Source organism: Micromys minutus (genome assembly GCF_963924665.1).
Source record: "Micromys minutus genome assembly, chromosome: 23".
NCBI classification, from domain to species: Eukaryota; Metazoa; Chordata; class Mammalia; order Rodentia; family Muridae; genus Micromys; species Micromys minutus.
In genome coordinates this window covers 46947467-47019555 of record NC_137958.1, presented here as the reverse complement: position 1 = coordinate 47019555, position 72089 = coordinate 46947467, and the positions used below count along the sequence as shown (strand labels likewise).

Below are 72089 nucleotides of genomic sequence, written 5' to 3'. Positions count from 1 at the left end.
AGAAGACGAAAGCCCTAAGTGCAGATGCTTCAGTCCTTCTTAGAAGAGGAAACAAATATATTCTCACGAGGAAATATGGAGACAAAGTTTGGAGCAGAGACTGAAGCCCTAGTGTAGGGGAATGTCAGGGTGGGGAGGCAGGAGGCGGTGGAATCAGGGGGAGGTGTAATGGAATACAAGAAATAGCACGGAATCCGGGGAAAAGGATAACATATTAAATGAAGATAAAATAAATTATATCTAATAAAATCAGAAAAAAATGAAAGAAAACCCATACATATATATATACACACATATATATACATTTCTTTGAAATACATGTATGCTAATTAAAATAAAAAAATCCAGATTGAAAAATGTTACCGTATCATAATAAATTTTAATATTTAATTTAAAAAAAGAGTAGAGTGGAGACTGAAGGAAAAGTCATCCAGAGACTCCCCACCTGGTTATCCATCCCATATGCAGCCACCAAAACCAGTGACTATTGCTGATAGCAAGAAGTGCTTGCTGATAGGATCCTGATATGGGTGTCTCCTGAGAGGCTCTTCTAGAGCCTAACCAATACAGATTCAGATGGTGGAGGTTGTAGCTATGTAGATTGTCCTAAAGCTGTTTGTATTTTAATGTTAATTCTACTTCCCCAAGAAGGGCTGCCAAGTTAGGTACTCAAGAGGTGACTATCTGAACCTTCCCATTTTAATTAGTAAAATAAAGGAAAGTCAGGAACTGGACAGGGTGAAGGAGGTGGAGAGAGGAGAAGACCAAGGGTAGAGATCATGGCAACATGGAGTTTCCCAAGGACCAGCTGGACCCAGGTGATATTGATTGGCGTTAAATAGCTATGAACATTGAGGATTTTATAGTTATAATATCTCATATAGAAGGGCACTTTGTATCTTTGTCTATTTGATGTAATCTTGTTGTGTAGAGGGTTTGTGGATTGAGAGTCGAATATATAAACCTGTATGAAAAACTATCGGGCTATAGAGTTGTATTTATATGGGATTTTGGGGTAGAGAAACACCCTGGAACAGAGGCAGAGAACAGGCGGTAGAAAACCACCAGGGAAGAGATTGTGTGGACAAGTTGGGCCATAGGGCAGCTCAAACCAGGCGCCAGAGGTGCGAGAGGCTCCAAACTAAAACTGGGCCTGATGAGTGAAACCTCAGGGCTGATAAAGAGATAAACCGAATTTTTATTTTTTAATATTTACTGCAACACAGTTAACCATCAGACTAAGCACGAGGACCCCGAGGGAAGAGCTAAAGAAAGGACTGAAGGAGCTGAAGGGGTTTGCAACCCCATAGAAAGAACAAAAATATTAACCAACCAAACCCCCCATAGCTCCTAGGAACTAAACCACCAACCAAATAATACACATGGGGACCCAGGGCTCCAGCTGCATATGTAACAGAGGATGGCATAGTCTGGCATTGATAGGAGGAGAAGCTCTTGGTCCTTTGAAGGCTCATTTCTCCAGTATAGGGGAATGCCAGGGTGTTGAGGTGGGGGAGGGGAGGGGAACATCCTCATAGAAGCAGGGGGAGGGGGAATGGGAGACAGGTCACAGGGAAAGGGGAATAACAGGATTATGTTTGAAATGTAAATACATAAAACAATCAATAAAAAATAATATGTAAATAGAAATGGGATATAGACCAAAACAATTCTCAAAAGAGGAATCTCTAAAGACTGAGAGTCACTAAGAAAATGTCCAACATCTTTAGCCAACAAGAAAATTTGAATTTTTTCAATTAAAAAAAAGAAAACTTCTGAGATTCAACTTACACTGGTGAAGGCCAGAATGGCTAAGATAAAAATTCAAGTGAGAGCTGATGCTGTCAAGGATGTGAGACAAGTGAAAGACTACCTGCTTGTGTACGTGAACAAGTGTTACAGCCAGTCTCAAAATCAAATTGTCAGTTTCTCAGAAAACTTGGAATAGGTCTGTCTTAAGACCCTGATGCACATTTGAAGTCCTTTTCATCATCACACAGTGAGGTACACCCATGAGCTCGGTACAGATTGTTAACTTCCAGCACCAATGTCCCTGGCCCAGCGCACTGCAGCTGCGTTCCCCTTTACAGTGCGCATCCTCCAGAGGCCTGCGGCATCTCTTCCATGGCATTGTCACAGGAGTCACACTCTGCTCAGGTTCAGGAGAAGGGGGATTAGATTCTGACCTCAAGAGGATGGACACATCACTCTGTAAATCAAAGGGTACAGATGAAGTCACCTTTGGAGAGTAGAGCCTGACATGAAATTCAGGACAAACATGATGGGCATACGAGGAGATACATTCCCATCTACTCTACACCTTGACTTTCGATGAGATCAGTGGGATGTTGAAACACGCCATTATTTATATTTGCCTTATAATTTGTCTTGAAAATGACACTTTCCTGTATTATTACTTTGTTTTAGAATTAGATTTTAGTTGTTGCTTTATGTAAAAATGGTTCAAATATGATGTTTACATGCAAACATTAAATTTGCTCTGTTTTTGTTCTTCCTTTTATCTATAATAAACACTCTCCTCCACCAAAAAAAAAAAAAAAAAAGACCCTGATGCACACACTCCTGGATATATACAGAAAGGGTGTTCCACCATATCACAATGACACTTGTCTAATTAAATTCATAGCAGCTTTATTTGTAATATCTATAAGTTAGAAACAACCTGGATGTTCCTCGACATAATGGATAAAGAAAATGTGGTGCATTTATATAATGAAATATTACTCATATGTTTAAAACAATCTCATAAACTTTGCAAATTTGGTTAGAATTAGAAAGTAAATCTTATGTGGGGCGAAGAAGAGGAGGGATCAGGTGAGGGGGATGGGGAGAAAGTATAGGGAGAGACAGCTGGAACTGGCAGGGGAGCATTGGGTAGGGGAACCTAGTATGGTGGACCTTAGGGAGAACTCCTAGTGGTGGAGAGTACAAAGTCTGAACTGGCCATCTTTTGTAGCCAGGAAAAGCTTCCAGTGGTGGGACTGAGTTAGGTTTGGTTGAGTTCTTGGCCAAGGAGGTCCCATGAAGATCCATAAACAATCTAGGCAGATTCTAGGTTGGAAGGTAACTCCCTGAAAACTCTCAGTGGGGCCCCATTGCTGAGGGCAACTTCTACTCAGGTCATTGAGTATGGAGTCCATTGGATTTGTACATGGAGCCTTCACCCTGACATTCTAGTCTCTGGTATGAAATCATACTCTATAGGCTATGGAACGAGAAACCTGGAAACCAATACAGCCACAAAACCCTCTGTCTAGAGTTTTTCCTGCCCGAAAGATATACTGGGGCATTTGTGGCACAGAACCTGTGGGAGTATCCAACCAATATTTGATTTAACTTGAGGCCCTTACTACAAAAAAAGAGCCCATGCCCTACACTGGCCAGGTGGATACTCTGGAGAAATGTGGTAGAACCAAACACAACTAGAAACAAAAAAGATTTTTGATGAACAGAGTTTTTATGATATTCTGCTAAACTCATAGATCAGTCACTTTTCCAATCACCACCAGAGAGGTTTCCTCAGGCAACAGACAGAAGCAAGTTCCGGGACTCAAAGCCAGAGATGTGAAGAGAAAGTCTAAATTGCAAGTGTCCACCAGGTCTCTTCCCTTGCAGATTGGGAAACACCAGTTGAAGAGGAAAGGAATGCCTGGAGGTGTCCTAGGGGATGGAAGACAGCAGGAGACATCACCCACTGAGTCAGCTGAGCAGGGCTTCCTCACATGGACTCACGGGAACCAAATGGCCAAGCATGGGACCTGCTTGCTGTATATGGTACATATGTGTTACATATGTGTTAGCTTGATGTTTCTGCGAGACTCATAGCTGTGGGAACTCGTGTATCTGTAACTCCTTTGCCTGGTCTTGAGACTTTTCTCCTATTGAGTTGCCTTGTCCAGCCTCTATATGACAGTGTCTGCCCTACTGTCTTATTGTACCTTGTTTTGTCCTGTTTCTCTGTTCTCTCTTGGAAGCCTATTCTTTTCTGGAGAGGAAATGGATGGGAGAGCCGGGTTGCATCTGGTGGAGAGGGGGAGGGGAGGGAAGTGAAGAGGAATACAGCGATAAGTAACTACAACTGGGATTTATTTTGTAAAAGGTTCTGTTTTTAATAATAAAAAGCTTAAGAACACAATCTGGATCATTTACAATGCAACTCCATCCTACTTCACAGTTTGATAACACAGTCCATATATCTTATTTCATTGTGGATATGACACCTGTAAATAATAAAACCGGTGGCCTGTGGCTTAGGCAGGAAATAAGGGTTGGGAGGCAGAAAGGATTCTGGGATAGTGCCAGGCAGGAGATTCACCATGGAAGATGTGACGAGACAGATTCTTGTTACCTGACTACAGGTAACCAAGCACATGGTAAAGTGTAGATTAAAATAAATGGAATATTAAATAAATAGGTGGATCTAGTCAGAGAAGAGATTAGCTATATGGCCAATGCATCTGTAAATATGTTTTAAGCCTTATTTTGGGAAGCATGGTTCTGGGAGGTAGAACCAAACTTCTACAGCAGAGGGAGGAGAAACTGTGGTTGGGATGTATTTTATGAGACAGTCTATTTTTAATAATAATAAAAAAGCTTAAGAACATAATTTTGATCACTCATTTTGCTTTGACAACTCCATCTTACTGATTCTGATAAACCAATCTATATATCCTGTTCTTTCCCAGTCATTACCAAATGCCTTCTTCTCAAAAACTGTCAAATGTATCCACTTAAAAATAGAATTGTAACAGCAGTGGAAGCTACAGCTTCCAGTCATGTAAGTTGGCCCCAATTAATTCCAAATTCACAATCCTGTGTTAAATTTTATTCAGTCAATAAATATTCAACAGACTTGTGTGAAGTCCTGGGTACTGCTTATCACAATATAGATATAAGTGTAATAAATAGATAATATCCATGTCCTCATGAACAGTAGTGAGGGGGTGGGTAAAAGTAGACACATAATGTTGTGTGTGAATCCAGGAAATGGAACACATCTAAAGAGGTAGAATTATCTTCATTGTAAAGGCTCAAATTCTCAGGGTGGATCACAGAAGTTACATGGTTCAGATACTTGCTTTACACGACATTTAATAGGACATTCTGTGTGCTCCTTCTCTATGGCCTAGTAAGTACTAATCTTTTCAAATAACTTTGACATTATGTCCTTCAGGAATCTCTGATAACAACAAGTTCTTCTCTGCACATTTGAGCCCTTTAACATTGTCATAGCATGGAAAACACATTATGTTGTCTTTCCAACATGCATTTCTTTCATCTTCAAATGTATAGCAAACTCACTGATAATAAGAATACACTACTTCACTTAGACTCTTTAACACTGAATATGAAAACTTGTGTTTGAGGAAGGAGCTGATAAGAGATGAGATATCTATCATTCCAGCTATTAGATGAACAATGACCTTCCTGCTCTCAGATGACAGGGACTGCAGAGTTTGAGAAAGGCCAGGTGGTAAGGGGACACTTCTTATTTACTACCATTGCAATCATTAACTGGAACAAAATGTTTCAGAGTTAATTCGCTGGCCTTCCCAGCACATCTGGATAACAACGCTCCATAAATACTCTAAGACAGGCAATGGATTTCTGCAATAAGCATTTTCAGACACAAATTAATCTTGACAATCAGGAATGAAAAGAAAATAAATACTGAAAATATCTTAAATTATATACAAAAATAGAATTATCATTTTGAACTCAAGCTATCTGTAAAACAGTTGTAAAATTTTTCAACATTATAACTAAAAACCATAGTTTTGTAAGTAGACTAACAGAGTTAAGGCATTCCATTTAATAAAAAAAAAAGGAACAGAAGTTTTTTCATCTTCATATTTGTTTGGTCATATTTCAAGCAATGACAGACTACTGAAAGTACATTGATTTATAGTCATTTATTTTATTCAGTCTTCATTCTCTTTAAACAAAAATTAATCTCTCTTAATTGCAGTATCCTTGCTTGCAATCAGTCTTTGGTAGAATATATAATTTGTCTTTGAAACTCAAAAATTAAATCTTGATTATTAAAGTTGAATTAATTTTTGCAAAATAGAATCCCATTCATAATCTCAAATTACTGAGGCCTGCAAAAAATAAAGTAATAATACAGCAAATGCTGCAGGGAGAGAAAACTAAGGAGTGCTGACTAGCATCTTCCACAGAGGAAGGAAAGTATCTTGTGGCAGATGGTGTAGCACTTGTGCAAGTGTCGTCACAACGAGGAGGCTTTTACCGGGTAGTATGTAGGATGCTGGGCTGGGCTCTACCGTGGCATCGACACAAGTGTCCTCATTGACACACACATTCACCTTCTCTATGCTCTGCATGTCACTTGTCTCCGTACATGCCATTTTGCTGAAACAGCTGCATCTAAAATGTTCAGAAAAGTATTCCAAGTCGTCAACTGTGGGGTTGCCAAGAATTTCAAACCTTCCAGATTCTGTTAATTTAATTTCAAAATGACTTGGGTTCAAGTGAAGATATACATTTGAATTTACTTCTTTTCTTGAGCACATGCCTTTCTCATTACAAAGTGTTTGACTGCACATTTTGGCTGCTAGGGTGACATTGAGTATATATGGATTCAGGATGGTCGTCATGTATCTCTGTAGGATTGGGCAACCTGCCTATAAAATAATGAGACAGTCAGTATAATAAAACACGGGTTCTTACATAAACAGAGATGCTACAGTAAGTAACTTTTTTTTCCTTACAACTTTACTTTTAAAAAACAGAGATACATGTACAGATTTTTAAAAGAATTTTTGCATAAAACTATATGAATATATTTTGTCGGTACTTGATTTTTTTAAAGGTTTGATAGTATGCATTGAAATCTTACTAGTTACAATGAGCATAAAGTGCATGTAAAACAAAAACATAACATGGAAATAGTCAAAGTTTTCTTGGTGTGTAAAGATTAAGCATAATGATTTTTAAATACCAAAAAATTGTCACAAAGCTATCTTGTTGGCACTTCTCAGCTCTTAGTTATTAATGATTTAAGGTCTAGGTGTACCCCACTCTGAGAGGGTGCTATACACTTACTTTTTTTTCTAAGAAGAACCAAGGCTTCCACTTTTTGGCCTTCCATGTTTTGAGCTTCATATGGTCTGTGAGTTGTTTCTTGGGTATTCAGAGCTTTCTAGGGCTAGTATCCAATTATCAGTGACTGCATATTATGTCTGTTCTTTTGGGACTGAGTTATCTCACTCAGGATGATATTCTCTAGATACATTCATTTTCCTAGGAATTTCATGAAGTCATTGTTTCTAATAGCTGAGTAGTATTCCACTGTGTAAATATACCACAGTTTTTGTATCCATTCATCTACTGAAGGACATCTGGGTTCTTTCAAGCTTCTGGCTATGATAAATAAGGCTGCTATGAACATGGTGGAGCATGTGTCTTTATTGTATATTGGAGTATCTTTGGGGTATATGCCCAGGAGTGGGATAACTGGATCTTCAGGTAGAGTAAGTAACTCTTAAGGACAAATGAAACATTGAACTTAACAAGCAACTATTTTGTAATGGCAATGAAGAATTGTTTAGCTGAGGCTTAACTTATCCTAGCCTTCATTTTCCCCAACAATTCATAAATAATCAAGAGAACAAAGTGTTAAGCTGGAGAGATGGCTCAGCTGTTAAAAGCACTGGCTGCTCTTCCAGAGGTCCTGAGTTCAATTTCCAGCAACCACATGGTGGCTCAAAACCATCTATAATGGAATCTAATGACCTCTTCTGGTGTGTCTGAAGATAGCTACAATGTACTCATATAAATTAATTAAATAAATAAATAAATAAATAAATAAATAAATAAATAAATAAATAAAAGAAAACAAAGTAGCTGTTATAGCTGTTAAGACTTTGAGGTTAACTTGCCCAATAATAGTACCACCCTCATTAATGACCATATCGACCAATCACGATATTTCATGCCCTTTCTAAATCTTAGCTTGCTATCTAGATCATATCAGAAAAATCAGTTCTTTGGTCATGCTTCAGTTCCATCACTTGTAAATTAGCGATGATTTTGAAGCCTGCCTTATGATGTTATTGTGGAAATGAATGATAAATGAGTATAGTGTCTACCACGTCTGTGGTTAACTCTCAGTCATAAAAAGTTGAAACAAGAATTCTTGTTTGTCAGATGAGTTTATATATCATTAAATATAGCTCCAAAACCGATTATTCAAATGATACAGAGTCACGTGTGTACAATGTCAATTCTTTAACAAACTGTAGATTATAACAATAAGAAGCAGAAGTAATCTATCTTCACAGTACCATGTTCTAGTACTTGGACATTCGCCTTTAAAATAAATTGAAGACAGTCATAGTCCCTTATGATGAACAGATCTACTGAATGGGCTGACTGTGGTGGCACATTACCAAATAATGGAGAGAGAATCCTGGTAGCTCTGATTTGATATGTATGTATGTATGTATGTATGTATATATGTATGTATGTATGTAAGTATGTATGTATATGAGACTCCAGCAAACCCAAGAGAATCCAAACAATCAAAAGTTCAACATCATCCTCAGCAACGTAGCAAATAACGATCAACCAACATATGCCACGTAAAACTCTAAAAACATACATACAAGTAACATTATGTAGACTGAGTTGGTAATATTTAGGAATATACATGTGTGTAATAACAATGGGAAAATAAGTCACTAATATTAACAAATGGGAAGGGGTATTTGGGAGGGTTTTCAGAGAGTAAAGGGAAGGTAGAAATATAATTATAATATCTAAAAAATCTATATAGATGTTTCTATATCTATGTAGTATAATCTAAAATAAATAAGTAAATAGAAGTAAAGTGAATCACTACAACTAACTCTACAACAGAAGATCTAGAACCTTAAAAAACCAAGACCTCTAGAAAACAGAAAGGACCATAGGTCAACCATCAGTCAGGCAAACAGAGAGACAAGGGTTAAACAAAAGGCATATTAGAGAAAGATGATTTAATGATAGTTTTATATGTATATTATGAAAAGATTTGCACTTTCTATCTAAAAATACTGTGTAATTATACCTACAATGGTCAACTTCATGTTACAAATCAATTACACTAAATGCAGAGTTGGGAACTGATCACACTACTATTTTATAGCATGCAAACTGAGTAGCATCTATTCTAGAGTGTTCTACCTGTGCAGATACAACATATATGTGACCTCAGGCATTAAGGTACACATGGAATGAAATAGCTGGCATATTCTGAGCATTAGTTATTTTGGGTTTTAACACAATGTATCTTATTGTGACTTTTTATTCTTTAATTTTAACAATGATGGTATTTTACAAGTGACTCACAAAATTCCTGAATATTAAATATTCAAGTCTTATAAGATAGGGCTGTTAAGGCTGGCTTTTTCTCACCACTGGAAGACAAGTACATTTTCTACTTCATAATAAAAGATGTAACACAACTTGATTTGGCAAATTCTGAGCATCTACTGTTTGCCCACTACGGTACTTAACATAGTACTTAACAGAATACCTTTCTTAACACCATCTCCAAAGGATAAAGCAAAGAAATGTTATTTGATCTACTTTCAACCAAATCAACTTACCGCGCGTTGTGCTAAAGACATAGCATCCCATACCACAATTCCAGAGGGACCCAGAGCGACAGTCTCACCAATTGTGTTCACCAGATCTTCCTGGCAAAGGTGATAGAGTTAGCCGGAAGTAACAGATGCAAGCATTTACACAGCACAACACCAACAATAATACTTTAAATATTTTCACACGCTTTAAATTTTGTTTGAATCTTTTTTTCCTGTTCACTTTACATCCTGCTGACTGCCCCGTCCTGGTCACTCCCTCCCACAATCCTTCCCCCATTCCCCATTCTCCTTATCCTCTGAGCAGGTGTGGGTTCCCGGGTATCCCCAACCCCCAACCCCAGTCTCTGTGAGGGTAGGCACTTCCTCCCCACTGAGGTCAGTCAAGGTATCATCCCAGCTAACAGAAGGCATCCTGTGGACAGGCAACAGCTTTTGGGATAGCCCCTGTTCCAGTTGTTTGGGACCTGTGTGTTCTTTGGTTGGTGGATCAGACTCTTTAGGCATTTCTTTGCCATTTAAAAAGAGGCAATACCCATGCAATAAAAATAAAAACCCACTATTGTAATTACTTCTGCAGGCAATACCCATGCAATAAAAATAAAACAGGTAAAACATTGTATTTTATGATTCTCCATGGCCTCTAACAGATCAGATAGTTACAATAGATGCTAAAAATGTAGTAATTGTATATCTTTTTGGAGACCATAGAGCTAACCCTCTTTACATTCTTAAGTGATATACCAAGCTGTATTACATGCCCTCTGAAAGCAACATTAATTTCCAGTAAACATTATTTATGAATACCAGGTCAGAGAAGCCAAGAATCATTTGTTTACCTCTAGAAGGAATTCAGAGACTTTATCAGTAAAAACAAGACGGACGTACACAAGAACCGGGAGAGGATTCAATTCATCCAGATACTTGGATATTCTGATAGATTCCTCAACTCGGTAGCGGACATAAAGGGCAGCCTGGTAATTTGACTTCAAGGAACTCCTCAAGTAGATAGATGGGTAAAGGCTGTTGCTTTCATTCCACAGCCAGACAAGATCATTGTTTCTCTTCTTTTCCACATCAGGGCATTGGCCATTATAGTTAGGGTCTTTAAATTTATTGTTATAACAATCAGGAAACAGATAAAAACCCCATAAGTGTTGTGGCCGAAGAAATTTCCCCAGTTTTATTGTCCCTTCCATAAACTTCTTTCCTGCAAATTCAAATTGTTCTTTGGCTTTCTTGGTGGCTGCTGTGATATTAATTCCTGGATTAGTTGTCTGGACCAATTCAATAGACTTGTTCCTGTAGTTATCCTTAGGGTACCAGTTTCTCAACCAGGTGGGTCTCCATTCTTCCCAGTCAATGACTGCTAAGCCCAGTTTGTCTACTGGGATGTAATGCTCTATGTCATTTTTCGCTTGGGTCAAATGATTTTGCAAATTCACCTTCTGAGGTATTCCTCCATTATGTTCTGTTTGATTTTCATCTATGTGAGGATACAAACCAAGTCGATCAATATAAAATATTGTGACATCCTGCCCTGTGGCAGTTTTCCGGGGGCTTCCAATTAAAGAGAAGAAGCTCAGATCTATTGGATTATCGATGTTTCCTACACAAGGTTCAGTTGGGACATTCCAGGCCCAAATGAAAGTTGTATTTGACAGAATCGGTGGTGCCCTGTAATCCAGAGTCAAGGAACATGGAATCAAAAGACAGATTAACACTGTTTGGAATGTGCTCCCAGACTCAACAAAGCTCCCCCAAAAGAGGTGCTTAAGCTGCGACTCTCCCATCACAGAGAATAGTCACTATGTAAGCAACTTATACTTTATGCACACTTAGGTCTCTCCAGAATTTGATGCAAAAAATTAGAAAGACTGTGACATGAGGTCACTGTGGGCATATAATGTCTAAGGACAGATTTACACAGAAGGTCCTTCTTCTGTCATATTTCAGGGATATCTTGCTGCAAGTTAAGTCATCCTGGACTGGAAAAAAAAATACAGAATTCACTGTAGTCACAATGAGAGCTTTACCAGTTCCAATTTGATGCAAAGAGTTTAAATTAATTTCAAAGGATATAAGACTTTACTTAAAGTATTTAAAGCAATAAGGTTTGTTTCCCCTTGTGATGATAAAATTCTGTAACAGTCAATACTCATCTTCCAAACTCGATCCTGATCCCACAGAACACTGAATGTAATTAATTTTCTTACTTTATTCCCTGATATATAGGGTGCTAATAGCATTGTCTACCACTATCCCTGTTTCCCAGGAATTATTTATCTATCACCATCCCTCTTCCCTGGGATTATTTATCTACCACCATCCCTCTTCCCTGGGGTTATTTGTGTAACACCATCCCTCTTCCCTGGGATTATTTATCTACCACCATCCCTCTTCCCTGGGATTATTTATCTCACACCATTCCTCTTCCCTGGGGTTATTTGTGTAACAACATCCCTCTTCCCTGGGGTTATTTGTCTATCACCATCCCTCTTCCCTGGGATTATTTATCTCACACCATCCCTCTTCCCTGGGGTTATTTGCTTATAATGCTTGCTCTTCTTCCACTTTATTATCATGCTTCTGTGGGGAACAGTATGAGGGACAGAAAATGTCACTTTTTCTACAGGTGATGTAATAATTGAATATGAGTTTAATATATCTTTAATATCCCCTTAGGACACTGCCAAATCAAATCTTACAGAGACACCCTCTCACTGTTAAAATTAATAAATGTCTCTCAATTGACTGTAAACTTGTTAAGTAAAACTATGATAGGCATTCTGATCTTAAAATGCTGTTTTAAGAAGCCAGACTGTTTGTTATTCAACATAGTACTGGAAGTTCTGACTGGAGCAATTAGACAGCAAAAGGAAATTAAAGGGATACAAGTCAGAAAGGAAGAAGTAAAAATATCACTATTTGCAGATGACATGATAGTATACTTAAGTGACCCCAAAAATTTCACCAGAGAATATATGACACAATTTATGTACAACAGTATCATAGTTGTATATTAATTTGATTATACTGAGTACAAGTGAATGTATTCATATGTACGGTATAAACCAGCTTGATATGCTAAATTGTATAAATCAGTTTGATAGACAATATTTTTGGAATCTGTATTGAATCATTTGAATTTGTATCCTAAAATAAAAAAGCCATACTAATTAATTGTTTACAGGCAGGTTATTTATTGTTTTCAACCGAATCTCTTCAACAACCAGTAACTCACTATTATCTGAGTATTCCTTAGCTAAAGTCTGCAATGTCTGTACTGCACAAAGCAGTTGAATTTTCTAGAGAACCAAGAGGCATACAGCCAGATTCAATTCTCAAAGTTAGCTTACTCAGACTTTTCAACTTTGCTGAATTTTACAAATGTTTTCCCTTACACCTTTAACCACAAAATACGGATTATACAGGTGAGCCGTGGTGGCACACATCTTTAATCTCAGGACTTGAGAGCCAGAGGCAGGCAGATCTCTGTAAGTTCAAGGCCAGCCTTATTCACAGAGCAAGTTCCAAGACAGCCAGGGCTATACACAGAGAAACCCTGTTTTGAAAAGCCAAACTATATACTATATATTATATATATAATGTATAAAAACTAAATAATATATAAAATATCTAAGCATATAAAATATAATATATATATAATCCATGCATTTAGTTCTTTATAATCAACATGCACATGGATTATCCATATAATATATACATATATATATATATATACACAGATATATGTATACATATAATATATATGGGCTATAAAATACTATGTGGATTACATCTAATGCATACATATATATAGATATGGATTACAAAAAAACTACATGTATAGGTCCCTTACGATATTATAAGAATATATATATAAAGCTCTTGCGGTAATGGTTATGAAGAAATTCATAATACAACATTCTAAAACACAATGATGTAGCATTTTAAGTTAATGAGAATTGATGAAATGCATGAGAGAAGGCTTTCTGATCTATCCCAGAGCAAAATATCCATCATCAAAAGGCTATCCTCTTTGTAATATGAACATGTCTCATAAGTGGAGACTTGGTAGCTGTTAACGTGAATCAGTGCTAACAAACATAATTCATGTCCTATATTGTCAACTAGTTTACGTCTTCTGGTTGCATGCCAAACATTCCTTTCTCTAAAAATTTTCACTGATCTCCTTTGTTCTTCATAATTAATCTTTCTTTAAAAGCTTATTAAGATCTTGGTTGTCGAGATTTCTATAGAGCAGTGTTTCTCAATCGCTTTAGCTAACCTCTATTTTAAAAAAATAAACTATTAAAATTTATGATATTAGCAAACTTACAGTTATGAAATAGCAACAAAAATATTGTTTATGGTTTCAGGTCCCTGCAACATGAAAAATTGAATTAAACGGTAGTAGCATTAGGAAGGATGCAAACCACTACTTTATAGGCTTTTTATTTCCTATATGCATGTGGAAAAAATACTGAGTGTTTTATCTTGCTCCTATTTACCTGTCAGTTCAAGTTATAATGATCTACAGACACAGAATTTCAGAGACAAGATAAAGCTTCTTTCTTTTGTTTTGGTTCTAATGAAATGAGTTGCCATTGACTAAGATAGACCTCTTACTCCACAAGTTACAGGTAGTGTGGTGACACAGTCAGCAAAAATGCTTTTACTCAGCAGCCTCCCAGAGCTCTGCCTGTAGAGTATGGACAATCAAAGCAAAGCCGTCACTGGAGCATGCTCACCTGCTGAAGAACCCTCTCCCCTTGTTCTATCTCATCTGTACTTTTAGGGTCGGTCATGCTGGTATTTGTACCTAGAAACCTATCCATGTCTAATCTCTTCTGACATTCCAGTCACACATGGACAAAAACCTGTTATGATGCTTCAAACCATGGTAGGCTAAGGTATCAAAGGCAATTGATTCTAACCTAGCACCTGCACTGGGACCATACTCTCTCACTATTTATCAACTGTGAATATGACCATATTTATGGTAATCGTCACACCTGAGAGAATCCCCAAGTCTCACAGTGCTATAAAAACACACTATTTGATTTTATAAACCTACCTTCTACCCTTGGCAATTCCTACTTTTTGTTTGGTCTCTGAAGGTCTAATACATGGAATAAATGTAAATTCAAATTACCATGCTGACATCATGGCAGTGAAAGATGTTAGACATTGAGACCATTTCTTACTTCGACGTTTTTTATGGATTGAATTTGTCTAAAGGACTCATTTTGCCATGTATAAACCACTTGTTCCAAAATCATCTGTGGTACTCATATTAGTTTTCTGTCCTATAACAATATCAAGAATTGTGACAAATAGAACATGATATCTAAATATAGAAATAATCTTAGATTAAAAACTCAGTTGGACTCAGATGTTCTAGGGGATTGATTACATTGATCCTTACAGAACTCTGTATCTCGATTATGAGGCATAAATAAGATTTTCCTAGGATAGATTTAAAGAGACTTTCTCATGACCAGCATCTTTGAATCTTGAGTTCCTGGGTTAAATGAGTATTAAATGGATAATTTGACACTGCCACTTGCATGTTATGAGAACTGTGACACAGGAGGTGTGTATCATCAGTGAGAAAAATATCCCTTCCACTGAGTGACAAACCTTTCATCATGCTCCCCTAAAAAATGAATACCAAGAAGTTCATAAGAAACACATATATCATTACCTTGCTGGAAACCTATAAACACTTGCTTACCGTCTGCTTCTCGATCATAACAAAAGAAACACGTCTTAATGTGTGTGAGCCACAGTCAACCTAAACCTTCTCAAGCACTCCTAAAACAAGGCAAGGGGAAGAAAGTCCTAAAGATGACCTTATAGACTGGGTTGCACAGCAAATTCCAAGGCTCTAGAAGCAGATGACATCACAAAGTGAATTGATCCTCCCAAGCTCACAGACCATACCTTTCGCCCTTCCTTCAATTCTCCCATCCTTTATGAGAAAATGAAAGTTTACTGTTTCTCTCCTTTTCTATGAAGTCTGACTGATAACTACTTCTCTCTATTCGTCAGCTTTCAGACACATTATTCGCATTTTGACTGCGTTGTTTTCTGAACTTATCACAAAAATCACACACCCCAGTCCCATGTCATATTAACTAATCCTTCTGATAGAAATTGCAGAATGTAGGTAGCATGAAACATTATATAATTAGCTTTCATCCCTGCAGTTCTAGGTAGTGTGAGCATCTAGTAGAACACCAAGATGGCTGATTAAAACTGGATAGCATTTGTGGCCAGAATCCTGCTACCTTTCCCCCTGTTTACACCTTCATGCCTAGGAAAATCTCCAGGGAAACACAAGTCTGTTTCCTGTTCAGAAGATTACAGTGAAAAATTATATGTTGCTTTTATGGAATACAGATTTGGCTTTTATAGTTCATAAAGCAAGACAATAATGCAATTAAAACCCTGTAAGTGGCTTCCCAGGCTATACTTCAATTCTTGATTAAGGCCCAAGTTATTCTAAAGTGTATTTATTATGTTTTGGCTAAATATTCAGATACACCAGACAACTCATATAACATGGAATAACTTAGCTATCCCCCTGACTGGCTGCCTAGTACTAAAATACATACATTAAAAGATTAAAGCTCTGAAGTCAGCTAGAGAGGTAGCTCACTATACTAGCTGGTTTTCTGTCAACTTGACAAAGCTAGAGTTATTACAGAGAGAGGAGCCTCAGCTGAGGAAATACCTCCATGAGATCCAGCTGTAAGACATTTGTGATCAAGGGAGGAGGGCCAGCTTCTTGGTCATGATGTTTGTGCAGGAATAGAAACCCTGACTAAGACACTCATCTTACCTGTTTTTTTTATATTACTCTTCCTTCTTTCAATTCAATTCCTAGAAATAGAACCTAAAAGGGTATAAAAAATACTTATTTATCCTCTCTTATATCTGATACATAGAAAGTGCTGAATAAATCTAATAAATAATAATAATAATTCTAATAAAACAATAAATCATTATATTGTTAGTAAGAGTGTGCCTTGCCCCCACCATTTTCCACATATATGACATTATATAATACCATGAATGAAAAATAAAACTGTATGACAAAGTGGCAGGACACAGAATGGGAAAAGGTCTTTACCAATTGCAACTCCAGTCAAGGATGCCTGCCTTGCTCAATCTTCATCAGAGATGCTTCCTCTTATAGTAGATGGGACGATCCACAACCAGACTATATGCTGAGAAAAAGAGATTTGGAACACTCTGTCTTAAATAAGACATCCTCATCAAAAATCCCTCCCCTCATGGGTCAAGGAGCTATGCATAAGAGAAGATGGAAAGATTGTAAGAGCCAGAGGGGAAGGATGACTCCATACAAATAGAATTTTCCAGACACAACAGGATGGACTGAACAAATAAACTCATAAAGACTATGGCAGCATGCATATAGCCTGTACATGTTCAAGCCATATACGGTCCAAGTACTAAGAGCAGGGAGTAGAAATGGACTCCTGCCCCTGAGAAGCTACCTCCAATTAACATTAGCAAATAAAGGCTTAGTTTTCTCCAATGGAGTCTCACTGGATATATTAAACACACTTTAGGATAGGCCCCATACCCAGCAATAGATGGCCAACACTAAACAAACTCAATACAATGTTTGCAGGCTTTGGGTCTCAAATTACTTGGTTTGGACATTTTTTTATATTATTCTTTTGCTTGTGTATTTTGGTTTTGGTTTTAGGGAGCTCTGGGTTTTTATTTTGTTTTGTCTTTTTCTTTATGTGAGAGTGTGTGTTTCTTGTTCTTGTTGTTGTTAGTTTGAAGGTTTTTTGCTATTCTGTTTTTTAGAGAGGGAAAAAAGAGAGGGTATGAAGTTGAATATGTAAGAAAGATCTGGGAGGAATTGGAGAGGGGAAAGTGTGATCAGAATATATTATATAAAAAGAGTTTCTTTTAAAAAATAAAGTTAAATAATAAAATTAATTTTAAAAAAGCAAAGCTTTCTCAGAAATATTTTAAAAGTTAATCTTTGAACTTAATCCATTACAAATTTGTTTTGATGAAAATTAAGGACTTCAGGAAATGTCCAGAAGAAAAGATCTGATGAGGCTGAACCCTAATCATGGTTCAGAACCAAACTGTGATCCTCAGAGGCAACCCATGTGAGGAAGATATAATGGATCAGGACTTGTTCAACACATCAGACTGACTCAACCTTTGTATGGATTGTGTTTCTTTGGTTACTCGGCAACTTTAAGAGGGAACAAGAGAGAGAACAACCTCTTCGAGTTTGGGCTTTAAGTTGTCTTCCCTTGGCCCAAATTTGCCTTCTGTTCTTTAAGATATAACTTAGTTTTTGAAAAATATGTTCTTTTCAAGTAGATTGATAGAATAAGTTCAAATAAATAAGACAAATAGTAACAAAGTATTTTGGTTGTAGAATCCAGAGTTTTTTAAAAATAATGTTGAGTGTTTTCATATTAACCTAACCAAATAAGGGCATGGTATAATATGGACTGTTCAAACTACAATATCTTGAGTCACGTAGTGGAGAAATCTCTGGGCTTGTTTGTGAGGGAGTTTCTAAGCATGGGCTAACAGAGGTGGAAAGACTCACACTAGATGTGAGTGTCACCATTTTGTGGGGCAGAGTTAGCCTGAGTGGAGAACAGTAGTTTCTATTGCTCTGTTTCCTCGTGCAGACCCAGTATCTCAGGATCCTCATGTTCCCATTGCCCTGCCTTCCACCACAATGGACTCTACCCTCAAACCGTAAAGCAAAAGGCATCCTTCTAAAGTTGCACATGTCAGAGGTTTTATTGCAGAAATAATTAAAGTAACTAATACAGAAATTAGTATCAAGAATTGGGGCATTGTTGCTTTGATAAATAGTACTAGCTTGAGACATCCTAATATAATGGAAGCAGAGCTTACCCATCCATTCTAGTCAGATGCTACAAGACAAATATAATAAGATGTAGGTCATCAGGTTTCAGATGACAAACAGCACTCAATCAGGGACTTGACTAGAAGCCTTCTTACTACATTCTGGTAAAGACTATGACAGCAGCCTGCCAATGGCCTGAGAATTTGAGTGTGGCTGAGTTTTAAAAAATAACGGATTGTTTTGTTTACCTTTGAAATCTCAAAACAAGGTAATATCCAGGTTCTGTCACAGCTAGAGCTAATGTGTTTATGGGCCTACAGAGAGGAGAGGGAAAAAAGTAGATCAGAAAGATTCCTAAACATCTCAAATGAATGGAACCATCAGAGAGTTTAAAGTTACAGACAGAACAAATATTGGAAAAAAAAAATAGCTGTAGGTTTTGAAGAGCTTGGGACTACTAAAAGAATCACCTGTTCTGCCTTGAAAACAATTTTAAAAGATGCTCTGAAGATCTCATACCCATTAAAAGCTTCATCTTGAAATCATTTGAAAGGAAACAAGCCAATTTGAAAAGCATGCCTATGGGATTCTCTGATCAAAATTAATCACCTAGAAAGTATGTTCCCAGGATCATTACCGAAGATTGGGGCAGTTGTAATTGTAGATGACAGGCTACTTGTATCAAGCAGTCAATAGAATTTTGTTTTATGAGCCTGAAAGATGCAGTATGGGTGTTCGTGACTAGGTTTCTAAAGGGCACGAAGACCAAGGACTGTTTGGCAGAGTAGAATCACTACAAAGTTGACCTGAGATTCCACTGTGTGGAGCTCTGCAGAGAAAGGCTGCGTTAGATAGAATGAACAATCTGGAATATAAGAGAATAGACGACCATGAGACTACCATAGAGTAAACATAAGTGTTGCTGTTAATATGCAAGTGAGGGAAGGTACAAAATAAAGCAAGGCCTGTGATTGGACAGTGAAAAAGTAAACTGGGGACAGAGTTTTGGAAAGGTGACGTGATAGAAGAAGCCATGATGGAGTAGGAAGAAGATGATTCATCTTCATCTGGCTTCAGATAGTCACAGGTAGCTATGAATATCTTATAAGGGATGGATTATTATAGAACAATTTGTCTAACTAGGTGGGCAGATTATAACATATTAATTAGCTCTGAGTTTTGTGGAGTGAGACTTTACTGATATAAAACTGAATGATAAATTACAAGTTTCTAGAGTATTGATTTGTTGGGCTAGTGGAAATTGTGACAATAACCACACGGGGTAGAGACAAGGAATGTGAGCAGAGTTCATGGCAGAGTCTCAGGAGGGCGCCCCCGCCTGGAGGCAAAGAGTAGCAGAAGGTATCATGGCATGGTTCTCTGGGACCGATCGCCACTTTTGTAATATTTACTGAAACACATACGGGCATTGGATTAAGCCATACAGAGAACCGCTGTAGGTAAAGCAAGGGCAGATCTAGGAAAATGGACTGATCTAAGCCATCAGAGTCCAGATAATTCTATCATAAGCCCGTAGACAGAGTTGTGAAATTTGGTGTTTTCCTGGTGTGTTTTGGTCTTGTTTTGGTATAGTATTTCCCTGCTGTGTGCATATTCCTTCCTTTTGGAATGGGAATGTTTGCTCTGTGTTGTAGTTTGTTAACTTCTTTTCTGTAATATTGGGTTCAAAACTAAAAGATTGCTTGACTCTCATAAGAGACTTGAAATTTTGAGTTTTGTTCAAAACTGTGAGCTTTTGTATAGCATTGTTCAAAGCTGGGAAAAGTGGTAGCCTTCAAATGTTATGTTTAATGTATTATACATTTGTATATAGTGAAGTCCTTATGGAGACAAGAAGGGGGAGGTTATGGCTTGAAGGTGTCAAGTTAATAAAGTGTAGTTTTGTAATAGCTAATGGTTATTGTAACCATGAAAGGTTCTAGAAATATCTGGGAGATAAATCTCTAGTCATGTCTTGAGGTAAATGCTAGACTGGGTTAAATGCAATGAAAATTCTGATATTGGGCAGCACCATTTCCATAAGTTGTGATACTTGATTGAATTTTTAAAAAGAGAGAGAGTCAGCTTAGGCTAACATTCCTCACTTTCTCCTGACTCTGAATTCAATGTGATTGTAACAGTCACAAGGCCTCCCTACCATAACAGAGTACAGCTCAAATTGTAAATAAAATAAATGCTTCATCCCTGAATTGTTTCTTGTAGAGTATTTGGTCAAAAGGCAGACAGACAGACGTGACTATTACAGTCTGATTGTGCTTCTGTTTCATAAAAGGAAAGCGAGACAGGTGGGAAAAAATCATAGAAGCAACCATTAGTATTTCTACTCAGCAGAAAATCCAAGTGAATATGCTTTGGCTGTTAACATAATTTACATGTATAAGATATAAGATATCATCAACAAGCAGCACAGTTCTAGAATAAACTATAAATATACAGCAGATCCTATACAAAAAGAGGAGGAAGCACAACTTCCACCTCACAATGCCACTCTAAGGATGTTGCAAACTCCATGTTTCTCTCTGCCTCTCGGCACATGATACTGAAAATTTAATGACCCTGTTTCTTATGAGAGAGAAAGCTAGACAAGACTTTATTTTTTGTTTTGTCTCTTTCTTAGCAGGAAGAGAGTAGTGCAGGAGACTCCTCCAGGTGTCGTCACCTGAGACAGAAGCAAAGAGACAGCAGCGTGTGATCAACAGGTGAGAATCTCACTAGGTAATTAGAGGGAAGAGTCCCTGAAACTCTCCAAGCAGAAGACAGAGAAGAAGAAACTTCGAGCAGACTGGAGAAATTGGCTGTGAAAATATCCAGGGATTTTACTGGATGTTGTTATGTTTAGGCTGTTGGAAGAACATGAAGTGGAGATAAGAGCTTTATAATATCTAGTCCTTTGCTTTAAAACAAGCACTCCAAAATAAAAATTTTTTAAAAAGTAAAAACAGATATGGAGGAAGTTTCAAAGAATTTAAAACAAAAATACAAAAGCTTACAAAAGGCACAAGCTTAATTGTAAATACAGTTGCAGGGCAGCTAGTGTCCTGGAAGTTGCATCTAGTAGCATTTTATACATAATAAATGCTGATGAATGGCAGAAAATACATTGTTATGTACATCCTAATACCTCCTGAAGTAGACACAAGGGTTATTATACTTTGCAAATAACATTTTACTTCTTTTACCTTTGGGCAAGCAAATAAATCCATCTCATCCTTTGGCTCCAAACATCAGAAAGACTTCATTTCAACTAATCCCTACAAGGCTTAGTTTAGTAATCCAGGTGAAAAAGACAAACCAATTAGGGTCAAGGCAGGTGGGCCCTCAAGTGTACTGCTCCACATTAAAGCGCAGCTTGAACTAATTGGTACACACCTATAACACCAGTATTCAGGAAGCAAGGAATGTGAGGTAGATGAAAAGCCGAAGCTAGTCTGTTCTACACAGTGAGTTCCAATACAGGTAGGGCCACGGGACAGGACTCTATCAGAAGTCCAACCAAACGAGCTATCTTGAATGATGTAGGAACTGTTTTCAGATAGCTCTAGGCTTTAAAAACAAAGTTTAAAGCTCTGGGGAAAAGAAATACAGAAAGCACCAAAGTAAAGGATAGACTGGAATGGGATGGACACATGGAGCCTGGAACCAAACGAAAAACAAAGCATTTGACCAAAACCAAGCTGTGCCCATCATGTCTCATACTGTCAGTGTTTGCGATCCATTGTAACTCTGATGACCACTGAGACCCAACAGAATATATTCACAGAAAAGCAGACATTGTTCCCCTCTCAGGTTCCCTCCTTCCAGATTCCTCGTACTAGAAATTTTAGGAAACGGTAGAAAAATTGCCAGAGGCCCATTTATAGTAGCGAGTTCCTCATGTGCCTTACGTTCTCACCTCAAAATGATGTTGTGGATTTCCCACAAATCTCTGATACCCACAGCCTATGTGCCCATTTAGGTTCCTGTCCTTCCATGACTTCCCACACCTCTGCCCACCCTGATGTCGGTTCCTTTCTATGGCCTGGCTTTTACTTCTCAGCTTCAAGTGTTGTGAGGTGACTTAGATTCTATTTTATCCTCTACAGTCTGCCTTTAGGATCCCTTTAAACATAATCTATACTACCAAATTTGGACTATTAACATCAAAGACAAGGCCTAATATCCATTAGATCCCAGTTCATTACATCCTACCTTTTGATTCTTATATTTCTGATATATTACAATTATTTTTCCATTTTTCCAATTCTTGATATACTTTCATAGATTTTTATGACATCATAATTCATATCATATTTTTATATCTAAAATGTTGTTTCTAGATTTTACTTTATAGTGTAGGGTTTTTTTTATTATTTACATATATACAATGATATCTCTTGAATTAGGTGACTAGGTGTTCTCACAAGAGCAAAATGGCAGAAATCCTAAGAAAATCATCTTCTATATCATTCCTAAAGGGCATATTCAGCACTTACACTGGTCTGTTAAATTTTCAGTTTTGCTTATTTTGAAGGAATCAAGTGATTGGCTTCCAGGGGACCTGGTAGCTGACACAGCACAAGCCAAACAGTGAGCACTATGGGCAGATAGTCTCTGTCTACTCATGAAGAAGATAGGTCAGAAGCAGACTGAGAAGCACAAGAGACAGAGGCCATGAGTGAATGCCCATTTAGGTTCTCAGAAGAGATTCTTCAGTAACAGAATCATTTCTCTGTTTCTGAAAGAGCTTCTTTAAGTCCTCCGTGGATGTGCCACAATTCCTAGGAGACGGGATCTCCTGGAACATGAGCTCTTTTCTTCTGGTTCCAAAGGTGAGGAGTAGACCCGACATGTGAACTGTGAATCCTGACAAAGAGCTCAGTCACCTCAGTAGCTGCAAGGGTAGAGAGCAACAGGGTAAGGGAACTTTCCTTGCACATATTAAGTATGATGCCGTGGAACTAAGATTCGGGTGAGAGAGAGAGAGAGAAGAATGGAGAGTGGGAGGAGGGGGAGGAAGGAAAGAAGACAAGAAAGAAAAAAAGAAAAGGAATAGAAAAGAAGAGAAAGAAAATAAAAAGAGCACATGTTTAAAAAGTATGTTTCTGATCAGTGGAAAATTATTAGATTTTTAAATGATTCTTGGCACTTTGGGGAATCATAATTCCTATCAATTCTGTTAAAAGTTGTAACAATTTATGGAAGGACTCTGTAAGACCATAGACAGAACTGAGGTGGTGGTACACACCTCCAATCTGAATACTTAGGATGTGGAGACAAAAAAAGTCAGGAATTCATAGCTATTCTCTGTTACATAGTGATTTCAAGTCCATCCTAGACTACAAGACACTCGATCTCAAACAAGCAAACAAAATAGAACTCCTCACTGTTAGGTATCAAACCCCGAGACGAATCGGCGATGTATCTATTTAACATCCGAAGCAGACCTGGCTGCCAGGTGCTCTCTGTAATCCCTCAGTTCCTTACCCATGACAGGGTATGACTGCCACACCCTCTCCCTCTATGCTGCCTCCTACCATGAACTCTTCATCCCTGGAGGGAATGGGCTGCTCTTCCCTATATAAATCCACCATTTTCTTTACCTGCTTCATTTGTACCTTTAGGCCTCCTAACTGCTGAACCTGGTTCCTCTGCTCTCTCTTCCCCTTTGCCCTCCCCACATTTCACAGTGACACAGCTCAGTCCAGTCATGTCCACTCTGGATTCTACTAGATACCCCATGCTTTGGCTGTGCTCTCCCATAAATCTACAGTCAAGCTTCTCTTCCACTGGACCCGGGGCCAGTCATGTCCTTTCCTTTCCTTTTTATTCAATTTTCCATCCACTCGCTTCCAGAAAAAGCAGCAAACCAAACAAAAGTTACACTCTTTCAGATACGGCTGAGGCTGCAGACATTCTAAATGAATAGCAAGATCCAAGTCCTCATATGTGTTAGGCAAGAGATTTACCCAGAAAGCCACCTCCCCAACCCTGGAAACATTGTTTTTGGAAGACAAGTGAGTCTCGGGGGCTCCAGAATATGAAGGTTTAAGCAAAGTTGAGGCTTTTATCTTGCTCTAAATGAGTACTTTTCCTTGTCTTCTTATTAAATCACTTGATGAGGATGGAGTTCAACTCTGTTTTTCACTAAAACACAAAAACACCCCTTGAAATTGAAACCACTGTTAACAAATCATCCGGGTTCCACAGGAACACACACACACACACACACACACACACATACACACACACACACACACACACACAAGGCTAACATTTTGATTTTGTTGTGATAAGGAAGAAAAAAACCAGATCTTTGGGTTTGTTTCATCTTTTTTAACTACCTATGAATCCGAGTTCTCTTTTTAGATGTAAAGTCAACTATCATACATAAGTTTATACATATGATATACAAGTCTCAGACTGTATACACAGGCAAGTCTCCGACTGATGTCATGCCAATAGAGGTTTTACACGTTTAAAAGAAACACATCATCTTGACCAAATTATCTCATATAAAGTGATAAAGTAAGTGATTGGTAGTAGGTGTAACACAGGAAAGTAGTATCCCCAGCCTTTGCACACAGGCCCATGCTTAGTAACTTAAATTGGGTTTTTTAGAAAAAAGAAATGGTGCGTTTGAAAAAACAAACAAACAAAACATGACTTCTCAATGGCAGTTTCCATCAGAGTGATGCCCAATTTAGGGTTTCCTTCACTCAAGTTGCAAACACACATATACACACTTTCACACTGCCTGAACACAGAACTGAATTATTTACCATGGATATCATATAACTATCTATATGAGCCTTCCTTTTAATTATCCTTTTCTCTTTTGATATCTAGGGCTTTTTTTTCTCTATTAACCAAATCACATAAGGCAGAGAGAGTGTAAAAACTGGAGGAGGAAAAAGAGTACTGTGGGAAGTGACGTGGCTAACACAACATGAACTCATAGGAACTGTAGCTGTCTGAACAAGGATTTAGAGGATCTAGGAAACCAAAACCCTAGCACAGTTAGAGTGGATAATCTCCAGGCCTGATTCCTTACTGAGGAGCTATTGACAGTTGACAGTTGGTGTAGGAGAGAAAATCATTCTCCGTCCAGGATGTGGCTACTACTTGTAGGCTTCTCATGCACCAGTGCACACCATGGGTATAGATGGACAACCCTAACTGAGCTTGTTAGAATGTTTCTTTAATATAAGATAAATGTCATCAAGTTACGATGAGTTTGTGTTCGGAGGAAAGTAGATGGAGTTGGACAGGGGAAGTGTGCAGTAGATAAGTCTCACTGGATTTATGAATGAAATACTCAAAAATAAAATTTCTAGAGCAAGAAAACACACATGTGGAAGACACAAGAAAGCATTAATGACTAATAATATGAGATAGAACAAACTTTTTAAAAACTATCAGAAAGGATGGAGAATAAAATTAGGAATAATAAAGGGATAGATTTATCATAAAGAAACTATAAATTTTTACTTATACAGCCCAAGCATCTGACTCAGAAGTATCCTAAACAAATATCAAATGATTTAAGGATTAATAACAATTATACTACAGGGATATTGCAGAACGCTTCAGCATAACAATTTTCAAAATAGATCATATAGAAAAAAAATTGAAGAAACATGTTAACCCAGAATTGCTCCTACCTAAAGGAAATACAGGGACAAAGAGGGTAACAGAGATTGAGGGAAAGGCCATCTAGAGATTACCCCACCTTGGAATCCATCCCAAATGCAGCCACCAAACCCAGACACTTGCTGATGCCAAGAAGTGTAGGCTGACAGAGCCTGATATAGCAGTCTTCTGAGAGACTCTACCAGAGCCTTACTGATACAGATGAGGATGACTGCATCTAACCATTGGACTGAGCACAGGGACCCCAATGGAGGAGCTAGAGAAATGACTGGAGGAACTGAAGGGGTTTTCAACCCCATGGGAAGAACAACAAACAACGAAGCCCTCCAGAGCTCCCAGGGACTAAAACACCAAGCAATGAGCACACATGGAGAGACCCGTGGCTCCAGCTGCATATGTAGCAGAGGATGGCCTTTTCTGGCATCAAAGAGAAGGGAAACCCTAGGTCCTGTGAAGGCTCAATGCCCCACTATAGGAGAATGCCAGGGCAGTGGGGCAGAAGTATGGGGTCTTGGATGCAGGGCTGGGATCGGGGAATTTTCAGAGGGGAAATGGAGAAGGAGGATAACATTTGAAATGTAAGTAAACAAAATAACCAATAATAAAAAAGGAGCTATAGGGAAGATATAGAAAGCAGAGAAATAATAGTTAGGAACACGAATTCTTAGAACACATAAGTTTTTATTTTAAAATCTATTTTTGCAGCATGAATATAATAGACAAGTATGCCTTGCAGTTCAAAATGATTACATGTAAATCTCAAATGTTCTTATCACATGAAAATTAGTATTTTAGGTAATAAATACATTGATTTAACTGTCAGAGGTTGTTTCAAGAATCTTAACATCATTTTGTATACCATAAATTAGATGATCAAAATTGTTAATTTGGAGTACTTTAAGAAGATATACATATTTTCTCTTTTAAATATTTTATTACATACATTTATTTACTTGTTCCTCTTGTGTATGTGCACCTGACCATCACATATAGCATCTATATAGAGATCAAAGAACAGCTCATGAGTGGTTCTATTCTTCTAACATGAGGATTCCTGGGATGGAATTCAGGTTATCATATATGATGGCAAACACCTTTATATTTCCCATGAGCAATCACTTCAGCTTCATACTACCTTTTCTACATTTTGCTTCTATACAAGAACTGTCAGAGGGCAGATAAGAAATCATCATCACCATCATTATCATCATCCTCATAGTCATCATCATTCTTATTATTTCTGCATGCAAGATGACAAAATCGTATCGTAAGTTACATTTCTGCATAATTTGACTAGTGATAATAAATAGATGTCCATGCGCCTTGATATTTTCTGTTGAGATGGGATGTAAAGTCAACTAACTCTTTTGTGTCTCAAAAGAAAAGTGTCAAGGCTGCACCCCTTCTTTGTGTTGTGTGTAGGTTCTATCATCATTACTGAATCACACATCATTTCCATGAAGAATTATCTCATGGTCACAGGCATTTTAGGGGAAACAAAGAAGGGGTCAATGAACGGCTACTAAGACTGCTAAAAACATAGCCCAATAGCCACATTCCAGATAACCACAGTCTCAGAACTATCAGTCAGTGAGCCTTGTGAATCTTTTGTTGGTGGTGCACGAATTTAATCCCAGCCCTCAGGAGGCAGAGGCAGGCAAATCTCGGAGTATGAGGCCAGCCTGATCTACAGGGTATGGTCCAGGGCAGCCAGGGCAACACAGAAGAAAAAGTCTCAGAAAACAAGAAAACAAACAAAAAAACAAAACAAAAATGCTGCTGCCATAGTCATTATTATCATTGTAGTAGAAGAAGTAATCTCTGACATAGATGTGGCATCTTCTGGACACAGTTCACAAACACATAACAAGTCCCAGGTCAGCTTGCCTAACATAGACTCTAACTCAAAATTGCTGTTAAAGCACTTGCTTAGTTTGCATAAATCTCTCCCTTTGATCCCTTTACTGAAAGAGAAAAAGACTTTTAAATAACATGCATGAAGATTATGAAATAAAATGAAAAACACTCACGTTATTAATTGAAACACAGATTATAAAATATAATTACAATACAAAAATCATTTTACAAGAAATATTAGTAAAAACTACAAAAAAGTTACCAGCATGTAGTAAGGTTTTTATTGGTGATTTCTTTGGTTATTCTTAAAATTTAGTAAATGCTCTATAATGCTAGTCACATCAACTTTCATATAAAAATTAATTTAATTTTTTAAGTAGCTAATCTATGTATATAACCATACCTTTCACTCACAGTATAATTAAAGCTTTGTTTGTTTGTATCATACATTTCAGAATTAGATTTTCACAGTCACCTCTAGCAAGCAAGGATCCTGAGCTGAAAGAGTTCAGAAAGAAGAGAAGGCACCAAGTGGTATCCCTTCTTCACCAGATTCATCATCTTTCTTGAGTTTCTCTTTCTATTAAATTACCTTTACGGAGAGAAAACCATATCCTCTTAGAGTGCCTATCAAGACCACAGCACGTCTAAGTGAGTATAAATGCTCACTGCCCACAGAAGGAAACAGCTTGATTGTTCCTTTGGTGATCAAGAGATTGTCTTGGATCAGCCACACTACTAAGAACCCAGGAGTGCAAGGCAAATTACTGTGCTAATTTGCTGAGACAAGAAAATGTGGCACATTTACACAATGGAGTACTCCTCATCTATTAAAAGCAATGACTTCGTGAAATTCTTAGGCAAATGGATAGAACTAGAGAATGTCATCCTAAGTGAGGCAACCCAGTCACAAAAAACAAACAAACAAACAAACAAACACCATAGTATGCAATCACTGATAAGTGGATATTAGCTCAAAGACTCAGAAGACCCATGATACAATTCACAGACATTATGAAGCTCAAGAAGAAGGAAAACCAAAATGTCAAGATGAGGATGCTTCAGTCCTTCTTCGAAGGGAGAACAAAATACTCAAGGACAGAAATATAGGGACAAAGAATGGAGCAGAGACTGATAAAAAGGCCATCCAGAAACTGCCCCACCTGGGGATCCATCCCATATAAAGACTTGAAGCCCAGACAATATTGCTGATGCAAAGAAGTGCTTGCTGACACAGCCTGATACGTATGTCTCCTCAGAGTCTCTGCCAGAGCCTTACTGATACAAATGAGGATGCTTGCAGCCAACCACCAGACTGAGCACAGGAACCCCAATGAAGGAGTTAGAGGAAGGAATGAAGGAGCTAAAAGAGTTTGCAACCCCAAAGAACAACAATATCAATCAACCAGACCCCCAGAGTCCCAGGGAGTAAACCACCAACCAAAGAGTACACATGGAGAGACCCATGGCTCCAACTGTAAATGTAGCAAAGGATGGCATTGTCTGGAATCGATAGAAGGAGAGGCCCTTGGTCCTGAGAAGGCTTGATTTTCCCATTGTAGGGGAATGCCAGGGCGGTGAGGTGGAACTGAGTGGGCGAAAAGAGGTTGTGCTCATAGAAGTAGAAGGAGGAGAAATAGGAGATGGGGGGAATCGGGAAAGGGGAGAACATTTGAAAGGTAAATACATAAGATATCCAACAAAAAATGTAATACAATAAAAAAAAGAATTATACTACCAAATTCTAGATGATAAGGGGGACTATAAAGAATTTGCTAAGTTGTATACCACCACATATCTAGTCAAAAACATAATTCAAATCAGGTTCAAGGGGATTCTAAATTCAAATCTACTGCTCAAAAGTTATATGAGGAGCAGAGGAAGACAAAGTAGCTGATTTCCTTACACACTTTCTTCATTGAAAGAAATACCGGTTCTCCTTTCAAAAATCAACACGACTCCAGCTTTTGGATCTATAGCTCACTGGATCCTGGACCTTTTTGTGGTTTGCAGACTGGTAGGTTTTGTGAAGGGAGAGGTTGACGAGAGGTGATGCGCTGGGACCAGCTCCCTGAACTAACTCTCTCTCTCTCTCTCTCTCTCTCTCTCTCTCTCTCTCTCTCTCTCTCTCTCTCTCTCTCTCTCTCTCTCCCTCCCTCCCTCCCTCCCTCTCTCTCTCTTTCTCTCCCTCTCTCTTCAGAAACCACACCAGTATTGATCCTGTCACGGAAACAGACAGGAGTGAAGCATATACTGACACAGTAGCCGCGCATTTCACCTTCTCTAATGATCGGGTCATGACAGAGGTGTTCCATCTGTTGAATCTGGTGATTACATTGTAACCTGTCGATAAATAAACTGCTTTCTAGAAAATGTGCTTGAAATAATAAGCTTAATATTCCTTTGTATGCTGTTTATATAATTAGGAAAATAATAAAATTTGATTTAGATTCAATTGAAATATTGAAGCAAGAAAACAATGTGCATTGCTTTATTCTCCTAGATCTGGCTTCTAACCAAAGTGTAGGAGATAAGGTCATAGGTTCCTATTTATAGGTGACACATACGCTGATTTATAATGTTTCTCAAAAGAACTCATAAGAGAGAAGAGTGTGAAATCTATCCATTCCCTAATACCCTACTTAAAAGGAGGCAATTATGTCACAACTGAATGCTTTGAGAGCCTGCTAGAACCAGCAGACACAGAGTCATTACTGAGCTAGAGGGAAAGGAAACGCCCGAGCGGCCACTGGCCTCTGTCGTTTCTCTACAGTCAGCCCCCTCATAACCCTCATAACAGTGACAGAGAAAATTCTCTGCCATTGCAGCTAAGTCAGCATCTGATGCTCTTCCCTTCACTGTGAACTCTCCATCAGAGGCCTCTATGTGGTAACTCGCAGGGTTCAGATGGAGGTAGTGTGCAGCTTCCCATGTCTTCCGGACACACCTCCCGTTACTCCTGCAGAGGTGATGACTGCACACCTCAGCTGCTCTGCTCACATTGATTATGTAGCTGCCAAAATCGGAATTCACAAAGCGGTTCACCTTTGTACAGTTCTCCTGGAAAGGTTAAAAGAAACAAACAAAAAAACAACACTGGATAGGAGGTTTTCAAGCTGGAGGCAGCTCTTGAGACTGAACTAAAAAGATGGCTTTGTCCTACCAAAAGTAGGTAAACCCTTGGATTCTACTATAACCCAAAGGTCTCAGATCAGAAATGAGAAAAGCCCTGGAGGTGGGAGATGTTATAGTTAGTCAAAGTAGCTGAACCAGCAATCTAGACTGAGTCAACATGTTCTTCAAGTCATACATTGTTTTCTTTCTTCTTCCTTCCTTTCTTCCTTTCTTCTTTCCTTCCTTCCTTCCTTTCTTTTTTACTTCTTCCTTTCTTCCTTCCTTTCTTTCTCTCTCTCTCTCTCTCAAGGTAATGAGTCATATGAGACAAAAGGAACAGACACAGAACGGAATCCACGTCAGAGCACATGCTCCAGGCTGTTTCTCAGAAATGAGTTGTTTGTTTTCTAATTGTGTTAGAATCTGAGTTGTCACATTTACTGATTTACTGTAGACCTCCCCACCTATAGCATGCCTGACTTCTCTGTCAGGGGTACTCAAACATGACCCGTTACAGGTTCTACATTCCTACATACAACTAGACACAGGAAAGCTAGTAACACTAGATCATGTGTGTGTGTGTGTGTGTGTGTGTGTGTGTGTGTGTGTGTGTGTGTGTGTTTTCTAGCACATGGTCTACATAGAGGTCCCCTGAGTTATGTATAATATTTCCTGACAAAGCTCCCATGAGTCTGCAGTTGAACTTCTGGCTCTCTGTATAAAGGCACGTGAGTGTCTGTGATGGCTGTTCCTCATTATCAACTTGACTACATATGGTAATAAATAAAACCCAAATGACTGGGCCTATACCTGTGAAGATTTTTTTCTTACTTAAATCATGTGAATTGGGAAGCCACTTCTAATACGGATCTTTAAAGTGGGAAGGTCCACCTTTAGTCTGGACCACATCTACTGGCACCCTAAATAAAGGACATGAAAGAAGGGAGCAAGCTGCTCTCCCTCTCACTCTCACTAGCAGGTCCATTCCTTTACTAACTTTAGGGCCTGCTTCTTCAGGATGCTGACATATACTGAAGACAAGCTGAGGCATCCAACCTGGTGAACTGAACAACTACTGGATTCTTGGACTGTCGTCTGTTGGTAGACAGACATTGGTGGACCTCAGTTATATGGATGTGTATATGTATGTAAGGATACAGGTATGTATGTGCATATATATACATGTATATGTATTCTATGACTATATGTATATATTACATTATGTGTGTGTGTGTGTATATATATATATATATATATATATATATATATATATATATATATACTTAATGTATAAGTTCTGTTGCTCTAGAGTCTAGAGTTCTAGAGCCCAGCTGGTTTCTCTATAGAGAAGAAATACTTTCAATGGGAACATTTAAAAGTTATCTGTTTCTACTTCTTCAGATAGGACTCAACCTATTTCCTCTTTTTAATTTTTTTCCTCCAGTCTGAACTCTGGGGAGACTATTTCTCCCCCTCTTCGTACTTCTTAGACGGCTGCAGTTCTTTGTGGAGAGGAGTGGCCTTGTTGCCTTTTCTTTGTCTTCATTGGCATGTCTGCTGTGTTTTTATAATGATGACATAGCATTAAAAGTTAATGTAATGATTAAATTAGGACAATGCCACACACTAGTCATTTTGCCCCTTATTCAAAACTCCTTGACTTATTTTTCAGTTTATTTTTATTGGATGTGTTTTATTTACATTTCAAATGTTACCCCCTTTCTGGGTTTCCCCTCCATAAACTCCCATCCCATCACCCCTCCCCCTGTTTTTATGAGGATGCTCCCCCACCCTCCCACCTCCCTGCCCTGACATTCCCCTACACTGGGGCGTCAAGACTTGGCAGGACCAAGGGCTTCTCGTCCCATTGATGCCCAACAAGGCCATCCTCAGCTACATGTGCAGCTGGAGTTATGGGTTCATCCTGTAGTAGTCCAGTGCAATAGAACCAGTCTCAGAGAAATCTGCGGTGGTCAGTAACAGTTCTACTATTGACCAGCCTGATTATCTGTCATCCTGCTTGACTTCCCGTTGTCTCCTTGTCTGTGAATGAATACTCATTAGCTTTCATAACTATGGAGTGAGCAGAACCAAAGCAAACAGCAAGCCTTACTCTCTTGGCATGTGATAGAAACCAAAGAAATATTTGTGTTACAAACTCTATCTTTTCAAAGTTGATATTTTTAGGCAGATCTAAGTACTAAGCACTGGTTTTAAGTTTTATCCCAAGTCTGGCTGACTATGGAAGTGATGAGAGCTTTGATTAGAGTAATCTTTCCAGGAAACAGAACAATATGCCCCTAAGCTACTGACTTACCTCCGATGAAGTTAAATTCATGTCTCCCCAAACAACAATGCCTGCAGCTCCCAATGCAGCACTTTCTCCTACGGTACTAATTAGATCTTGCTGGATGGAAGAGAACAGAGGTACTCCATCATTGGAAGATAAATCACTAGGGATTAAGATTACAGGCTAAGACAAAATACTCCCTAGAAATCACACCCTGCTTTCTTAGAGAAACATAAGTGTAAAGTAGAATGATGCTCAGAATCATATTGTGTGTGTGTGTGTGTGTGTGTGTGTGTGTGTGTGTGTGTGTGTGTGTGTGTACAGAATCTCACTGGGTAGCCTTGGCTGCTCTGGAATTCACTATATAAATCAGGCTAAATTCAGACTCATAAGAGATCATCTTGCCTTTGCTTGCCCCTGAGTACCTGGATTAATAGTACCTGCTACCATGCCTGGCTAATATAAATATTTTAAAGAAAAGTTATTATATCTTAATAGACAGTATATTGTTCTTAATTTTCATAGATAGACATAATCACCAAAAGTTCTTTCTTTGAAGTTGGTTGGGAACATTTGCCCACAAGCAAATATATAAATGTCTAAACAGAATCTGAATTTTCTTCTTTCCAAGAGAGAAGCCTTTTAGCTTCCTTCCTTAATCTGTCACAAACCTCTGTGGGCATCACCAGCACAGTCACTCAGGTGGCTTCTTGTCCTTTTGAATTCAAGCCAGTCAAATGTACGGTGCTTAGTGTCTCTATGCTCTGACTTTGTCAGCCTTTATATTTGGCCCCTGACACTTTTTTTATTTTAAAGTACTAGATATAATGGGGCTTATTTAAGACTTATCTAGATAACAAATCTACAAGGATTTCTCCAAATATGGTTAAGATAAAGGATATGAAGGTTTCAGAAGGAGGAATTTGTGCTTTATCATTTAAAGACTTAGTGCCTAAACATGATGGTATACCTAGAAAATATAAGGGAGTTGAGTATATGTTGTTGGTTTTCTAGCTTTTAAATTATAATGTTTTCTTTCTCTATTCTGGATACTAAACACTTACCTGCTACTCCGGAAATTAATTTCCCTAAGTGATAAAAACTGGTTAGAGAAAATTACAAGCAAAAACATCAAACTGTTTTTTACTTTGGCCACCATATCATAACAGCAATGCCTGGAAGATTACTCTCTGTCAGATACTTCTACAGTACATCAACCAAGTTAACCATTGGCAATGCCCATCTTTACACAGATTATTAAAGACATTTTCTGGAGGTTTCTGAAATGTGAAGAGGGAGTTAAGTTTAAACTAACTTACCTTTCTGGTTCATATCCATTTCTATTCTCCAAGACCGTATTATCAGACACAGAACAGGAAGGAGAGGTTCTTTGGGCTCAAATGAGCTAATGTACATAAAAAGGCTTTGGAAATAGTCAACCATCTGGTAAATACAAGCAGAAGAGGAACAACCCATGCAGTGTCTAGATTTTAGACTGCAAATGCATTTGTTGACTCAAAGATGTAATAAAAAATGCAGACCACTGACTTGAAACAACCTTCAGACTAGCAAGATGATAGTCACACAGTGTGATCATGGGAAAGTCTCCCAGAGCCTGCATAGGATTAAGGAGACATTATCAAAGGAGAGATGGGACATAGCACTTACATCTTGTGTTTAAGTCATTGATTTACATTCACCAAATATGGGAGTTACAGATTTATGTGATGATAGTTATATCTTCTAAGGTTTTATTAAAGTATGACCTTCCTCAGGTGTCAGTATGAGAAAGGGTTTACTGGGACAGACTGAAGACATAGCAAGTTTTCAAGCACATCTTGACCAAAAATAAGGAGGCGGTAACATTAAAAACAAAAGTGATTATCATACTGATTCATTGTAATCTGGCAGAGGTCAAGTGGATAAGTGAACCACAGACCAGGTGATAGTCTGGGGACCAGAAAAGCAAAGACGTTACAGAAGCCATCAAGAAAATGCCTTTGAGAGTATACAAGGACAACCTACGAGTTGGAGCCTCCTGGATAGTAAGAAGGGAACAAAGTGGCTGTAGCAAAACTGAGCTTCTGAGTCCCAGTATAAGCTCTGACCTCTGTGCTTCTTTGCTCATGATCCTCAGATTCAAATCATTGTTTCAGAAGTCGATAAGCACTTTGGTCACAGAGCAAAGAGGACAAAACCAGTCTGGAATTAATCAGAAAGCTTCATCCATCCATGCTAGCTAGTGTCCTATAGTGCCAAGATGCCAAGCAGGCTACTGGTAGAAAAAAGACATTAATGGCCTTACCTATTATAGTGGTAGGTAATTCTGTTGCAGTATTGACCACCAAAGCAAGATCTACCCACTGGTACAACAGTGTCACATCTGTTCGACAGGTGATCACTTTTTGCTTAGATTTGTAACCCACTCAACAGGAGGGAACTCATATCTAGGAATGAAATTTTGGATAGAGGCCTACAGCTGGTGAGGCCATAGGCCTTAGAGAGAAACATATTACTGCACTTTTACTAAGTGGTCATATTGCCAACCTGTCTTTAACCACTTGTATTTATAATACCCATAAATATGTGCTATTTTGAACTTAGATCGGAGGAGCTTCTTTTGGCAGCGAACAGTGATTTTAACAAATTCATAACCATTTCAGTGTAGAGATTAAGAGTCTATGGGTGTCCGGCCCTAGTTGGGACATTATGTCAATCCTCCACACCCTCTACTTTGCTAAGGTTTAGGAACACCGTGGATATGGGGACAGAAAGGACGAAAGAGCTGGTAGGTGAGCAGGAGTGCTCTGAAATGCTGCCTTCTCTATACGGTATGACTGTTGCACTTAGGAACTCACAGCAGCTGTGGCTTCCGGAACAAGATCAAGCTACTTAACATTCTAGTCTTACAGGGGGACAGAGAACTCTTGTGGCTCCACTCCTACTTGAGAAGCTATCAGCAGTTGTGGTTGTTGGAGGGATAGGGAATCACATTTTTGAGGCTGTAGCTACTAGAAAGTTGCTGATGATCCTGTCGATGGTTCCATAACCTTATATAAGCAAATAGTGAGGGACCAGATCTTGTACTCAGACTCCATCTTAGAGAACCTGACCTAAGGTTGAACCCTCTAGCCCCAGTTTTCAGGTTCTTCCCCAACAAACCTGTTTCTCCAGGTCACGAGCCTGCCCCAGGCACTTCCTAACAACCACCAATAAGGAGGAGAGCAGAAGTTAAATTTATGGTTTGGCTCCCAGCACCAGCCAATTATTTTAAAGGGTGACAAAATTCCATAACAGCCCCTCAATCAGAAGTGTACCAGGCTAGACACCCCCTCACTTGCTTTTTTATTTCCTATAAAATCTTGTCCCGCTGAGAGCTCAGGGCTTCCACCCTCCTCTCCTGGGGCATCACAGATGGAGGTGTGGCCTAAGTACAAGCTTAAATAAAAAGCTTGAATAAAAAGACACTAGTGTGATTGCCTTGGAATTGGCTCCTTGGTGGTCTTTTGGGGCATGCAGACAGGCTCTACAAAAACACTAAGTGACTAAGCGTGTTATTAAAAAAGAGACGTGAAATGAGAGAGATGTGTATTGAAGGGAAGACCAGGGAGAGTTGAGGGGCAAAGTGCAAGGTGGATTTAATCAAATTACATTGTATATATGTAAGGGGGACAAGAAGAAGTAGAGAATAGGATGCCTAGAGGAATTATCCTTCATACTTGGCTTTTGGTTCCTGTTGCTTACCAGAATTTATATTAGAAAGTCATGTAGTAGTGGGAAACATAATGAAGTAGCAGTCACTAAGCAACTTCCAATATGTAACAGAGAAACTAATGACTTACACAAAAGCATTTAGATCTTGAGCCACAGAAACACCTTTCATTGTCTTTATAGAGCATGACCTCACCTGTGTCTAGATTGAATTTGTATGTTGGTAGTGTAGGCTATCTTCCCAGTGAAACAAGGCATCAGTGCCTCTGTATTGTTCTCCTAAGCTATGGATGCTGACTGAGATTCTTAGACAGCCCACGGTTAAGTTCAAGGCTTTGATACGTGCTTTAAAATGATAGCTATTTCACATGTATTTTTGAAGTGATTCAAATGTTCACACGCCTTTTCTCATTTGATTTTTATCATACTTCTGGTAGGTTAATCCGTTGGGCAGATGGTTCCCACTTCTACTCCCTGGCTACTTTGTTTCGATTTGTTGTTTGGGGTGATTTGTTTGTTTGTTTGTTTGTTTTGTTGTTGCTGTTAAGAACCAAAATGCTGAGCTCTGGAAAGGTTAGGAGAAAGGCTACACGGTCCTAACTGTATGTTTGCATGTATGTTTGCATGCACTCTAAAATGCAGACATGTGGGAGAAAAAAAATGAAAGCCCTTCATAGCTGTTCAGAGTTTGGAAGAAAGGAACATCAGATGTTTTAATAAATGAGTATGTTTTTTATGATGTGTTGAGCGATGTGCTGTGCAGGCTGATGCTTTTAAATGCTCAAATAGAAGCACTCCTTTCAGAATGAGATGAGACCCATATTCTGATGATGCTTTCCTGGGAAAGATTTCTGAGTTGTCACTATTTAAAAGGTTACCTGAGCTATGTGCCATGTGCAGAATGTACTATGACTTTAAGCTGTCTTTCCAAATGAACATTGTTCCTTAAAATTTTAGAGTTTTGCTTTTGGTTTTTCAAAAATAGATGACTTATCACTAAAGAAAGGGACATTATTAGCCTAAATATATGAATATGTATTTATATGTATAAATATATATATACATATATGCATATATATTATACGTATATGATATATATATACATATACATTATACATCGTATACATATACAAATATACATATATATGAAGTTAAAACACCCTTTCTGGTATGTATAGCATATAGAGTATAATATACAAGCAGAGTCATGGTTGTTGTGTAGAACTTGCTATAGCTTCTTTAAACCTCCCAGAAGTGATCTCTTGCCATTCTTGATTAAATTTTCACAGCTTATTTTGAGGGTTAGTGTGAGTGCGCAGCTTATGTTTGGGGTTCAGCCATGAGCGAAGACTTTCACCTTCAGCACAGTGTTGGAGGCATAGCATTTTCTCTACCTCCCACAGATGTGCACCTCCTCCCTTCAGTGGGCACACATGTAAAGCCCATACATAAGTGTTTCCTAAGCATCCATCTGTGGCTGTCAAGCACTCAGAGAACCTTTTGTCTTATAGCACAGGCTGATCAACTGAAATGCCTAATAAGGAGAGGCAAGAAATGCCTCTCTTGAGCTATCTCAAAACCTTTGGTAGTGAGTAAAGTGGAGAAATATTATTGCATCATAAATGGGATGGTTGAAAAAGGTTTCAAGTCTTCTCAGTCTGAGAATATGTATAATACCTTAGGACCCAAATCTACTCTTTTTCCTACAAGTTACTATTGAAGTGACTAGGTCAGCAGATGGAGAGAAAATCAGACTGAAAGTCACTTAGTTTAAAGGTTGCTCTTCTGAAACAAATGAGTCTCTGGCAACATATATAACTTAAATGAAAATAGTCAGGCACAACAATAATCATCTCAGAGTTTTAACCTGGGTTGTGAAACTATTCGTGGTTAACATTGAACTTCCAAGGCCACCCCACTCTACCAGATTTCCATTAGCAGATCCAAGAAACAACTATGTCTAAGATAGCTCAGTCTATAGGCTTACATGTTTTCTTTATATTTTGAATGTCTACCATTCTACTTTTACATGTATGGCTAAACAACCCCATTTTAAAGCATCCTTTCTAAATTTTTAACCTAGTCACTACAAACTACTTTAATAATCTCCCACAACAACCAGTCACAGGGAAGTCAGCAGCTGCTAGCAACATACTTCACTGTGTCCTTTCAAAAGAAATACTAATGAGAAACATAACAAAATTTAGTTTCAACAAAGAAAGTGTCCAATCAGATCAGTAGTCTAGAAAGAACAAGATGCTAGCTTTTCACTAACTGGGTGTTCTTCAAAGGGCAAAATTAACAAAGAAATGTTTTTTTGGTTGTGGTGGCTGTGGTGGGTTTTTTTGTTTGTTTGTTTGGTTGGTTGGTTGGTTGGTTGGTTGGTTGGTTGGTTTGGTTTGGTTTGGTTTGGTTTTGCTTATTATTTTATTTTTTTAAGATACAAAGGAAACCCTTCACTAAGGGACAAACAGAGTCTTACCTTAGAAAGAAAAAATAAAGGTTCCTCTTTGTAGCCCAGCCGTGTGTAGACAAATACAGGCAGAGCATAATCACGTGATGTCATGGCAGAGATCCTCAGTGATTCACGCACCCGAAATCGTGAAAAGTGCAAAGTATTCTCGCTGTCTGCAAGGGATTTCTTAATACTAACAGCAGGATACAGGGCAGTACTGCTGTTCCAGAGCCAAGAGAGGTCATCATTCCTCAAAACTTCCTCTTCTGGGCATGACCCAGTATAGTTTGTGGCATAAAAATTATAATTGTGGCAATCGGGGTATAAATAATAACCCCAAAGGCCCTTGGGTCTGTTCTTAATTCCCAACTTGACAGTTTCCTCCATGAAGACCTTTGCACTTTTCTCAAACGCTGCTTTGGCTAAAGACTCAATATCAGCAGTGGATATGTTCTCTCTCATCTCAGAGATAAGAGTTTTTGACTTCTGTCTGTAGATATCCTTGGCGTCCCAGTTCCGAGCCCACTGTGGGCGCCAATATTCCCAGTCAATAACAGCAAGACCACTGAAATTTTCAAAAGGGATGTAGTAATTAATATCCTGAGCAGCTTTCTCCAGGTGTGCTTGTAAGCTTGTGTTTTGGGGAAGACCGCCATTGATGGGTACCCCTTTTGATGTATACCATGGGTAATATCCCAATTTGTTGACGTAAAATATAACAACGTTTTGCCCCCTGTCTTTGAGCCGAGGGCTTCCAACCATCTGAAACACCTTTAAGTTCAGTGTTAAATTATATTTTATCAAACACAGGTCGGTTGGGGCATTCCAAGCAGCTATAAAAGGTTTCCTTTGATAAACTGGAAGTCTAGCAGGTTTTAGGGATGAGATAGTTGTCGTCAGGATAAAAAATATGAGCAGTCCTGATGTAAGATGCACCGGTTGAGCAACACAAAGTCTTAACTGTCCTTGAGACAATAGTTGCATGATAACATAGAAACTCACACTGCCTCTTCTTCAAGGCAACCCAAAAGTCCTGTGGAGAAATTTAGTTTGCCATTAGTGATTACTTCTAAGAGGAGGGATGCTGTTATTGTTTATTTATATTTTCAAAGCACAATATATTTTGAAGTTATAACCATTCTGATGATTGAATTGGGATGTAAAATCAGGTGTCATGGTCAGGTTTCCACTCAGGGTTAAGCCAAAGGATTCAAAAAGTGTCTAACAGCTACAAAGCCTATATATCCACAACAAAACATGAATAAAATAAGATGTGAGGCTCCCAATGAAAAACAGATGTGAAATGAGATAATCACTTTGAAAGCTTTCCAGTATCAGGCATTGCACTTAAAATGCTTTAATTGCCTTGTTATAACAACTATGTGACAATCTGTGGCTGAACGTTTATTTCGCACAAGAGGAAACAAAGGCAGAAATGGAGAACTCTAATTGGTGTCCCATTACATGAAAGAGGAGATCACGCAAGCAAATGCTAGAGGAAATGCTTGATATGTTAGGGGGTGGCTGCTCTGACTGTGAGAGAATAAGGAGAAAAAAGAGGTCAGTGGCAAGGAACGCTTCAGAGGGGGTGTGCTCAGGTTGAGTGAGTACAAGACAGGGAGCTGTCATGTCTCCCTTTCCGTCCTCTGGGACCAACCACAAAAGAATCACTTTGAGGGAACTACAGCAAAGACCTTAATGGTGTTCTGTCGTACTGGAGAACTGGTATACCTGATGCTTAAGTATACCACCATGAGGTTCAGACATTTGCTGATTAAGTACCCAGGAAACAGGTTTCTTTCCAGTTCCTCTGTGGTGAATGCTTCATCACATGTTTTGGTGACATGTGGAGCAACATGAATATTGTTTAGGAGTTTCATGGGTTACTTAGAATTTTTATTCTCTTTAGTACGCTAGACCTGAAAAAAAAATACTGAGTTTTGGTTGGTGACCTCTGGTGGTTAAAATGATAATTGCATACGATGACTGAAATTCTCCAAAGTCAAAAGACCCCCTATCACAGTTTCTGGTTTGAAATAAAACCTACCATATGTAATCAGAAAACTTCTGTACCAAGAGAACAATGTTGGCAGAAAGCATCAAAATCATAGACATTAGATGTCCACTCACTTCTGGACAAAGAAAAGTGTGGGGGGGTCAGGTGTATATGTGTCAATGTGTGAATGCGTATGTGTGTGCAAGTGCATTTGCCTGCTCACAAATGTGAGAAGACCTCAGGCCAATGTGCAATGTTTTCTTCTTCTTCTTCTTCTTCTTCTTCTTCTTCTTCTTCTTCTTCTTCTTCTTCTTCTTCTTCTTCTTCTTCTTCTTCTTCTTCTTCTTCTTCTCTCTCTCTCTCTCTCTCTCTCTCTCTCTCTCTCTCTGTCTCTCTCTCTGTCTCTGTCTCTGTCTCTCTCTCTCTCTCTCTCTCTCTCTCTCTCTCTCTCTCTCTCTCTCTCTCTCTCTCTCTATTTAAGAACTTCTTACTGAGGCCATCTACAGACTGCCCCACCTGGGGATCCATCCCATATGCTGCCACCAAACCCAGCCACTATTGCTGTTGCCAAAAAGTGCTTATGGACAGAAGCCTGATATAGATGTCTCCTGAGAGGCTCTTCCAGAGCCTTACTGATATAGATGAGGATGCTTGCAGCTAACCATCAGATTGAGCACAGGGACCCAATGGAGGAGTTAGAAGGAAGGACTGAAGGAGCTGAAGGGGTTTGTAACCCCATAGGAAGAACAACATTATCAACCATTCAGATTCCCAAAGCTCCCAGGGACTAAACCATTAACCAAACAGTATACAATGAAGGACCCACGGCTCCAGCTGCATATGTAGCAGAGGATGGCATTGCCTGGCATTAATAGGAGGAGAAACTCCTGCCTCTTTGGAGGCTTGTTTCCCCAGTGTAGGGGAATGCCAGGGTTGTGGGGTGGGAATATGTGGATGGAAGGGGAGCATTCTTACGTTAGGATTAAGGATGAGTCCTTTAGGTTCCACCCATCTACATTCCCCCAGTACTGGGGTTACCGGTGAATTCCATGTAGGTGCTGGGGACCCAAACTGGGGCTCTCATACTTCTGCAACAAGCACTCTCCTCAGTGAACCGTCTTCCCTCACCCCACCCACAATGTCGGGATTTCATCACCACCTAGACTCACTGAACCCCAAGATCTCGATCCAATAGCTAGAGTAGGATCCATCTAAGTGGTTTCATCCAGGTCCAAACCAGCATCAAAGCTGAAAATTCAGCTCCATTGAAAACTGAAGAAGCATTGGGACTTTGGAGCTTATTTAGTGAAACAAAAATTTAAGAAGTCCTAATGTAAACTGATGCATTCAAATGTCATTTTTAATTAAGTATATTTATCCACTGGATAAATCTCTACAGCCTGAAGATAAATAATGTTACTCTACCTACTAATATACAACTGACTTGTGCTTCGAACTTCCTGAGGTCTCTTCACCCACCCATGCAACCAAAGCCCCTGCTTCTCAACCCTACTGAATCTCATCTGGTTGAAGCCCCCAATCACTGCCTAGTCATACCACACTTAATCATAATCATTGCATAGCAACCTGCCTTTCCTTCCTGGCCTCCTCATCCTCCTCTCATGAGAATCTATTTCTTTAAACACATCTTCAATTGGAGTTGACAGTGTTGGTGAGTGAGGAGTTTGACCTGGGTTTGTCCCCTGAATTCTATCATTCATTTCTCCCTGCTTAGGAGCCATGTTTACTTGGAAACACAGGAGAACCATCTGTAAAGACATTTTTGGAGGCTTTTGAGCAAAAGATAAAGGAAGTAGGTTTCTTATCAGATCTCTTTGCCCCATAGAAAAGGGCATACCCAAGAAGGCTTCTTCACTACTTTAGTGTGATTTTTGGCTTCACAGTTCCAATGTTGCCCACTGAAACATGAACACTACAAAGGCAGCAGAAAGGTAAAATTTGTTTCTAGGAGTGCCCACCCCCTACCCCAGGAACTTACCTCTTTGGTTTGCTCTTCCAGATAGTAAAGAAGGTGAGTAGATGTCCCTTAGGTGGACATGGGTCTGCCACACACAGACTAGAGTCGGTGAAGAAGCCACTCTCCTGTAACCCTCTCACCAGAACAGTTGAGATAAACTATGTTTAAAAACCTAAAATGAATAAACCAACACTCAGAAAGCTGTTGAAACCACGGAGCTTAACATTAGATGGAGGTAATGTCACAGGCTAGGGAGGATAGGCTAGTTCATTGTCAAGCAGCAATAAAAAGGAGTCAGCGCAAGGGTCCCTTTAAATCATGTCCCAGCCAGCAAGGGGGTGTTGGTGTCAGGGTTGCAATGTACAAATACCAAGCACTTCTGTTGGAGCAGAACGAATGACTACAGAGATAGTTCTGCTCCTGTGGTTTTCTATTTGCTTGTTTGCAGTCTCGGGAATGAAACCCAAAGTCCTGCACATAACCTTTCTTTACCCACACATTTACTCTCTCTGGGTGCATTTACACTCTCCACTCCTAGACTCTCTCGAGTGACCCAACCAAAGTAGAAGTCCTACGAATAATTCCTTCTGACATCCTTTGGCCTGTGGTGCCTGAAGAGGTAAAAACTCTGTCTCTTGCATAAGCAATGAATCCCCTCGAGTGAGTACTAGTTTGGCCTGACAGTCTCCGGGACTCTGGACTCTATGTGAAGGCAGAGAAACTTAGCATTCATTCAGCAATATTTTAGTAAGACAAACTGAGCCTAGATCTGGAAGGATCCGGAAGGCTATAAAGAAGTTCCTATGATGAGCCCGAAAGACTTTGATTTGAAGGATTTTGATAACAGCCTCATGGTGGTCTTAACAATCACCACATTTTTCAAAAACCTGAATATTTATATTTTTTTCTTTGGCTCTGATGAGAAACAAATCCAGAGCCTTGGGCATGTGCATGGAAAATAACACTCTACCCCTTAACTATATTGCTACCTTTGCTTATTTTTTCTTGGTTGTATTTAATTTGTCTTATTCTTGTTTGGAAGACTAGATCTTTCTTTGCACTGAGCTGACCTTGACCTGTAATTTTCCAGTCATTGTTTCCCATGTGCTGGTATTAAATTATTTTTTAGTCTTGACAACAGCGCCATTATTTTTCCATTCATGCAACAAGAACAGTGCTCATTAAGATTAGAGCAATTACCCAGCGAAGATTTTAAAACTCATACACTCCCGACACCATGATAATGCATTGCAGAAGAAATCTAACATCCTCATTTATAACCTCCTCTTTCCTTTACATGACATTCGAATTTAATTTTTAAATACCTTTTTAAGATGTCAAGTGAAATCCATAAAGGTTAACAGAGATATCCTGGAGTTCTCAGTATCTCCAAGACCCAACAAATGTGATTTTTACTTTCAGACTCTCAAAGAAAGCATAGTTCATTGTGCTGTTTTATTGAACACTATAAAATACACAAATATTTATCAAACTACAAGGCAGAGTAGAGCTTGTGATCTCAAAGCTACATCGACAATCCTGCAGTAGTAAGTACAAACTTACGGGTCAGTAACAGTTTACTGGAGCAACAGCCTGTAAGAAGCATGCTTTTTCCTTATGAATTCCTTCCATTTTAAATGTCATGGCTCAATGAGCAGGGTTTCTGCCTGCTCGGGGGCAGGGGAGGGGGGAGTTAGGTAGCTAGATAGGTAGGTAGGTAGGTAGGTGGGTGGGTAGGTAGGTAGGTAGGTAGGTGGGTGGGTAGGTAGGTAGGTAGGTAGGTAGGTAGATGTTTCTCAATGGGTTTTTCCCATAATTTTAAATTTTTAATTACTGTGTCTCTTGAAGGCACATAGTTTATTGTAAGTATGTCTTCAAAGTTTTATAAGTCTATTTCACATCATGATTAAAGAATACCAGTATGCCTTCTTCATGGACAAATTTTAGAACTATTGTGATATCTGGGGTCTATAAAACTTCTTCCTGGGCTAGAGAGATGGTTCAGTGGTTAAGAGCACTGACTGCTCTTCCAAAGGTCCTGAGTTCAAATCCCAGCAACCATATGGTGGCTCACAACCATTTATAATGAGATCTGATGCCCTCTTCTGGTGTGTCTGGAGACAGCTATAATGTGCATAGAATAAAAAAACAAATTAAAAAAAAAAAAAAAACTTCTTCCTTTCTATTTTCAAAACTAATCTGAACTTTAATGTTGACCATTTCAGTGTCTCCTGTTACAAAGCTGTTTCCTCTGGTGGAAACCTTCCCTCATAAGGGGAGTGTTGATACTCACCAGGCTCCAAAAGTTCACAGAAAATTCATAAAAAGTACAAAGCCACGCCATAAAAGCTCTGTTATTCACAAATAGCTGCTGCGGAGGAGCTGCTCTGGTGAACATGCCTGCGAGTCGCAGGAGGAACTCCTTGGGGTTTTTGTGAGTAATCACCCATCATCCGGAGCTGAGCCTCCATGGCGAAACACTTCTGTGAAGTTTGGGGGGGAAGGGGCTTCTTAGGGATAGGCCCAAGAGTCATTTATGTTCCAGAAAGTAACTCCTCACCTATGTTCTCATAAGCATCCCCAATAACTTATTGGTTGATTAAAGCTAGATTTGGGTGGGAACCTGTCTTTGATCTGTTGGGGTTCTCTCCATTTGGAATAAATAATGAATTTCCATGAGTCACCTCAGGAAATTTCACATAATACTAGTAAATGGACATTTCACCATTTTTCAGTATGAGAAGTCACACTTTCTTTGTGAAGCAGATCCATTTTGTGATTTTTAAGAAATGCAACCTAAGAGAGAATAAACTCTAGTTCTCTGGCATAAATACATGGAGTCCTGCTCACTCTTAGTCTCTCTGAAATCCTGTATCTCATTCCCCGGTGAAGTTTCCTTGGGGACAACTTTCTTATCCCGCACAGACATCTCACAAATTGAACAGATTGTGAACATCTTACAGCTGTGTTCTGGCCTCCCATATGTAATGGATGCATGCCTGACCTTACAGTGTTCTTCGACTTTATAACCACCTGCTACCTGAAATGTCTGTCAGCCTTCAGCTCACTTGATGGTAGGTTATCTTAGTTTTTTTTTTTTTTTTTTTTTTTTTTTGTTTTGTTTTTTTTTTTAAGGTTTGTGTCTTAAGGGATTAGTTGCATAGATACTTTGTCTTTGTCTAAGGCCCTGGGCCTAGACTTTCAGCATCCTTTCTGGATGAATGAGAAACCCTGATGTTGTAATTAAATGTGCCAAAGTTATAGTAGCAAATAGTTTATGCTATCTTACAACCAGATGAATTAAACTCCTGATAAAATAGCAAACAGTTAACTAAGTATTGATTTGTGTACATTTTTTAAAGGTCATTGGATAACTGGACCTCTAGGCTTGGTACTTGTACATTAGTAAAGAAATTGAGTTAATATATTAGTTATAGAAACCTAAGTTAATCATCAATGCAAAGAAAATACCCTTCAAACAAAAGAGTTTTAACGTTTTGCAATGTTTTTATTTCCCCAAGATCACAAATTGCTTTCCAGTTAGTTACAAGCCTTGCAACTTGGTAACAAATAAATTGCCAGGTGCTGGGTGGTACACATCTTTAACCCCAGCACTTGGGAGGCAGATGATCTCAGTGAGTTGGGTCAAGGTCAGATCTACAGAGTGAGTTTCAATGCTACACAGAGAAACACTATCTTGAAAACAAAGTAATAAAGTAATTTGCAAACATGATTCCCCCTGGCATTCTGAGAGGATCTTCTCACACAGGGAAGAAGTGGGGAAAGGTACCAAGCACCAGTTCTGGGCGGCACCGACATTACCATAAGTGGCTTTGAAATATCTTTGCAAAGGCAGAAGGAGCCCCAAACTGGTGTAGCCAGTTCTTGACACACCCGACACACTCCAGCAAAGTCGTCATCCGGTGTCATGAGAGAACCTTAGGAAATATCTTACCAACTAGGAAGAGGGTTCACAGAAACATGCTCGCATATAGTTCTTTCTAAAAGGAAAGACAAACAAAAGTACAAAAGAAAGTACAAAATGGTGTGAGAAAGACAGACAGACGTTGTTCTCTACCCAGTCACTTTCAGAGTAGCTGGGTAAAATTCAAACTTATTTTTTATGATAGGAACATCTATTTTCTGAGTTCGTTCGGTATGACGTGCTTCCTAAGAACTGTGGTGTTTGCTGTTGTCCCCCAGTGTTAATCGCTGTGGTAGGTACAATCATCATAGACTAGATTACAAGACATGACTAAAGATTATGAAAAGTGTTGTATTTTATATGGAATAAATCTACTGCTGCTGTAATGGAAATGATTCGCATGAGGAATTCGTTACCACTATTAGTTACAAAGTGACTCAAGTGTGTAGCTCTCTCATAAACCTGTGTAGCAGCTGTTTACTGGGCCTGCTTTGTGGAATACCATTTACTACCACAAAACTTAAGGCTGTGATACATGCACAAAATCTTGCTCTTTAGAGAAACTATCAGCACAAAGGAGAAGTAAACCAGCTTGACTAAACCTGAAAGTAAGAATGCTTTATATATATATATATATATATATATATATATATATATATAAATATGGTAAAAATTACTAAATTTAATTTATAAATACCAAGGACTAATACATTTTTTAAGATACTGGATTCCCAAAAGTAGTTCATATTTAAGAAGAAGGTACTTTGGCTGAAAAATAAAGTTAGCTAAAAGGAGAAAGAGGAAAAGTTTTCTTCTAGCTGTTGTAAGAAGACATTTTGAAAAACAATCTTTAAAAAATTTTTTCAGACAGGACATAAAGTATAGTTTACCTTTGCTTTGGTTTGCCTGCTGGTCCTTTATTCACCTGCTCCCGAGCGGTGGCTGGGCAGCAAGGATGCCCCACTGCTCCCGGAAGCCTGTCATTACAGCGCTGACTCAGTCCTCCAAGCTAAACAGGAGGCTTGCATTAAATCTCTTTATAATCAAAGTCAGGCTCCCTGCGAACTATCTTAGTATAAATGAGCATTGCTTTCTTAAAATACCCAATTTAAATTTGCTGACCTGCACAGGGAGAAAAAACAACTGATTGGGATTCCAGTGTGAAGCAGTCAAGGGGACTGTGTGGGTAAGATTTCCAGGATGAAGAGGAGAAGGGGGTCAAAGGTTTTGTGAGCCCTGTGTTGCTTTAACAAACAGACCCTCGTGTGCCAGGCTCAACAACAGAATAAATGACCCCCTCAGTGGGGCATTCTATATCACCCTGAGAAAATGTATGAATCAACCAGAACTAGCGGCTCAAGGTGATGAGTTGAGCGTGTATTTATATAATATACCATTTATATAATTATATATAATATAATATATAATTTATATAATTAGACAAAATAAATAAAAAGCTGAATACAAGAAGGGTTGATATGACTCAAACCCTGAAAACAGATGCAATTGAATGAGAAAATGTGAAAAATAAAATAAAAATAAACAAGCTCTATAAAAAAAAAAAAAAACAGCATTAGGAAGTTCTCATCTATTCTTTCCTTAAAAGAGACATTGATGATAGAAAAGAAAAAAAAAATATATATATATATGTATATATATGTATATCTATATGTATATATATATATATATATATATATATATATATATATATATATATATATATATATATATATATATCATGGAGTGGATAGAAGGCAATTATCAGAGCTATCTCTTGGAATATTGTTTATTCCAAGATCTCAGAACAGCCATACTTCTTTGCCATTCCCCAAATATGTACAATGTCAACAGGCCTGACAGCTGACCTTAGAACATTCAAACGGTACTTCCTCTATCGGGCTGCACTTGTGATCTGGACCAAATGCAGAACCATGGTTTAAATGCAGAAAGGTGGTCTCCCCGGTGAGCTCAGAAAGCAGGAGAGACTGCCTGTCCAGCTCTCTGGGAATTACAGTCTCCTCCCAGGATAATTCCCTCCTTCCTTTGGTAATTATGGGAGTCCCTCCCAACCTGCTTGCTTTCCCCTTGTGTGCGCCAGACGGAATGTTGCTTCTCTACCCGCCCCAGACTTTATCACAGAGATCATCTCCTGTGCAGTACAGAACTCTGTTGAGTAAATAACTCAAGCATGGAAGTTAAATTTCTGTGATAGATTTTTTTTTTTAACAACTCAAGTCCTTCACGGATATGATGACCAAGGACTTCCAGACACATAATACTAACCAACAGCGTGAAGGAAAAGAAATTAAGAGAGTGAAAATTGGTACTAGATAATGGGGAAGGGGAGATAAAATGCATAACAGGGACAACATAGAAAGAATAAAGTATAGTGACAGGTATTCCTGCCTGTCTGTTTGACTGTTTGAAATGAACTACAACCATAAATGGAGGGCACACCTGTGATCCAGATCTTGAGGCTTCTGGTCCAGATCTTGACATGGAAATCTTGAGGCATAGTGGCCATGAAAATCTTAGGCCCAGGCAAGGTAGTACACACCTTTAATCCCAAGAGACTGATGCAAGCAGAATTCTGAGTTCAAGGCAACCCTGGGACAAGGCAAGTTCCAAATCCAAGCAGCAAGGATGAGGGTCTTAAAGCCCATGTCCACAATTACACACTTCCTAATAGTGCTACTCCCTGGGCCAAGCATATTCAAATCACCACAAATATCAAGTCCACAGAAGAAGGGTACTGAGTTCAAGGCCAGCATGCACAGTATTAGAAGACCCTATAATTCTGTGTCAGAAAACAATCAGGCAGTAACAAAAACTGATATTTTTACAAAGATTTAATGTGATGCTAAATTTGCTACCAATATTAGACTACAATGAGAAAGGAAGAATGATATGTATCCCACCCCCTCCCTGAAGGAGATGTTTAAAATCAGAGAGTTAAACTGGGTGCTATAGAAAGAAAAAAAGGTGGAAAAATAAAACCACAATACAAAGCAAGAATTTCATAAAAGCTTAGAATACTAGAGATAGAAACAACACAAGAGTAATACAGAAGCCTCGATACAGGACTCAAGCCAATAGAAATTTCACAAATGAACAGAGGAAAGGAGAGGACAGAATTAACTTTAAAATAATAAAGCCCTCCTGAACTGAAGACAGTAGTCTGTATTTGAAGAGAACTTCAACTGACATGGTAAAGAAAGTCATTCATATAAAAATAAAGACGCCACAAATTTGCAGAGAGGCAAAGGGTGTAATTAAAACATCCTGTTTGTGAGATGAAGATGCGATTCCTTCCGACTGGAAAGAATGAGCATTGTGGAACATCGAGGGAGAAATATAAGCAGCTAATGGAAAGGTTTGTGTCTAAACAAAGACTGTCTGTTCAACAATGAATGAGAGGTAGAGAGTTCCATCGCAACAATAAATTCCTGCTGCTCAGATCACTCAGGGGAGGGGGGAAGAGGGTGGAGTGAATAAATAAATAAATAAGTGGGGTGATGTAATTGGTTGCCCCTTCCACAAATTTCTAGCATCACCTTTATCATCTTCTAAGATGTCCCCTTTACTGAAGTCACTTGTGGTACTTTGTCAGATTCCTTGTCCATTGCCTTTGGAAATATATCTAGAGTAGAAATGAAAGACGCTTTTGTGTATTTGTCTTTGAGTCAAGCACAATTGCTTCTCCTTTTCAGGAGGTGTCTGATGAAGCACAAAGTCTGGGGTGCAAATGTACACTAAAGGAAGAGACAACGAGGCCTGAAGAGTTCCCCATAGTCTGCATTTGATGTCAATCTTACAAACGACAGTTTTAAAACTCTGCTGTTAGAAATGTGACCGTTGGGGCTCGTGAGATGGCTCTACACTGAAGAGCATGTACTGCTCTTCAAGAGGACCTAGGTAGAGATCTCAGCACCCTCATGACACCTCACTAATGTCCAGAACCCTATTTCGGCCTCTGCAGGCACACCACACACATGATGTAGAATACATAAGTATAAGCAAAGCAAGTCATACACATAAAGTAAATGATTAAGAAAACAAGATGTGGTATTGTTTTCATTTTATAATACTTGTGAAATGAAATCTAATAGTGTTCCTGTTTAGAAAACTGTAAGTGACTATAAAGGGTTACTAGTATTTCTTCTTCTAATTGTTTTCCTTTTTCTCCTAATATACTAGTCCTTTCATATTCCCTAATTATTTCAGGGGAATTTTATTAATTTTATGTGTGTGAGGACACAGTAGCTGTCTTCAGACACACAAGGAAAGAACATCTGATCCCCTTAAAGATGGTTGTGACTCACTATGTGGTTCCTGGGAGTTGAACTCAGGAACTCTGGAAGAGCAGTCAGGGCTCTTTATATTTGGAGCCATCTCTCTAGTCCTTGGGGACATTGTAAACAGTGGATTCTACCTCTAATGTACCCATTGGTGGATGGACAAAACTGAACATGCCTTTATTATCCTTTACCTGTTTCCGTTACTTCATCTTCAAAATGGTACTGTTACTTCACATTTGCCTTTCCTGCTTTACCAGATGGAGTTCGGTGTCCGAGCCCTGATATAATAGTTGTTAAATACTTTTCCATCACTGGAAGACTAGGAGGAGTCATTGCTTCTTGTATGTCAGAGTAGGCAACTGAATACTTATGAAAAACATTGCATGCTTGTGCGGAAGGCTTTGGTCCCTGGAAATAAAGGTTGTGCTACAGGAAACTAAGCAGGAGAAGGGGTACCTGCCTGTCGATCTGGCTTCCCTGCTGCTTCTTTGTACTGTTCTCCAGAATACAAGGCAGAATTGCTAATTAATGAACCAATTCGTGTTAGTGCGAGAATCTGAATGTGACGTTTTATAGAAAGTTCTATGTGTGTTCCAGGACAGTATCTACCTAATAGGGCAAAATTCGGCCCATACCAGACAGGAAAATACCTGCCCTAGCTTTAGAAAACAAATATTAGGACATCCCACTCTACTGAGTCTTTGTAAAAATGTTGAGTCTTTGTGAAATGAAATTATTTGGATTACAGCTAGGTTAAGTCAGGTCACCATAACAACATTTTCAAATGAATTACCATCCAGTGGCAAACTGACAGACTGGGTAGAGTATGTTTCAATAAACCCAAAAGGATCGAACAAAACAAAATTTCCGACATAAATTCTATTGTATAGAAAGTAAAGTTTATCCTCTGGTATTGATGAGACAAATGTCCTCTGGATAAAGTTAATTCTTGATGAAAGCTTTTAAAAACTAACTTTCGACTCCATGGGTCCTAGTGTGTCGTTGTTGTTGTTGTTTATTTGTGTCTGTTGTGTTGATTGTTATTTAAAAGTTTACGATCCCTGGAATGCAGAGTTGTTTCCTATGGCTTTGCTTTCTTTTATTTCAAGGACACTCTTCCCAGATACATTTCTTTGGATCTTTCCTGTTTTGTTTCTATTTTCTTTTCTTTTTTTTTCTTTTCTTTCTTTTTTTTTTTTTTTTTTTTTTTTTTTTTTTTTTTTTTTTGAGACAAACTCTCACTGTGCTGTCTTGACTAACTTGAGCTCACTTTGTCAGGCAATATGGTCTTGAACTTGTAATCTCTCTCTGCCTTTCAGGTGCTCAGATTACAGGACAAAACTCTAATAGTATCTGGTTCCTTGATAGTGTTGACCTAACTCATGATACCTGGCTTTCTCACTAGAAAGGCCTTATGTGACAATCTTTTCTAAGATTCCCAGGACTTTCTAATACTTCCCAATGCCTTGAGCTTGTTTTCTCTTTATTTATAAACTACTATGACCATCATACCATCAATTTCCTGCTTATTTATTCCTAACTTCTAAGCTCCATGGGGATAGGTCTATTCCTATTACCCAGCAAACAATATGTATGAAACTTAAAACTAAAAGTTCTTTAGAAAAGGCTTGAAATCAAAGAGAGATAATGCCTCCTTCTCTTCAGCATTTTAGGGAAAGAATCACGTTTTAAGGAGAAGACTCTCCATCAGAATCACAGATAAAGACATGCCAACAGAAACTGCTGGGGTGAACCCAGTTGCAGGAGCCTTGTTCTTTTGGAGATCTGGGAAGCGAGATCTGCAGGACTTGCCGTGCCAACCATAGTAACAATGACACACAAATCCATTCCTCAGGTTCATTGTTGTCTTCAGTTTGCTTTTCAGAGAAACAGCAGAACAGAAACTTCGGTTTGTGACATTACTCTTGTGCCTGTCTTCAGACAAATGGAGATAAAAGGAGGAATTGGGCATCTTCCGAATACATCTTCCATGACTGTTACATAGACTTTGACTGCAGAGCTTAGCTGCGGACGTCACATTGAGAGCATAGGGGCCCAACAGCCCATGAACAGTTTGCTGCACAGATAAGCAAGAGTTCTGTAGAAAAAAAAAATCAGAGAGAGACTCTTATAGAACAGAGTCCAGAGAAATTAACTCACATGTATACAATCAAGTGAACTTTGACAAGAGTATACAACAACATGGAAAAGACCAACTTGTTAACAAATAGTGTTGGGAAAATTTTGCCTAAACAGTGAGTGTGCTTTTCTTCCTGCTTCCTATCAGCTGTGACAGCTTCTTTGCATTGTGACGGATAAAGGAACAAGTGGGACTATGCCAGACTAAACACTTCTGCAAAGGAAGAAAAGGCAAAACTGTCAGCAGAATGAGAAGGGATTCTACAAAGTCATGGACAAGATGTGCAAAATCCCTGTCCCCACAGTAACCAGCTACACATCCAGAAGTGGCTCAAAATAACATGCTCAGTAACTGAAAGAAACAAAACAAAAACAAACACTGGCATAGCCAGGTTTGATGGCATAGGCCTATAACCTCTGCTTTTTGGGAGCCTGGAGCAAGAGAATCACAAGTCTGGGGCTTGAGTGACTTACAGAGCTGAGTTCAAGGCCCTTCCAGACAACTTAATAAGATCCCATCTAAAAACTTGAGATAAAATGAAAGCCAGGGATATAGCTCACTGGTACAGCCCTTGCCAAGCATGTGTGAGACCTCAGGTTCATACCTAACATAGAAAATATGGATAAGTAAACATAAAGGGGCATGGTGGCACACATCTTTAATCTCAACTCTCATTTGGAAAGCAGAGGCAGGTGGATTTCTTTGAGTTCAGTGCCAGACTAGTTTATATAGAGTGTTCTAGGCTAGTTATATAGTAAGATTTTTGTCTCAAGAAAAAAAAAAAAGCTGGCTAACTCACCTGTACAAAGAAATAGCACATACATAAATGAATGTTTTTAATTCTCAGGAAAGTTCATGCATGCATATACATGCACATACATATGTGCTCATGTGCACAGTATGGGCATATATACAAAAAAGGTTAAATTGTGATCTAGAAGTAGTATTCACGCTTCCATATTCAATGCAGGGCTATTCTGTATAATCAAGAACGGTAACTAATGCAAGTGTCCATCAAGAGATGAGTGAATAATGGTCATGTGATATGTATATGATATATATATATACATATATATATATATATATATATATATATATATATATATATATATAATGGAATATAATTCAGTCTTCAAAAATAAAAGAATGTTCTGCCATTTGGGACAAAAGCGTTAATGCTGAGTAATTAGAGAAGGAACAGAAAGTACCACAGTATGAGTTCCACTTATACTTGAGTTATCGATCATCCAACCAATACACTGAAAGACACATACAGGCTAAACAAACAAATGTTAGAAACCTGCTGTATAACATGATATCAGGAATTAACAATGCTGCATTATGACCTTCCAAATTTGTTGTAAAATAAATTCTAGATTAAATATTCTAGCTACAAAATTTTTAAAATAATCAATCAACCATCATCTAAATACAATTTTCCTTCCACGTACACTTTTATTATAAGCTGCCATCAAAATAAGAAAAATAATTGTAAGGAATCTATCCTTCATAATAATAAGATTGTATTCAATTTTTATAACAGCTTGTGTCAGGTATATAAATTTATCTGACTAAAATTCTTGCACTGTGGGTTTAGTTCTAGCACAACTTTTATGTGAAGAAAGTAAGACTGAGAGCAGTTACTTAACATACCCAGAATTATACCCTTAAAATATAACAAGCAGCTTCTTGCTTTAGGCTGCCCCGTTGAAGACTGAGCTTGTCCACCCTTCTGCTAGCCACGGTGTGGTGGAGAACTGGGTGATCAGCGTTTGTCCCTACAGTCTTTGAACATTGTGACAAATAACTGACAGCCAACTGACTCAAGAAGGCATTTTCAAATGTTTTTAAATTTTTTTAGATCTTTTAAATCACTAGATAGGACAGCACTTCTCAACCTGTGAGTCATGGTGCCTTTGGTAAACTTCCATCTCTAAAAATGCCAATTCATAACAGTAGCAAAATCATAGTTATGAAGTAGCAATGAGACAGAATTTGTGGTTGAGGGTCAAAGGGTCATGGCATTAGAGAGACTAAGAACCACTGACTGGAACGTAGGACTAACAGGGGAATCACTACTGACCTTTGTATCAGAATATTCATATCCTCCCCACAATATTATTCCTGCTGCTCCCAATGCAGCGCTTTCACCGATGGTGTGCACTAAATCCTCCTGGAAAAAAGAGAGGACCAGGATGAATCTTTGTCAAGTCACGTCAAGCATAGCTTATTCATTAAGATTGTTTTTGTAAAGAAAACAGCTATAGAAAAACTGGAAAGAGTGATTTGGGCATTTTAGATTATCTGATAATGCTCCAGTATTCCAGGAACTGCCGTAAGTAATGAGGCTATAAAAATAATGAGATTCTAATCCTTGGTCTGGAGTTCTGTAAAATATGGTTTAAGATAGACATATGAATGTGTAAAGACAATACGATTAACCAATATCCATATTTGGGAGAGAAGTAGAGATATATGAATCCTTGTATGTGAACAGAACCCACTGCAACAAAAAAACAAACAAACTAAAATCAGTGCCAGGTGTGGAATACCTCATGATGTTTGTTGTCAGTCAGGAAACCCCAGAGGCCTTGTAAAATCAACTCTTACCTTCCCTCTTAGTTGCCCTACTACTTGAGGAGACCCTAGTGATGAACACATACCTGTCCTGGTTATAGGGTACAAGAAATGGAGCCCAGTGCCACAGCTCTCTGTACCTAGACCCCGCTGGGAGAGAGCTCCATCCCCAGAAGTGCTGACACACCTGAGAGCACAGGGAAGACCACCACAGCTGCTCTGAGGGACCCGCCCAGAACATTCTGGATACAGGAATTGAGAGGCAGTTTGGGACAGGATCCTTCCAGTTTCTGTCTGACCGAGAGCTGACCCTGTGCCACAGCAAGCTGTACCCAGACCACATGGGGAGAAAGCTGGTCTCCCAGGAGTGCTGACACACAGGCTTCAGCAGCTAAGCACCAGAGATAAGCACATGTCATGTCGAGAGGAAAGCCCAAGAACCTAAGAAATAGAATCCAAGGCCACTTGGCATTATCAGAACCCAGTTCCCCCACCACAGCAAGTCCTGGATACCACAACACATAGGAAAAGCAAGATTCAGATTTAAATCATAACTCATGATGATGTTAGAGGACTTTAAGAAAGTCATAAATGATTCCCTTAAAGAAATATAGGACAACACAGGTAAACAGGTAGAAGCCCTAAAAGGAAACAACCAAAAAGGTAAAGGAATTAAACAAAAGCATCCAGAATCTAAAAGTGGAAATAAAAACAATAAAGAAATCACAAAGAGAGATAACCCTAGAAATAGAAAACCTAGGACAGAGATTAAGAGTCATAGACACAAGCATCACCAACAGATTACAAGAGATGGAAGAGAGGATCTTAGGGGCAGATGATACCATAGAAAACATTGACATACATAGAAAACAGTCAAAAAATGCAAAACACAACAAGCTCCTAATCCAAACCATCCAGGAAATCCAGGACACAATGAGAAGATCAAACCTAAGGGTAATAGGATAGTAGGTATAGAAGAGAGTGAAGATTCCCAACTTGAAGGGCCAGTAAATATCTTCAACAAAATTACACAAGAAAACCTCCCTAACCTAAAGGAAAAGATGCCTGTAAACATACATGAAGCCTTAAAGCACTCAAAATAGACTGGACCAGAAAAGAAATTTCTCCTATCACATAATAGTCAAAACACCAAATGCACAAAATAAAGAAAGAATATTAAAAGCAGTAAGGGAAAAAGGTTAAGTAACATATAGAGGCAGACCTATCCGAATCTCACCAAACTTCTCAACAGAAACTATAAAAGCTAAAAGATCCTGGGCAGATGTCATACAGAACCTAAGAGAACACAAATGCCAGCCAAGGTTACTATATCCAGCAAAACCCTCAATTAACATAGATGGAGAAACCTAGACATTCCATGACAAAACCAGATTTACACAGTATCTTTCCACAAATCCAGCCCTACAAAGGATAATAGATGGAAAACTCCAACACAAGGAGGGAAAACACAGCCTAGAAAAAACTAGTTACAGTGAAAACATAGACACATTAAAACATTCTTAATTCACCATTTACTATTAAGGTGAACCCTCCAGCTTCTTGGATTATTAGTTTTACTGTTAGTACTCATAACAGTATTATCAATCCTTCATAGTCATTAAATAATTTCGAATCAATAACTCTAACCTCTAAAGCTAGTTCTTTGCAATGCCCATACTATTTTATGCAATGTGTTTTAACCATTCTCCTACCGCAACTGCTGTCAGATTCACCCATCCTCCCTCCCCTGTTCAACAATGTGTGCTCCTTTTCTTTTTTAACCCATCAAGTACAATTTGTGCTGCCCAAATACTCTGAGATGTGTGACAATCAGCTGGAACCTAGTTAACCACTCAGGTGCTATATACTCTTAAGGAAAACAACCCTCGCTCTCCCGGAGCTCTGTTACTCAGCTCTCATCTGGGGCTGAAACTTTGTCCCATCTCCTCTCTAGAGTTCTGTTTGGCTTCTGTCAGCCCTGTGTATGTTGTCACAACTCTTGCAACCCCATAAGATGGCTCTCACACCGTTTCCCTACCCCCTCCTCTGCAGTGGTCCCCATGCCTTAGGAGGACTGGGAGTAATATATAACCCACTTAAGCCAAACATCTCACGGTTTCTTATTACTCTCCATATCTGGGACAGGCGTGGGTCTCTGTATTAATCTCCATTCACTGCAAAAAAGGCAGCTCATTTTCTTTTAGTTGATTTAGTAGAATAATAGTAATGCTTTTTCACTTATGACCCACTTCAGCATTAAGTGCCCTTACTATAACATAGTAGTCTAAGGAAGCAAGCTCTAAGAGTTTTACCTTTGTGTTAGCCATTGTAATAATGAAGCTGTTGGTACTCAGATAGGGTTAGTAATTTTTTCATGCATCTACCTGCCTAATGGATCCATACAGCAAAACCCCAAGTGACAATTTAGCTGAGGCTTGAGCACTTCGAGAATCTGCAAATTCGTTTAATTCCAAAGCAAGTTCACCAAAGATTTCTAAGCTTCCTACTCAGTGCTAAAGCTGAAGATATCGATTTCTTGGCTTCATTTCCCATTGCTGTGATAAGATACTCTGACAAAACAGCTTATGAAAGAGTGTGGTTATTGTCATTCACAATGTTACAGCCCTGCATTTACAAGAAGTCCGGGCAGCTAAAGCTACAAGCAGCTAGTCACAGTCAGTCATGAGCAGACAAAGGTTGGATGCCTGCCTACTTCCTATTGGTCAGATCGCCTTCTGTTTTGTTCAGGCTGGGATCCGAATCCAGGAAATGTTACATCCCATCTTAGTAACTTTCCACATCAACTAGCAGATTCTCCCACAGACATGACCACAGGGTAACCCAATCTACACAATTCCTCATTGGGAAATCTCTTCCCAGGAGATTCTAAATTGTGTCAAGATGACAACTGCAACCAACTAACAAAATATCTATCTATATAAACTACTCAATATACTGGCACTGGCTATTAGCCCATATTGTGGACTCCTAAGAAACATTCAGTAGAATCCAAACCACCTTTTCAGCAAATATAATACTGTATAATTAAAAGTTCAGTTAGGGCACATGCTCCACCATGTTCACAGCAGCCTTATTTACAATAGCCAGAAACTAGAAAGAACCCAGATGTCCTTCAACAGATGAATGGGTACAGAAAATGTGGTACATTTACACAATGGAGCACTACTCAGCCATTAAAAACAACGACTTCATGAAATTCTTAGGCAAATGGATGGAACTAGAAAATATTATCCTGAGTGAGGTAACACAATCACAAGAAAACACACATGGTATGCATTCACTGATAAGTGGATATTAGCCCAACAGTTAAGATTACCCAAGATTACAATTCACAGACCACATGAAGCTCAGAAAGAAGGAAGACCAAAGTGCAGATGCCTCCTCAGTCCTTCTTAGAAGGGGAAACAAAAATATTCATAGGAGGAAATACGAAGACAAAATTTGGAACAGAAACTGAAACAAAGGCCATCCAGAGACTGCCCCACCTGGAGATCCAGCCCATATACAGCAACCAAACCCAGACACTATTGCTGATGCCAAGAAGTGCTTGCTGACAGGAGCCTGATATACTGGTCTCCTGAGAGGCTCTGCCAGAGCATGACAAATAGAGTAAGATGCTTGAAGCCAACCATTGACCTGAGAATAGGGGTCCCCAATGGAGGAGTTAGAGAAAGAATTGAAGGAGCTGAAGGGGTCTGCAACCCCATAAGAACAACACCAACCAACCAGAGCTCCCAGGGACTAAACCACTATCCAAAGAGTACACATGGACGGACCCATGGCTCCAGCTGCACATGTAGCAGAGGATGGCCTTGTTGGACATCAGTGGAAGGAGAAGCCCTTGGCCCTGCCAAAGCTCGATGTCCCAATGTAGGGAAGTGTCAAGGCGGGGAGACCAGAGAAGGTGGGTGAGTGGGTTGGTGGGTAGGGAGCACCCTCATAGAAACAGGGGGAGAGAAATGGGATAGGAGGTTTATAGAGGGGAAACCAGGAAAGGGGGCAACATTTGAAATGTAAATAAAATATATCCAATTAAAAAAAGAAAGAAAGAAATGGCAGGAATCCCCAAAAGAGGGTTTTACAGAGGAAAGCTAAAAAAGTTTTAGATGATGAACAAGCATCAAAGTTACCCAATTGGTTTTAAAAGTTCGATTGGTTAATACCTTAATTCCAAATCCGAATTTTTATATACTTCCAATCTGGAAAACCACCAGAACCTTTATGATAAACTCTTGTGAGTTCTAAATGAGTTTGTTTGTTTTCGATACAGGGTTTCTCTGTTGTAACACTAGCTATCTAAATTAGTTTTTTTTTTAATCTTCTAAAATTCTAGATAGTGTATCTAATCAGTCGCTTGGAATTTCAAAATTAAATTAACATTTGAATAAATACACTCCTTTAGTATTAGAATAACATTTATTGAGAAATAAATATCACCCAAAGATTTCTTTCTAAACTTTACCTATATTCCATTAGCCTTATATTATTTTTATGTGACTTTTTTTTTCTTACCTCTGACAGAGCTTCAAAACTCTGCAAATAAAATGGTTTGGAAAAAATAAAAACTGGCAAAGCATAGTCCTCCCTAGCCATGTCGGCGACTCTCAGAGCTTCTCTCACTCGAAAATGAACAAATTTCAGTGCGTTTATGTTTGATTTTAATATTTTACTCAAGTATATGGAAGGATACAGTGCTGCACTTTTTTCCCACAACCATATGAGTTGGTCATTGCGGAGAATCTCATCATCCGGGCAACTACCTGTGTAGGACTCTGGATTTATCCGGTAACCGTAATTGTAGCAATCTGGATAGAGATAGAAGCCCCATAGATGCTTTGGCCTCATTTCTAAAGCCAGCGTGAGAGTGACGTTCATAAAACTTCTTCCGGCGTTTTCAAATTCCTGCTGGGCAGCTGCTCTCACTTTGGTTTCTGCCCAGTCGGGATGATGGTGGCGAGTGAAGGCGAGCGACTGGTTTTTATATATAATTCTGCTGCCCCAATTCCTATCCCACTGGGGTCTCCAGCCTTCCCAGTCAATAACAGCAAGTCCTTCCGATCGCCACAAAGTGACAGCATCGGCAATGTCGCTGGCACTTTTCCTGAGGTGCTCAGAGAGGTTTGCGTTCTGAGGTATTCCACCATAGAAGGGTGTTCCGTCTTCGGAGAAATAAGGATAATACCCTAGTTCCTTTGGATAAAATAAGGCAATTGTGGATCCTCTCTGGGTTTCAAAAGGATTTGGGATGATGTTGAAGACTTGAAGATTCATATTGATATCGAAGTTATTTTTACAAAACAAGGTAGGGGCAGCCCAGAAAACGTTGAAAGGTTGGTCCTTGATCACGGGAGGCATTGCTGGCTTGAGAGCTGCCTGGGCGACCAGAACAAAGAGTGTCAGCACCCACCGGCTACACATGGAGCGTCGTTTTCAGCATGACAGAAGTGTACTAAAAGCAAGAACAAACATTCATATGTAGGACTCAAATGCCTGGCTAATTTTATAGTGTAAATTAAATATTCCCAAAGATTTACAGGCTTTACTAACACACTTATTCGTGGAGTCATCTGAACAAGAGAAGAAAAGAGAGACTTTTGTTCCTGCCTTGAAATTGAAGGAGACTTAATGAACCCGGACCAGAAGTTTCATACAAATCCTGCGCCATGTAAACGCTGCGTTCATCTGTGCAAACCTGCTATTTGTTCTGAATTTAGTTTCCTATAATTCTGAGTACATGGCCCAACCCATCATACACCAGCAAGCCTTTGGTATGAGGCCAACTAGAAAACGGCATCTCAATAAACTGCTACATTTTTCTATTAAAGAAATTCTAAAACCGTGGCCTCTTTGAAATTAACAAATATTGATACTTAGGCAAATATTATGTAGAACAAAAGAAAAAAAAGAAAGAAAATAATGACCTGTATTAACAAAAACTAGTACCCTGTATGGAATTTGAAGTGTACTGACCTCAAGGGTTTATGTGATTGTTTCCAAACACAGAAGAGCTCCCAGAGGAATAGCATAAGATGATACAGAAACTAGAGGTGCCGCCAATAATCTGTTGTTGATCGTAGATTTGGCTAACGCCTTTTCTTAGACATGTAAATAAGCATTTAAAAACTGTTTCCTTAAGACCACTGTTCTTCTATGAAAGTAAAACTCAGCCTTCTAGTCACAAATAGTCAGTTAAGAGCAAAAACTGCCAAAGAATCTGGCCAGAGCATGGTGACGAAGTTGTGATGCATTCCAGCCAATCAGGTGGTATCCTGAAAGCAATATGGCTGAAGTTGTCTAACAACTACTTTGTTAGTACTGCACATATTTAAAAATAAGGTACGCTGGTTAGTTCGGGCTGTTAACGAGACACAGTCTAGAATCACCTGGTAAGAGAGAGTCTGTACTGGGAAAATATCTACATGGAAAATAGCCAGTGGATATATCTGTGAAGATATTTCTTGATTGTTTATTGGTGTAGGAGGAGTCAAACCATTGTAGGCTGCACCATGTCATGGGTTAGGCTCTGACCTCGCCAACAGTAAAGGAAATTCGCTGAGCATTTTTTTAAAAAGCAGACATTTGTTTCTCTCTGTGCTTGACTGTGGATGTGACGTGACTCATTCTTGATGTGACTTCCTAGAAATGACAGACTATGGCCTAGAGTTGTCAGGTGAATAAATCCTTTGTTTCCTATGTCGATTCTGGTCAAGATATTTCACCACAGCCAGAAATTAAACACATAAACATGTTGCAGATTTTTTTTTTGGAATCTGGTTAAATTTTGTCTATTTTTAGAAGTTATACATTACTGAGTATATATATCTTTTCTTATTTAATATATAAAGTGCTGGAAAACACACCAACCAAAATCATATGTAAATTCTGATGGCATAGCACACAAGTTTGTTTTTAAAAAAAGACAGAGAAAGAGAGAGGGGGGAGGGAGGGAGGAAGGGAGGGAGGGAGGGAGGGAGGGAGGCAGAGGGGGGGGGCTTGAAAAATTAAGGGCTTTCTATACGGTCATTTCCCAATCAGAGGCTAGCAATAGTTTACTCTCAAATATTCTGGATTTTACAAAGATGACTGACTTCATGAACTGTATTGTGAGAGCAGATGGAACTCTAAGCCAACAAAGATGGCTCCCTACCCATCCCTGTACCCCACGTACAGGATCTTAATGTGAGTGTGAAAGGGTCTACCCTATAGAAGGGGGTAAGGGTAAATGTCCTCCATCTTTATTGTTCCAGGAATGCAAGTGTACTCACTCTGCAGAGATAGAATAATTCATGCCTTTTGTCCTATCTCCATATAAGTGTGTGCACACCTAATAAACTAAGTCCTATCTCCATATAAGTGTATGCACACCTAATAAACTAAGTCCTATCTCCATATAAGTGTATGCACACCTAATAAACTAAGTCCTATCTCCATATAAGTGTGTGCACACCTAATAAACTAAGTCCTATCTCCATATAAGTGTATGCACACCTAATAAACTAAGTCCTATCTCCATATAAGTGTGTGCACACCTAATAAACTAAGTCCTATCTCCATATAAGTGTGTGCACACCTAATAAACTAAGTCCTATCTCCATATAAGTGTGTGCACACCTAATAAACTATGTCCTATCTCCATATAAGTGTGTGCACACCTAAGAAACTATGTCCTATCTCCATATAAGTGTGTGCACACCTAATAAACTATGTCCTATCTCCATATAAGTGTGTGCACACCTAATAAACTAAGTCCTATCTCCATATAAGTGTGTGCACACCTAAGAAACTATGTCCTATCTCCATATAAGTGTGTGCACACCTAATAAACTAAGTCCTATCTCCATATAAGTGTGTGCACACATAATAAACTATGTCCTATCTCCATATAAGTGTGTGCACTCCTAATAAACTATGTCCTATCTCCATATAAGTGTGTGCACACCTAATAAACTATGTCCTATCTCCATATAAGTGTGTGCAATCCTAATAAACTGGAAAACCCTTGGAAATACATCTCCTTGCATGTCGCATTGCATTAACATGTTAGAAAAGAGATAGCAAAAATATGAAAGATGTGCCTTAGTAAAACCCAATCTCAGGCGTCTTTTGTAGGAGTCTTGTTTTCTGTGGATATAAAGTAGTATCGTATTGTTTGTTAGCCTGGAGCTAATTTATTATTTTAGCATTTTTTTTGATTCCCACCACTCATTTTTCCAACAAGTGTCTAGTATAGCAACAAAATTATGCATTATTAACTTCATGAGATAGTTTTCTCTTTAATGTAATGAAATCTTCCTCATGATTTTCTTTCAAGCCATTTTTAGTATTTATAGTGTGAAACCCAGTTTGTTTGTTCCCATTTGTAGCACATGCACGCACTTGAATGTACTGGGTCCGATATGATGGCAGAACCAACATAACCCCACGCACTGCAAAAAACGTTACAGATCCTTAGAAGTAAAACACAAAATTATAAAACAAAAGAGAAAGATGTTTATTACTTTAGGCACAGAAGTGACTCTCTGATAGACACCGTGCTTGAAAAGAAAGTCGTTGATAAAGAGCTCCATTCAAATAGATTTTTTAAAGATCTATTTGTTTATTTTATATATAACTCCACTGTCGCTGTCTTCAGACACACCAGAAGAGGGCACAGGATCCCATTACAGATGGTTGTGAGCCACCATGTGGATGCTGGGATTTGAACTCTTAACCACTGAGCCATCTGTGCAGCCAGTCATTCAGACAATTTTAAGTTGATCTTAAAGAGAATAAGATGAACTGATTGATGAGCTGGCAGCTCACTGGTGAAAAGTGGGAGTTTTGACTGGAGAGCTAGCTCTGTACTGTATGCATCCCTGGAGCCCTGGGAGGTCAGCAGAGGGGTTCAGGTCCTCCAGGACAGATGTTTACAGATTGCAGAGCTACAAGTCAAACTCAGAACCCAGGGAAGCAGCTTAACCACTGAGCCATCTCCCTACCCCTCCCCCAAAGTGCTTATCTTATGAGCGTGATAGCTGGATTCAACCCCTCCCTGACAAAAGGCTCCATTAAGTGGCTTGCATTCCAGCCCTGAAGAGGCTGAGACAGACAGATCCCTGGGCTATTCTACACAGCTTTGTCTACTAGTTCCAGGCTAGTAAGAGATCCGATTCAAGAACAATGTGGAAGGCACTTGAGGAGCAGCACCTGAGGCTGTTCTCTTGGTGTCTCTCATTCTTAGAGAGGCGTGCACACAAGCAACGCAGTCTGATGGAGACACACCAACAGCGCTCTGGAAACGCAGTGTTGATTCTGTACAGTGCAGATGAGCAGGACTCGTGTTAGAATCTGCAGTCTCGGGTCACAGTCATCCGTGAGGAGGAAGCTGAAGTTAGTAGCTTCTAAATACACGGGCATTAGCTGAAAGAAAGCCACGGGTGAGCACAGGACCCAGGTCAGTGGAAAGCTTTACCATTTCCATCCCATATTCCTGTCAATAACACACAATTCCCTCAGGACTTCGTCTGCTTCCCACGCTAATTACTTCTCCCTCTTTAGCCTTCCAGGAAGTTTCCTTTTACACACCATGAAACTATGATAAAGTATAAAATTAAGATTAAGTTTAAAACTGCATTAAAATTCACAGCTTTAAACTAGTAAATATATGTGTCTATATGAATGTATGTCTTTTAGTGTATTCCAGACAAAGATGAATTTTTCTCTCACAGGAGGGTTGGTTTGCACAGAACCTATCTAAGCTGAAGACAGGAAACAGTAATGGAACTTTTTTTTTTTTGGTCATAATTTTAATGTTTATTTTTAAAGTATTTAGTTTTGAGAATCTTTCCTTTTCATTGTTATTTTATTTATTTACATTTCAAAAGTTGTCCCCCTTCCCTGTTTCCCCTCTGCAAACTCCCCAGCCCATCACCCTCCCCCTATCTCTATGAGGGTGCTCCCCCACTCACTCTCACCCACCCTCCCCCACCCACTCCCACCTCACCACCCTAGCATCCCCTTACACTGTGGCATCAAGCCTCCACAGGACCAAGGGGCTCCCCTCCCATTGCTGCCAGAGAAGGCCATTCTCTGCTACATCTGCAGCTGAAGCCATGGGACCCTCCATGTGTTGGTTGGTGGGTTAGTCCCTGGGACTGGAGAGTTAGTCTGGAGAGTCTGGTTGGTTGATAATGTTGTTCTTCCTTTGGGGTTGCAAACCCCATTAGTTCCTTCAGTCCTTTCCCCAACTCCTCCACTGGGGTCCCCATGCTCAGTCTGATGGTTGTCTGTGAGCATCGCGATGGAAATTTTGATCTGAAATTTTTTATTGTTTTGATTTTTATAGAGAGGGGAAAACGTTCATAGAGAGCAAAATAACTTGATGGATGGATCTACGAACCATTGTGCTTGAGGTTGCCCACATTTCCAATTTTTGATGGAAAAAAAAAACAAATAAGTTCAAATTTAGTTAAGTTTTCATACTAAAAGAAAAGTAACTGATTCTTAGGAAGGGATACCTGGGTAGCCCATGACGTTTCCGTTTGGCTTCCTGCTTCACAACTGAAGTGACATGGTGGGAATATTCTTCTGCTGATCTCCTGGCCCCCGAGGATGTAAAAATAGGAACAGTAAAAAAAGCAAAACCATCGTTTTTAGACATTATTTCTGATTTTTAAAAAAAATTAAAAGTATTCTGTGAAGTATATAAAATAATGGGCTAGCCTAACGGGGGCTGGATGTAAAAATTAACGTAGGGAAGTCAGATCTATTGATAAGGTCACAACTTGTGTGAGAACCCAATAGATGACAATCATTAGGCTTTATCAAACTGGAGTCCTGACATCTCCACCCATGTCTGCCTTTCTTTGACTACACAGCCTGTCTTTATTAATTTATGATGTTTCCCTCTTCCAGAACAGCCAGGGTAGGAAGACTGGAGATTAAGAAGGAGATTTTCTCATTCTTCTGCATGCTGAGTGCCAGTTGGACCAACACCATTTGTTGAAGAGGCTGTCCTTTTTCCATTGAATGTTTACATCTCCTTTGTCAAAAATCAAGTGACCATATATGTAAGGGCTCAATTCTGGGTCTTCTATTCTATTGCATTGATCCACATGCCTATCTCTGTACCAGACCATGCAGTTTTTAGCACAATTGCCTTGTAGTATAGCTTGAGGTTATCTTCTTGTACAAGGCTCAAGTGAAAGTGGATCAAAGATCTCCACATTAAACCAGGTACACTGAAACTATTAGATGAGAAAGTAGAGAAAACCTTAGAACACAGAGGCACAGGAGAAAATTTCCTGAACAGAACACCAATGGCTCGTGCTCTAAGGTCAAAGATTAACAAATGGGACTTAATGAGATTGCAAAGTTTCTGTAAGGCTAAGGATACTGTCAAGAAAACAAAACAGCAGCCAACCGAGTGGGCAAAGATCTTTACCAACTCCACATCAGATAGAGGCCTAATAACCAAGGTATACAAAGAACTCAAGAAGCCAGACACCAGAGAATCAAATAACCCTATTAAAAAATGGGGTACAGAGCTAAACAAAAAGTTCTCAATTGAGGAATATTGAATGTCTGAGAAGCATCTAAGGAAGTGCTCGACATCATTAGCCATCAGGGAAATGTAAATCAAAACAACCCTGAGATTCCACCTACACCAGTCAGATTGGCCAAGATCAAAAATTCAGATGACAGCAGATGCTGGCAAGGATGTGGAGAAAGAGGAACACTTCTCCACTGTTGGTGGTGTTGTAAACTGGTACAACCACTCTGGAAATCGGTCTGGCGATTCCTCAGAAAATTTGACATAATACTATTCCACTTCTGGGCATTTACCCCAGAGATACTCCAACATACAACAAAGACACATTCACCACAATGTTCATAGCAGCTCTATTTATAATAGCCAGAAGCTGGAAAGAACCCAGATGTCCTTCAGTAGATGAATGGATACAAAAATTGTGGTACATTTACACAATGGAGTACTACTCAGCTATCAGAAACAATGACTTTATGAAATTCTTAAGAAAATGGATGCATCTAGAGAATATCATCCTGAGTGAGATAACCCAGTCACAAAAGAACAGACATAATATGCAGTCACTGATAATTAGATACTAACCCCAGAAAGCTCTGAAAACCCCAGGAACAACTCACAGACTGTGTGAAGTTCAAGAAAAAAGAAAAGAAAAGAAAAAAACCATTATGTTTACTCCTTACACACCAAGAAAATTTTGACTGATTCCAGGTTACATCCTGTTTTACATGTACTTTATGCTCATTGTAACTAGTAAGATCTTAATGCACACTATCAAACCTTTAAAAAAAAGGCCAAGCAATGACAAAAATGTATTTGTATACTTTTATGCAAAAATGCTTAAAATTTGTACATGTATCTTTGTTTTTTAAAATAAAGTTCTTCAATAAAAAAAATAATAATAAAAGGATATTTTTGTGGGATCTTCCTTAGCCAGCTCCACCCCTGCTATAGAAATGAGAGTAGATCTCATGTGCAACCCATGAGATGATTATGCACAAGGAAAAGAAGACACTTAAAGTCACTCAAACAAGTTTACTGATAAGGAGAAGGTACGCGTCCACATGTAGCCCAGTTTTACAGTCAGCAGCACTCGGAGGCAATCCAGTAAGACTTCGTCGGCAGTTGGTCTCAGTCATGACGCAGTGTTTAATGTGAAAAAATATACAGACATCTCCTTAAGCATCAAGACCTGTCATGTGGGGGTGCATGCATATACACATTACATGTATGTGTCTATATAGAGAAACAAAACCGTGAGGCAGAGAAATATGTGACCTATGTAGGATACCCGAAAGGATGCAGTAAGTCCTGGGCTTTTGTTTTAGATTTTTGTTGTTGTTTGTTTGGTTGAATTTGTGGGTTTTGTTGTTCTTGTTGTTTTTGGGGTTTGTTTGTTTGTTTGTTTGTTTGTTTGTTTGTTTGTTTTTGCTTAAAAACAAGAAAAACTAATGCCTTATAAAATTAAGTAAATAAACAAATATAAAAACAATATTAATATTAATAGTATTCTCCTTCTTGATCAGATATATTTTACATGCATCCTTAAAGACCTTTCTCTGTGCTTCTCTCTAATCTACAGAAGTCCAGGTCATAATTGAGACTCCTTGGGGTCCAGATGGTCTAGAGTTCCTTTGCAAAGCACAGCCCTGACGCAAATGTGGTCTGGTGACTGTGGAAATCATAAGCACCAGACAAAACCTTGAAGGAACATCCTTCGGGGCAAAACAAGGCCACATGAGCAGGAAGGGAGGAAGGCAAAACTCAGATAATAAAAGATGCTGTTTGCAGAGAGCTGTGGAAGGAAGAACACAAAAGTGTTCAAAGGATACTATTTTCCTTTCAAACCTGCTTGCAATGCTATCTCTAGTAGCTAGCTACACAGTAGCTGTGAGCAGCAGGAGGAAGAACTATGTATTGTTTTCAGGTCCCTGTGAGCTCACAGACATTCTGGCAGAGTCATCTGTTTTTGTTTTGTTTTTGTTGTTGTTGTTGTTGTTGTTGTTTTTATTGAAGAACTTTATTTTTAAAAAAACAAAGATACATGTACAAATTTTAAACATTTTTGCATAAAAGTATACAAATACATTTTTGTCATTGCTTGGCTTTTTTTTTAAAGGTTTGATAATGTACATTAAGATCTTACTAGTTACAATGAGCATAAAGTACATGTAAAACAGGATGTAACCTGGAATTAGTCAAAGTTTTCTTGGTGTGTAAGGAGTAAACATGATGTTTTTTTCTTTTCTTTCTTTTTTTTTTTCTTCTTTCTTGAACTTCACACAGTCTGTGAGTTGTTTCTGGGGTGTTCAGAGCTTTCTGGGGTTAGTATCTAATTATCAATGAGTGCATATTATGTCTGTTCTTTTGTGACTGGGTTATCTCACTCAGGATGATATTCTCTAGATGCAGCCATTTTCTTAAGAATTTCATAAGGTCATTGTTTCTGATAGCTGAGTGGTACCCCATGAGGGAATCATCCCTGGAACTGAGAACCTGCAGAACTGAGAAATGCCACATTTCACAGCTATCTGGGCAAGATTAGAGGGTAAATATTTAGTATCTAGAGTAGGTGAGGGGTCTCGCTGAGACAAAAAAAAATGCCAGGACAAAAATCTTCATCAGACTGTGACAGTAGGGCACAAAATAATAGAGGGGACATTTGAACTAAGATTGATGTGGAGGGGAAGCAGGAAAGAAAAGAAATGGGAGCGGGGGCATCTCTACTCTAAGACATGACAGAGACCTAGAATGGACTGTGGGGGACTGCCCAGAGTGGCTATGGAGGTGACTTGAACTGAAATTCCAAGCAATGGGGTATATGGATCCTGAAGTGGCCACTTGCTGTAGCCTCGTAGGACTCCCAGTGGAGGGATAAGGACAGCAACCCACCCACAAGAACTTTGACCTAAAATATGCCCTGCCTGCAGGGCCAAAGACAGAGCACAGACTGAGAGACTGACCAACCAATGACTGGCCCAACCTGAAACCCATCCCATAGACAAACGCCAGTTCCTGACTCTATTAATAACACCGTTAAGACCTGCAGACAGGAACCTAGTAAAACTGTCCTCTGAGAGGCTACACCCAACAGCTGGCAGAAACAGACGCAGACACCCACAGCCAGACATTAGATGGAGCTCAGATTCTTGTGGAAGAGTCTGGGGAAGGACTGGGTGACAATAAAAGGATAGGGACTCCACAGGATGAACAACAGAGTCAACAAACCCCTCTGGGCTCCCAGAGACTGAACCACCAACCAAAGAGTAAGTGTGGACCGAACCCAGGCCACCCACACATACATAGCAAATGAGCAGCTTGGCCTTCATGCAGGTCTCTCAACGACTGGAACGAGAGATCTGTTGCCTGCCTGTGGATCCCGTTCCCCTAACTGGGCTGCCTTGTCTGGGCACAGTGAAAGAGGCCGTTCCTGATGATTAATGTAGGAGTGAGCAGTGATGGTTGCCATTGGGGGGCTACCCTGACTTAGAGGAGAAGAAAGGGGAACGCAAGGAGGAGCTGCTGGCGGGACTGCAAATGAATAGACAAATTAATTCATTTAAAAAAGAAAACAAAAAGCCATTATACACCAGGTGCAATGGTACATGCCTTTAGCCGCAGTTCTCAGGAGGCAGAGGCAAGCAGATCTCTGAATTGGAAACCAACCTGGTGTACAAAGTGAGTTCCAAAACAACCAATGATACACTGAGAAACTTGCCCTTATATACCCACAATTCCAAGGAGACGAGCAAGGCAAAAGAACGAAACAAATGTCTTATTTATATCTGTCACAGAACCAAGAACATGAGTCATACACCCCACCTGCTGGCTCCTACTTCCAACTTTCTTTTGCAACATTGCTTTTAAGTGGAAGATAAATATTATTATCCTTGGATTTAAAAAAATAGCTCTACCTTTTGTGGTTACAAACAATTATTGCATTATGAATCTTTATCGGTTTTAGATCATTATAAATATATATTTTTCATAAAGAATTTTTATGCCATAACAAAATACCTATTCTTGTACCCCTTAGA

At 39.0% G+C, this 72089-nt stretch overlaps 3 protein-coding genes across 3 annotated transcripts; all 3 read right to left on the bottom strand.

The window, feature by feature from the left end:
• Nucleotides 1–6170: 6170 nt before the first annotated feature.
• On the bottom strand, nucleotides 6171–11419 carry LOC308435776 (hyaluronidase PH-20-like; the record flags this gene model as incomplete). Its single annotated transcript, XM_080936520.1, has 3 exons — nucleotides 6171–6665; nucleotides 9633–9722; nucleotides 10466–11419. 3 exons carry the CDS (start codon nucleotides 11417–11419, stop codon nucleotides 6171–6173), a joined length of 1539 nt encoding a protein of 512 aa, XP_080792646.1.
• Nucleotides 11420–30684: 19265 nt separating this feature from the next.
• On the bottom strand, nucleotides 30685–40577 carry LOC308435512 (hyaluronidase-4; the record flags this gene model as incomplete). Its single annotated transcript, XM_080936198.1, has 3 exons — nucleotides 30685–31083; nucleotides 33455–33544; nucleotides 39621–40577. 3 exons carry the CDS (start codon nucleotides 40575–40577, stop codon nucleotides 30685–30687), a joined length of 1446 nt encoding a protein of 481 aa, XP_080792324.1.
• A 12894-nt stretch (nucleotides 40578–53471) lies between these two features.
• On the bottom strand, nucleotides 53472–61946 carry LOC308435775 (hyaluronidase-1-like; the record flags this gene model as incomplete). The annotated part of the gene is made up of 3 exons (XM_080936519.1): nucleotides 53472–53888; nucleotides 56014–56103; nucleotides 61041–61946. 3 exons carry the CDS (start codon nucleotides 61944–61946, stop codon nucleotides 53472–53474), a joined length of 1413 nt encoding a protein of 470 aa, XP_080792645.1.
• Nucleotides 61947–72089: the final 10143 nt, after the last annotated feature.